The sequence below is a fragment of the Cannabis sativa genome, chromosome 7 (assembly GCF_029168945.1).
Source record: "Cannabis sativa cultivar Pink pepper isolate KNU-18-1 chromosome 7, ASM2916894v1, whole genome shotgun sequence".
Classification (NCBI taxonomy): domain Eukaryota; kingdom Viridiplantae; phylum Streptophyta; class Magnoliopsida; order Rosales; family Cannabaceae; genus Cannabis; species Cannabis sativa.
Window position 1 is genome coordinate 55109599 of NC_083607.1, and position 71272 is coordinate 55180870.

Genomic DNA, 71272 nt, shown 5'->3' on the forward strand with positions numbered 1-71272 from the left:
ACATGATGCTCTCACTCATTCACTTGATGCCTTCAACCATATCAAACCTAGTTTTCTCTGTCAGACAACTAGTAGATGAGAGAGTTCCTTCCATAGTGATCTCACCTCCTTCATTGTTCTTCACCATATTCGAATCCTTAGTGAAAGAGTGTCATGCCCACACATAGCAAGTCAAGTACTCAATCATAGTGAGTAAGACAGTGGTAACCGAACCCGAAAGAGAGAAAGAGATCCAAGCTCAGATCTTGATAATACTCTGCGACAGAAAGGAACAAAGGGAAAGGAGTCATAATATTCCGCTACAACCAATGTAAGGTTTTCTAAACTCTTATTTGTTTAATTTCATTATTTTAGAGATATTCATATTTAGGATGTTATCAACATACTTGTTAGTAAATCTAAATCCTGATAAAATATTCTCAACAATTGGCCTCAGAGCCATGGTAATGATTTACTTTCATGAAATATGGATTTAAAACGATGAATATTATTTTTTGTTGATTTGAATGTGTTCATGTTAGTTTATGTGTTATTTGATGAATGTATGTGATTTACAAAATTTTTCTACAAAAATAATTTTATTTTTGTTCTGAAAATATTTTATTTAGATTCCTTATGAAAAATTAAGCAATGTTGGTTTTTACGGAACTCAATTTCGATAAAAATTAAAAAAGTTATGGTGGTTTGAAGTTTCGGGCCCATCGAGTGTCATCGTGTGACCGTGCGCGCGCAGGTGCTCGGACAAGAAGGCTTGTACGCGTGCGTAGCTCAGACAATTCATGTCTAAAGGCTCGTCGTGCACTTGGTTCAGACATGCATGCGCATAGGCTGCTTGCAGCCTTCTTGGGCTGCATGTGCAACCCTCCTGGGCAGCAACACCCAAAACTCAATTTTTGTGGATTTTTTTCACAAATTTCGATTTTTTCCAATTTCAAACCCTATAAATCAAAATAAAATATTATTTTTAATATATTTACAAATTAATTATATTTAATTTTTAATAGATTATTATTAATTTATGATATTATGAGATTTAAATTTAAAAATTAATTATTTTATTTTTGTTAAATTATGGTCAGATTTTAAAAATTTATTAATTTCTTTAATATTTATATATTATTTAATTATAAGGTTAGATATTTTAATATTAGCTATATTTTAAATTAAAAGATAGTATTATCTTTTTAATTTGAAATATTATATTAAAATTATCTTATATGATAAATTAAATAATTAATAAATTTGAAATTAACTTAGATATTTTTTATAGATATTCTAACTATAATATTTTCAAATTCAAAAATAGGTTATTCTGTGAAATATTTAATTGTTTATAAATCAAAAGTTAGAAAAATAATGCTTTTAAAAAAAAGTTAAAAAAATAATATTTTATATCATTTTACTTATCAGAAGTTTATAAATAGTATTTTAAATATTTAAGTAATCTAGATATTTTTGTAAAAATTTAAAAAAAGGCTTAATTTGAGATATTTTGACATATAATTAGGATAATTATTATTTGTTTATTATTTTATTCCTAAAATAATAATTGCCTAATCATATCTATTTTAAAATTGTTTTATTTTGTTATTTTAATTTTATTAAATTATAAGATTAGAAATAATATTGAAAATATCTATTTAGCTATTTTCAAATCATTTATCTTATTAGATATTTAATTTAATTTGATAACATAATTAAAATAAAACCTACATATTTTAAAATTAGTTTCATTTTTGAATTTTAAATTTTGAAAAAGATATTTAAAAACAACCCTAAATTTTAAAATTTAGTTAGTTAGTTAAAATAATAATTTAATTATATTAATATTTTACATAAATATTGTATTTGTTTTATTTTTGTTTATTTTATTTTTTTTTTTGAATGGAAATATGGCCATTTTATTAGCTTGAATCCGCCATTACAATATTCAATAGCTCTAAAGGTGAGCTATTATGAGAAAAAATGCGAACTGGATTGTAACAAGCACTACGCGCTAGATAATGCCTTGTTAGCAGAACGCTTAACAAACTTTAACGAAATATTATTCAACTCATAAATGAGTTTTTTACAATCCCAAATATTAACACCAAAAGCTGAAGGTAATTGAAAATTGTTGTCAATGCCTTGTAAGACAACTAAGCAATCAGTTTCAACCAAAACTTTATTCCAACCTTTATCCTTTATCCAACTAAGGGCCTCCTTGATTCCATAAGCTTCTGCAATTTCAGGGGATACATTGCCACCATTGTTTTTAGACACGGCTTCAATAATCCTCCCTTCAAAGTCTCTAGCAATGAAACCAAAACCAAAAGAGTTACTTGCTACAAATATAGCTCCATCAACATTAATCTTAACCGTATCCATATCAGGTTTCGTCCAATGCTCACTACCCCATCCTTGATCAGCATGAACAAGAATAGGTTCCATTCTATTTTTCTGAGCACACAACCATTGGTTAATATAAGATCTTGCTTCAAGAACTACATTAGCTGCACTTTTAACTCTTCCTTTCCAGAGAACATCATTTCTTGCATTCCAAATTTGCCAAGCCACCATAAGTACTTCTGTAGAACATGTGGCCTTTAAACTCCCTGTAACATCAACAAACCAGTCCTTGAAGTCTTCATTCGACACTGGTTTAATGGAGATAACATATATGTGCCAGCATGAGAGAGCAAACGAGCAAGATACAAGAATGTGGAAAATCGACTCTTCTGCATTGTTACAAACAGGACACAAGTTGTTGACATTAACATGTTTAGTTTGAAATTGGGTTCTAGTGGGTAAGCTACCAGAAATGGCTCTCCAACCGAAATGCAGGACTTTCGGGGGCACTTTCAGCTGCCAGAAGTTTTTCCAAAACTCGCCAGACTGCTGCATTTCTTCTTCATTTTGCTGCAGAAATCTGTAGGCGCTTTTGGTAGAGTAAAAACCAGAAGTTTCAAAGAACCAACTACATTTATCTGTGGTAGCAGAATCCAAGAGTGGAGTTCCCAAAATTAGAGCACGGTCTCTATCATTGAATAAATCAGCCATTATATCGACATCCCATCTTTGCTGGTTAATGTGCATCAAACTAACAACATAATTACCAGCTAAGGCAGGGTGAGAAGAGGTTATTAATGGCTGATGCTTGTCAGGGAGCCACGGATCAGTAGTGATGTTAGTCCTTAAACCATTACCAATCCTAATTCTTGCACCAGCTTTAATAAGGCTTTTTGCTTCAAAGATACTCTTCCAAATGAAGGAAGGATTGTTTCCAAGAGAGGCTGAGAGGAAAGACCCTTCATGGAAATATCTAGCTTTATAAACTCTGCAAACTAAGGAATCATCCTCAGTTAACAACCTCCAAGCTTGTTTCCCAAGCAAAGCTAAATTGTAGTCTCTAATGTCCCTAAAGCCCAAACCACCAACCGTTTTATGCTTACACATCTTGCTCCAACTGTGCCAACTAACTCCATTCTTTTCCTTTGAAGATTTCCACCAAAAGGAGCTCATTATTCTCTCCAAGCTTCAACAGGTTTCTAATGGTAAGAGGAAAACTGACATGGCATAACTTGGAACAGCTTGAGCAACTGTCTTCAAGAGAACTTCTTTTCCTGCTTTGGATAAAAATCGGTTTTCCCAGTTGTGCACTCTTTTCTGCATTTTATCTTGTATGAATCCCAAAATTGCTTTCTTGTTCCTTCCAACAATGGACGGTAGTCCCAGATACAAGCTTGTGCCATCAGCTTCTTGTATATTCATTATCTGAGTCATTCGAGCTCTTACATCAATGGAGGAGTTACTACTAAAAAATATTGAAGACTTATTGAAATTCACAATCTGGCCAGAAGCATCTTCACAAGTTTTCAACAACCGAATCACATTAGAAGCTTCTCTGTCATTAGCTCTGCAATATAGATAACTATCATCTGCGAAAAGCATGTGTGAGATAGTAGGAGCTCCATTTGCAACTTTACACCCTCTAATTTGACCAGTACTTTCAAAGTGTTTGATCAATGATGAAAATCCTTCAGCACATATCAAAAACAAATACGATGAAAGGGGATCACTTTGGCGAATTCCTCTCGAAGGAGTTATAGGAATTGTTTATTCAAAAACTTTTTTTTAACAAACCTATTATTTATTTGATCTAAATTGTTATGATTAACTTGTTGACAGATAATGATTTAATTTTAATTATAGTCTAATTGTCAATATATCTTATAAATAATTTGTAACATGTAAATATTGTATTTCTCTACTCTGGTGGCGAGAGGCTTTAAGGTAGGCTATGTTCCGTTTGAGTGGAGATCCTATCCTTTGTTTCGAGATTGTGTTAATTGTTTCAAGGAGTTTGGGTCTGTGAGTGTTGTGGCTATCCCAAGATCTGTGAATCTTGTGGCTGATGCCCTCGGCCGTTGGGCTAGATTGGAGAAACTTTGTTCCTCTGGTTGTTTAAGGGAAGTGGCCCCCTTTGTGGTCACTAAGTTTGCTTAGTTTGTTTTCAATAAAGTTTCACTTGACCAAAAAAAAACCATATATTGTATTGCTACGAGGGGTTCTTAAAAAAAAAAACTTGGATAAAGATTGAGATTCAGAAAATTTCTACTAACTAAGTGCATGTTTGGCATCATAACTAGAAAACTGTTTTTTGTTTTTAAAAATAGAAAATTGTTTTTTGAAAACAATTTGGCTTGTTTGGCCTTGTTTTCTGAAAACAGTTTTCAGAAAACAAAGTTACAAAAAACAAGAATTTTGAAAACAACAAAATGTTATTTTCTGTTTTAAAAACCAATTCACTTTTAGTCAATATTGTTTTAAAAAAACACTAACCAAACATGACTTGTTTTTAAAAACTTCAAAAACTATTTTTTGTTCTCATTTCTAAAAATAATTTTTTGAAAACAAAAAACAAAAAACAATACCAAACATGCTCTAAGCTTTTCTACTATCTGATAAATCCGTAGAAAGAAACCCTTATTTTTCATAATTATTCAAGTTAAGGAGAGATTAACATATGATATCACAAACAAAAGTGTTTGAAGTAAAAGTGATACGAGCATATGTACCAATCTACCAGCTAAGAAATGGATATTCATAAAACCAGAACAAACTAAAAGAAAATGAACTCCAGCAGTTCCACAAATGCATGGTCAAGTTTTGGCTATTCTCAGCCCAAAACTTGTACATGACACTAAACCATTCCAACAAAAACTTCAAAAAGAGTGAAAAACAAAAGACCATTTTTAGTACAAAGACTGTAGACTTCCCTCTAGAAACAATTATCTTTAAATGGGTAATCTCAAAAATAAAATTCAAGCAAAGCCAGTGCTTTACTTTGAAAGTTACCAAGTCTACGTTGCTGTCACTTCTCTTATAATGAAGATAAGGACATTTAAACCCAACCCATTGAGAACCAAAGCAACTTGCATTGTTTCTCTTGGGGGAAAGTGAAATAGTACAAATACAGTCCATGCCATTAAAACTATTGCTGAGCATTTTTGTTTAGTTTCACTAGCTAGTTGAGGAGTAAAGCAATCAGCTCAAAGAAAAGAAGAAAAAAATCTTGTACTTTAAGTATGGACATGTTAAAAATGTAACAATATTTTTGTTTACTTTCAAGCCAAGAGCCATATAGTATTGTCTTTAATTCACTTCATTTCCAAAAGTAATTAATATGCATCATATGCATATAAATTATAGCACATTGTTGTTTCATTATTGGAATTTTATACAAATCAATAATCAAAACTAATCTACCAACAAAGCATCATGGATAATTTATTTAATCTTTCTTTTCTTTCTTTGTTAATGATAACAGTTGCTGCTGGGAACATGCTGCTGCATAATGACAATATTGCCATGTTTGATGATGAGCTAGAAAGCCGGGACATAATTGAGGAAGAAAACGATTTCGATTTCTTTGATATCCCTTCGTGGACAAGCGTTCGTGGTAGCAAGATTCTTGTGAATGTAGATAGCTTTGGCGCAGTTGGAGACGGCGTTGCTGATGATACACAGGTGATGCTGAACAACAACACATTGTATAACTAACTGTACTTTTCATATTTTGTTTTATATAACCAAATGCACTTAACTGCTAAGTAGTCTAAGAAGACTGGTGAGAAGATACTGGATGATGTCCAAAGTGTCATTATTCATTATAAAGAATCATTTATATTTATTCTTCTATATTGGGTGATTGAATTAGGCTTTCCAAAAGGCTTGGGATACCGCCTGCTCAACATCAAGTGCGGTTCTTTTAGTACCTCAAGATCGCCGTTATCTTGTCAATGCAACGAAATTTCAAGGGCCATGTGCAGAAAAGTTAGTTATCCAGGTAAAATCACCTGTAATGATCTCAACACAGACTATGATATGAAGTCTTTGCAACCATTCTCCTGTTTCTTATTCTCACAGTTGTGGTGGTGACAATGACTTGTTATACTACTCTGCAGATTGATGGAACAATTGTGGCACCAGATGAGCCAAAGAACTGGAATCCAAAGTTTGCGCGGCAATGGCTTGATTTCACCAAACTTGAGGGAGTCATATTCCAAGGGCAGGGAGTTATTGATGGCTCGGGTAGCAAATGGTGGGCAGCATCCTGCAAAAGGAACAAGACAAACGTCTGAATCTTTCCTTATTTACTTCTGTAAACAAGTTTATGAACATGAAACTAACATGAGCTCTCTTTCTTTCTATTACAGCCATGCAAAGGGGCACCAACGGTAAGGATCTTTCTCTTAGTTATAATTGTAGATTCAATGATGAACAGTAAAAATAAAGAGTTTGATTTTGCAGGCATTAACTATAGATTCAAGCAATGATATAAAGGTAAAAGGTCTCACCATACAGAACAGCCAACAGATGAATTTTGTCATTGCTCGGTCCAATGTTGTCCGAATTACTGGTGTAAAAGTTACAGCTCCAGGAGACAGTCCCAACACTGATGGAATACATATCACTCAATCAACTAATGTGGTTCTACAAGACAGCAGAATCGGAACAGGTTTAATTAAATTTCATTACACATATCCTAAGTGTGTTTTCTACGGGGTTTTTATTGGAATTTGATTTCAGGGGATGATTGTGTCTCAATTGTCAATGCTAGCTCCAACATCAAGATGAAGAGAATTTATTGTGGACCAGGACATGGGATAAGGTATCATCAACCCTTGAGTTACACTTTTTTCAATCCTTCTTAGACATTTGATTTCTAAAAATCAAGAACAATGATCAGTCATGATCATGGACAGTGTAAATAAGTAATTCTAAAACTTCTTTTTTCTTTTGGTGCAAATTAAAACTCTACTACAAAGCATTGGAAGTCTTGGAAAGGACAATTCCATAGGCATAGTTACTCGAGTGGTCTTGGATACGGCAGTCCTCAAGGAAACTACTAATGGTCTCAGGATCAAGACTTGGCAGGTACATTCTCTTACAGTAACACCTATGAGTTCTCAAAGAAATTGAGAGAAACAAAATCTCTTATATGTGTTTGTTCCTTTCTTTGTGGGGTTTTATGTGCAGGGAGGTTCTGGTTATGTTCAAGCTGTACGTTTCCAAAATGTGAAGATGATAGATGTAGCCAACCCCATTATTATTGATCAGTTCTACTGTGATTCTCCAAAAAGTTGCGAAAACCAGGTAGGTACCCCGGACCCCTCCCTCCTCCAAGTTTCTTGTTTTTACCATACTATGCATTTCAAATTCTTATAACAACACTCGAGCTGTCTTTTATTTACTTGATTTGCCAGACTTCTGCAGTGAGCATAAGCAAGATCATCTACAAGAATATAAGCGGAACCACAACGAGCAAAAAGGCCATGAAATTTGCTTGCAGCGATACAGTCCCATGCAGCAACATAGTTCTGAGGAATGTTAACTTAGAGAAGAAAGACGGGACAGTCGAGACCTATTGCAACTCTGCTCAAGGCTTTGGATACGGGAATATTCACCCTTCAGCTGACTGCCTTAGCAGTCATGATGACAAGAACCTTCCACCGATCAATCAGAATGATATCGTCCACACTGAACTCTGATAACATTGGTTTGCCTAAAGGCATATACAAATGCAATGTATATACTTAAATTATACAGAAGCTGCAGAGTGATCTCTAGTAAGGTTTCTTGGTGGGGGTTTGAGGTGATCAAGCTAAATTTTATGGGATTTTCAGAGGTAGATTATACCTAATGAAATTTAAATGTGTTTAAACTATACAAAAGTGAAAGCAAAGGTATCAGGCCATTGATTTGATAATTGATACAATATTTTTGGCCCAATATCATATAATATATACTGCCTACCTCACAAATTCACAATGAGAATGCATAAAAGTTCCAAACTCAATAATTGATATCATCACCTAATAATCTCCAACTTTATAAATGGCTTTCTTTCAAGTTTAAAGACTCTGCAATTGCAACAATTACACAACCATCCCATTTGACTTTTGTATATAATATAATACACAACTGACTAGCATACCGAATCTAATGACAGAGAAAGAGATACAATTCAAGCTCTGTTACTAAATCCAAATAAGAGAGAAATAGAAACATATATTACAAGAATGAAATACATATATTGGATTGGGTTACAGGGTCAAAATTAAATTTGAATCATGGAAAGTGAAGCCCATGGTTTAAAGTGAAATCAAACCTGATTGTCAGTATCAACAATGTCAGAGCCTGCTGATGCTTAGTCCAACACATCCAAAGAAACATATTTTCGGATCATATGGAACATTCTGCAATTCATGGGAGCAATTGACTTCTGTCGCTCTTGACCAAACCCCATCATTGAATATGTGAAATAAAACGCTAATGAAATTCGCAATTAATATAACGAAATAATTATTATACGATTAGGAAGATGAAGATTTAAGGGCTTCAGACTCAATATTACTGTAAATCTTTGAAAAGCGACCAGTTGTTTTGGGTTTTGGTTTGAAGGTTTTCTTTCGTAGACCGAAAATTTCTTGTACCAATGGAACGTGAACCAGAACTAGCTTCCATGCCAAGAACCACCCTGCAAATTCACATGTATATAAATTTGATTTTGATCGGGAGAGAGTTGAATTGAGTTGGAAAAGTCAGAATAATTGCTTACCGAGAATAATCAAGGAAAGAACAAATGCAATAGCGAGAAGTGGGCGTAGAAGGAAAATGTTGAGAGAGGAAAGAGAAAACTCAGAAGAGGACGACACAACCTCCATTGATGATTTCTTCACGTTTCTACGGAAAGAAAACGTCTTTAGACTCTTTTACCAAAACAGGACTTTTTTGACACACCAATCGGCACGACCAAGATTCGACACACACAAAAAATGAGTATTGGGGATCACCATTTTGCTTCTGAATTAGAATTAGTTAGCGATATTTTTTTAAATTTTAATTGCACTAATGAGTGTGGTTGGCACGAGTAGTGCCTTTTAGCAATTCTAAAAAAAAAATATATATATTTATGCACGATATAACACGACATAAAAAAATATAAACTTAAGCACGTAACGAAAAAATATATACTTAAACACGATACAACAAGCCCAAAAATTTATCACTTAAGCACGGATAAATTAATTCTAAAGCATGACACATTAAAAAGTTCAATATATTATTTTTCTTATTTAAATCATAATTTTATATCTATTGAATAAATACTTATAAATTTTCCACTATAATATTAATATTGTTGATAGAATTTTAATTTTATGGCTATATAACTCAAAGGAAACTACATATATATATATATATATATATATATTTTTAAAAATAGAAACGTTCATTGAATCATAAATGAGACCTCATGATCATTACAAAATAAGTCCGCTAGGATGGACAATACAACAAACTACCAAATTGTTTGTAAATAAAAGCCCACTTAACTATATTATAGGTAACAAAGTTACAAATTTTAGAAATACAAAAAAATACACAATCAACAAAATAAGTAGAAAGCCTATAACAAAAAAAAAAAGAATAGTTCTCAATCTCTCAACAAAAAACCTTGGGATTGAGAGAACTAATCACTATTTTTGAGTCGCTCTCTATAATGATAACCTTGTAACCTTTTTTACCATATTAAGCGTCAAGCAACACGAGAGGAAATGAGTGAGTAGGAAAAGGACATTTGTTATGAGCTAAATTTCAAAAAAAAAAAAAAATTATCCTACACCAAACATTTTATATCACCGTCAAAGTTTGTTTTGCGATACTATTGGGGTTCCTGCTATAAGCTAAGCATCATTAAATATAAAGATAACTTGAGTAATGTTCTCACAAGAATCTGCACGACTTACGACTCTACAACGTGACTTATGATTATGAAGGATAGATTGCTTAGTTACCTTTGCACTTGAGTGATACCTAACTCATAACAGTAATATCTTCGATATGACCCATAATGCACACTATCACTACTTCAGGAATCTCTTAAAGAAAATTTTGAAGAACATTTTGAGAGAAGAACACTAGAAATTTTATTTAGTAGAATACTTTTTTGATGCCCCTTACAATGAAAATGACGACTCTATATATAGTCATTTACATGAGGTAGGATACAAAATAGAAAACTTCCTCGAAATTTCCTACAAGTAAACAAGCATACAAAAGGAAAAATTGACATCAAAATGACAAACAGAGAAAAGGACAGTCTGACAACAAATGGACAAACTGACAAACATAGAAAATGACAAATTGACAAACACACAATTAGAAAAAAATTCTTAGAAACATCATGACTATCAAGAATTTTTCCACTTATTGTTATATTATATTGTTATAATATAAGATAGATTAAAATATTAAAATGTAACATATTATATATTGATATGAGATTAATGTATATAATGTGTTTGAGAGTTACATACATCTAATATTCACATAAATTGTAACATAAGAGGTGGAGTTACTTACATTTTGTAACCTCCACAATTATCACCAATATTAAGTGTGTAAAAAGGTGTCACACATTTTAATTTGAAATTCTTAATGCTATGGGAGTTATGGTGTGTGCATGAGTTACATATCATCCATGAGGGTTATGAGTTTGAATTTCAAAGTGTGTGATCTTAAACACTATAAATAGAGGTATTTGGTTCATTTGTGAAGACACAATTTTTGTGAGTTTCTATCAAAGAGAGCACCTTGCTAGAAACTATAAGCTTGATAATTCTAGAAAGCTATTTCCATTTCTTTCTTCCCTAAGTGCTTGTGGTAGGAGGAAATAAGCTTTTGGACAAATGTGCAAAATCTTGTTCAAGTTTTGTGATTCCCCTACTTGACACTTGGTGTTAGTGGTGTTGAGATTGTTCTCACATTTATATATATATATATATATATATATGTAGGCAGCCGATTTTGTGCCCAAATGTGCAAAACACGGAATGGAATCCGTGTACGGCAGGTAGGTCCCACGTTAGAATAGTTATAATTTTTAATTATTTATTTAAGTTGGCAACCGGTTATTCTAGGTTAGGTAACCGGTTGTAAATTTGTATTTTTAATTAAAAAATAAAAAGGTACAATTTAATTACTGTTCACGTCAGTTAAAGTAAAAAAAAGTACAACAGTTTTACTGTTCGTGGCAGTTAATTGTACAAATATACTGTAGGCAGTGGGTCCATGTTGTCGGAGTGGGGTTATTTTGGTATTTTACATCATGTATGTAATTTTGGAATTGTAGTTGAGTACATAATATCACGTACCGAGTACATTAATTGTTTATGCATGCTGTTTAGTAAAATTAGTGTACAAAATATCACGTACCGAGTACAAAATATCACGTACAGAGTACATTCATATTTGTTTCGTAGTACATTGTTAAGAATAATTTGTTATAAATTATGAAATTATGTGTTGGTATATATTGAGTTTTACGTTGGTGTATTATTTTTATTTTTATTATTGTGTATAAAAAAAATTAATTACTATGGAAATTTTTGACCTTATAAGATTGAATTTTCTTGGGTAAAATAATTTATTTGTTCATTAATTATAAATTTGAGATTTGTTGAGATAAATACCTTAAACACGGCAAACATAACATGAAGTATATAAATGTAGAGTTTTTGAAGCAATAACTAGAGTCATAAACCTTAAAACATCAACGGTTAAAAATAGCTAGTTATATATATGAATGACCATAGTATGATTCTTGTGTGGTGGAAGGCGGTTCAGGGAAATACGCGTTGGAGTGTTCATTGAATGAGTCAGTTGTTGGTTGATTGTGTGACCGTTGCCCCTGAGATCCACTATTCTGTTGACGGTTTGGGCACCGCCGATAATCATGGCCTGATGAGCGACAAATGCGACAATGTCTTGAGTTTCTTGGGATCTGCTCCCCGTTCGGTCCTTCCCTTGGATTTCCCGTACCCTTTGTTCTCACAACTTCAGGGTCTTTAATAATGTTGGGGTTGTTACGATATCTTCCAGGTTGTGGCGTCTGTCCTTCTGGATTGGAACTCATCTCAAATTCTTCCTTGAACATTAGAGTTAGCCGTTCAATCTCTTCCTTTGCACGCGTGTACGAATCCTCTCGTTTTTGCCGCATAGAAAGTGAAGTTATAAGTTAATGAGCTGAGAGATCCAAACCTAGCCATCTCATAAATGTGTTGTTGTTCTTGGGCCGGGGGGTTAAAATGTAGGTGGAGATTTGTCTTCGCGGATTTGCTCCATCGCTTCATGAGAAGAGTATTAGGTATTCTTCTGATGTTTAATCTTTTCATTGTAGCCCATAAATGTCTACAAGGGTACCCCTGACTTTCATATAGCATGCAGCTACAGTGTAGTGCTCGTTGGCCTTCACAGTAATGAACTCGGTATCGGACCTCCGGATGCTGAAACTTTCCAATGGTGTATATCTGCCACTCTCCTTCTTGCTCCTCACTTATGACAAAATAATTATTCTCTAAATCAAGCTGCTCAGCAACCTTGTGGTACATAGTTCTTGTGTAGAATTCAGCACATTGGTTGTAGTACGTGGTCAAGCATGTAGGATTAGGTGGGTGAGGTCGAGTGCATCTGCTTTTGAAGTCATTTGCAGTCTCGTTGTGTCTGAGCTTTGAGACTGTCATATCTATGGTTGTGACGAACTCACGCAAGCAATAATTCTTCTCTAAAAATTTTTTTAGGGCCGAGTTGATCGATTCGCAACGTTGTGTGGTTCTCATTCCTGCAACGAATGAACCCCTTAAATAAGTTTCTGCCCACTGTTTTCTTGTGTCGAATGTTGTTTGGCACCATTCATTATCTGTTAGTTGTTGGGTTTCGACGACGTCTAACCATCTTGCTTCGAAATCCTCCTCCTCGTAGTAGTTGTACATTAGATCTTTAAATATTTTCAAGAAGATCGGATCTTTAACCTTTTTGGAAGCATTTGTATTGAGATGCCAAGCACATAGACGGTGTGTCACATCAGGCATGTGTTCCATGATGGCTGTTTCATGGCCACATCTTGGTCGATAACTACAACATTTGGCTTCTTATCTCCATGGCATTCGAGAAATTTTTGAAGTAGCCAACGATAGGATGGACGCTTCTCGTGGAGGAGTAGAGCGAACCCGAAGATGCATGTGTTGAAATGGTGGTTTACGACAATGAGAACAAGTGAGAGGCTTATTGTACTCATTTGTCATGTAGGTGGTATCAAACCCTAGTACATCCCCAAAAGCCACATAGTCGACACGTGAGTTTCCATCTGCCCAAAATAAGTTAGCCAATCGATTCTCCTCGTCCACCTGATATACAACGAAGAAATTTGGATCCCTCTCTGCGAGACAATCAAGAAATCCCAACGCTCCTTCCGAGTCCGTCTCTATCTTTTCTTCTCGCTTGGCACCAGCAACCCTGTTGTAGACATCTCGAAGTTGACATGGCATTCTCTCGTAACCTCCACTTTGCAAAGCAACATGGGACATTATGTTGGCAGTTTTAATTCCAACTGAGTTCATCGACCTAACTTGGGCAAGCAAGCCATCGGACACTACTCGGTATGATCTCAAAAATTGTACCTCACTTGATGAAGCGAGGTCGTGATTGTGTATTGTGCTGAACTCTTTGCATTTCCAAGTGTTAGACGGTTGTGTGAGTAAAATACGTAATGCTGCCTGACATCCGGTTCTAGTGACATCATGAGGTCTCTTTTTTCTTTGTGTTTCCGTTATTGTGATTCTTTTGTAACCCTCGGAACAACAAACCCACCTGCGCATTACGATGACTCCGTGAGAACGTCGTACATCATCTTTTCTTGTGCCGAAACCCATCCGTTTCGCATACATTTCGTAGAATGCTTCCCATTTTCCCAGTTTGTCGAGACTCTTGCCTAGGACGTCACATATTTGAATCTCATTCACTGGTTTTGTGATGTTTAGCTACGTTGTTATGCTTTCCCATTCGTAGGTTTGTTCCTCATTCATGTTCTCTCGCTCGAGACTCGGCCTCCATATTGTATCTGTTTAAATTAACAAATTAAATGATAAAGTTAATAGGTAAGGAATGGTTTTCGAGAAAGATAAAAAAAAGGACTTACTGATAAGTAACCAATTGTTCCTTCGACGTTAATGTACTGGAGTGGAGTTACAGTGTTCGATTGTTATTGATATCCAAGAATTAGAGATGAAGAGTAAGGGAAAGATAGTGGTGAGTCGATTTAAATTAGATTTTATGAGGTTGAATGCCTCAGATTGTAGAGTAATATGGGTTGGTGATCACATTTAAGTGTGTTGGGCTGATATTAATGGGCCTTTCAATATTCCACTCTCGTCGTACTTTTGAACAGTAAAATAGTACAATTACATTTACTTTTGAATAAATTAATTGGAAAATAATGTTATTGTATGATTTTTGGGTTTAGATATTTTGTTGAGTTGTATGGGTTGGTGGTAACATTTAAAATTGTTGGGCTTATATGAATGGGCCTTTACCAACCTTTTTTAATGAATTAAACCACTTCGTACGTCAGGATAAAAGTAATAGTACATTTTTGTATTTCTGGAGAATAAAGATTGAAAAGTAAGGATGTTTTTTTTTTTGTATGAATTGATGACATTTTTTAGTAGAATGGGTAGTTTCTCCCATTTATATATGTTGGGCATTTATATATGTTGGGCTGATATTAATGGGCCCTTCACCTACATCTTCTTATGAATTAAACCGTCGTTGTACGTTAGAACGATGCAAGTAGTACATTAGGTTTTCTGGGAAAACGGGATTGATGAATAATGTTGACATTTGACCATACTACGTACGCCTACACGTGTATTTAACTGTGTAATTCAGAAATTTAACCACCCCTCTTTTGACACATCAGATGTGCCCAATGGAGTACATCCCAGTAGAGTACAGCTAACTAAAAAACGTACTGTAGGGTTATTCTCCACGACTTATATAACACACTTGAGACGTTTTCCAATCCAGCCTCAAGTTTATAGAGAAATGAACTTGTAATTTAGTTATTAGCATTACATATATCAAATATGAGTTCAGGTCCACACTGGGTTATTTTCAATGGACCAAATGAAGGTATCTATAGTAGGTACGAAGACGCTGTAAGCAAAAACACTAATTCTGATGCGTCCATAAAAATAATTCGTTATGAATCTTTCATAGAAGCTTTCTCTGCTTTATGTCTACATGGGGAGACGGGACAATGCTTCAATGGGCAGCAAGTTAGAGAACTTTGCTGTGTTAATGAGTTTCCCTGCATGTGGGATTCTGATGATGATAATGATGAAGAGGCTATCCTTAATTCTGTTTCCTCACTGTTTGATGAGGGTGAATGCTCTGGTGCAAATAAATCACCCGAACAGGACAACATGAAAGATTCGACTGACAAAGGTGAGGACTGAAATGGAGATGATGTAGAAGTTGGGGACAAAGAAGGAGTGGATACTTCTCCAAAAAACAGTAAATGATGCTTTCTGTTAGTGTCCAAGTTATGTTATTTTATATTTTGATGCTATAATGTACTATCAGTATTTGTTATGAAATCTGTACTTCGGTTTATTTTGCAGTATTAATGTCACTTTCCTCATTAATTAATTGTGGAATTAAAAGTGAAGTGAATCATTGTGAAATCACAATCGCAAACAGAAAGAAAATAGACTTAAAATAATATAGTAGAGTTACACACAACTATATATATAATGGAGGTAAGTTCTTCAATCTCATTAAATGGCCTAACAAAAAGTTGATAGAACGGCCATATGAGATGAGTTGTAACAAAAGTACACTATATATATATAAAATACCACGATTGAAACCGAACGGATGTTCAATCAAGTTCTATAACTTGAGGGAACTTCCGTTGAGACGGAGGGCTATTGTCTCTGAACGGGGACTTTGGTCGTGAAGGAGTTTCTCTTGGAGTAGTGATTGGTGATTCTTGTTTTACATGAAGTGGGTAGTGGGGTATGGACACCTCGGTGTAGTCGAGAATGTCATCCATGATACCCTCTAATTTTTGTCTTGAAGTGTTGGCTTCTTGCATGAAGTGGGCTGTATGGTACAGGTGTTCCGCCAGTTTGTACGACTCCTGCTTGGCCTCCGTGGCTCGTGAATGAGCCTTCCTTGTCAGCTTTTCGTGTTCGTGGAGAACAGACTCCAGCCTTGCACAGTTTGGACATCCTGACATGGAGGCTGAACGGAGTCTTGGACTCCGTGACGGTGTACCTACGGATCTTGTGGAAGAGAAAGGATGCGGTGGGGATTTTGGAGGACTTGTTTCAAAAGGGTTGAAGTTTTGGTAAGGGTCCATTTGATTTAGGAAATAGTAAAACGGGGTTTCAAAATAAATGCTTAGTTTGTAAAACCTAACCTTTACTTATATAGTGGTTTGGTGGGTTGATGTACACGTAATTCGGTTCATGTAATTTAATAATGGATTTTTTTTTCCCAATTAAACCATTTAATAGTTAATAAATTTTGACAATGGTAATATCCACTTACGACAATCTAAAAAATCCCAATTTACCCATTTAGTTAACCAATGTTAATAGAGTGAATCAAATCCAAACAAAATCTAAGTAATATAAAAAAAGTACTATGTGATGTGACATTTTTCTATTAAAAAGAATAGTACGTACGGTTTTTTGATTTAAATAATAATTTCCAGATTTGAAGTAAAAAAAAATGTCACATCACCATCTTGAAATAATAAGTACATGGTTTAAATGGTGAAATAAAAAATGTGATATGACATCCACTCATTTCAGTAGTCAATAATTTATTAACATTTCACTTGTCCAAATTTTAATAACAAAAATGTGATATTAGTATATTACAGCCCAACAAATATTAAATCTCCTTAAGTAATATACCTAGGTTTCGTGTTTGCATATAGTATCTTAATTAACTCAAATCAGGGAATCCCATGAGATCTGCATGTACTGAATTTGATTTGACGTTACACTGTGACATCTCTGACGTACGTTATTTAAAGCATATGAAATATTCCATTTAACGTCAGTGAGTACACTGTAGGACGTAGACAGAAAATTAAATATTGATAAGACAACAATTGGTTTTTTTAGTGAGTATGCAGAAATTAAAATTAGAGGAAATTAATAGTCCATACTTGGGTAAGAAGATTACAATATTTGGACAATTTTGAAATAATTCCCAACAATATAAGAATGTGGACTATTAAGAATGGGTAGTAGTCCAAATTTAGTACAACTCGTAAATAGGAAATGGTTGAAACTGTATTAAAATAAGTATTTTACGAATAAATATGTACGAAATTATAGTTTACATTTGACAACAACTTCTAATTATCTCATTAAATTCAAATATTGAGTAAACATAATTGCACCATACTGTATTTACGGTGTGACGTACTGTGCACAGATATTGATGTACGTTATTTTCAAACTTGAACTTATTGAGATATGGGAGATCCATCTTCTGCCGTACATTGAAATACGTCACAAATATATTTGCTAATTAATTTTTGGGAACCACATTGCAATTTTTCACATATTTATTTAAACATTACAAATTTCCAATATTAAAAGTGAACACCCAACTACCATTACCATTAAGATGTTATGAATCCGTGTTGGTAAAATTAATATTAAATATTTTCATTTAAAACCTGATTTGACTAGACTGTACACCCTATCAATCAAGATGACTTCGTCAATGCATTGGAAAAAGACATTTGGAAAATCCAACCCAAATTGTGAAGTGAGTTCAAATTTCAAATTAAATAATATTTAAAAATAATAATTAATAATTTCAAAGGTATTACTAATTACTTGATAGTAATTATATGTCATTATTTCACTAATTTTGTACCATTAATCCGTATAAGGTCACAACATTAGGGTGTACCATCTACTTTGAAAACCCTAGCTCATCCACTTATTTTATTTTGGAATTATTTTTTAAAATCTGACATTGCAAGTGTTGTTCGTAACTTATTGGAAATAGTGAAACTCAATGGCACATATTGAGTGAACATATTTCCATTCCAAATAAAATTTAAGTTTACAGTTACAAAGACATACACAATAGAACAGAATTTGTACATAACTTAGTTGTATCCCAAAATAAATTAATTAGGATGTTTTTTACACTGAAAAATGTAGGTTGTATTGAGATATACTATAATATCAGTACTATTATCACATGATGCTTTATCTGACTCAAGACTTTAGTTTTCCACCCCGCGTGTCGATTTTGGTCCAGTGTTTGGCGCACCGACGGCTGTGTCAAATATGATAACACTCATCCCCCGATGGCCTTGTGGACTACGGGAGGTTGGGTAGGTTCGGTTGGGTGGGAGATTTGGCGGCGTCTCAAGTAGTTCCCTCCAGCCTAATCCACCAGTCCGAACCCTTCGTCAACATTACCTGAATATACATGTAGCGCGTACATAAAATTTCTAAGAATCAATTTGTAATAATATAATATTTAAAAAAATATACAAAAATAGTTGAGTTATTACCCAGATTTATTATGAGATGATTGATTGAATTGCTGAAATTTCCTTAATGCATCTACAACACACGGTTGTATTGCATACCAATCCTTCTGTTTACACATCTTCACTTCGGTGCAACAACAATACATAATTTATTTTTTTCATATATTATCCCTACACATATGTGTACAGGAAGGGAGTGAGTTCTCTAGGAAAGAGAACAATACTAAATTGAGGTGTGAAGGAGTAAGGACAGGTAGAGGGGTATATATAGTACTTGTGGATGTGATTGTGTTGTGTAGTCTTTTCAAAAATTAAAAAATAATAATTAATAGAAACTAGTACGGCTAAAGATGGGGTGATATGACACCAATACAAACCTGATTTTGTCAATGCATTGAAAACCGTTACTTCAACATACCCAACCAACTAATAAATTTTCCTTAGAAGACGTAATTTGAACCAACCTATTGACCGGTTTTGTTATGGTTTGGTTCAGTTTGTACGTGTAAGAAATTAGTACAATTTGTGAGAGAAAAAGTTGTTATTAGTTTGTATTTGAATTCTAATGTCCAATAATCAGTTGACATGTGTAGGATGTATTACCTTTTTTAATAAAATAAAAAATACTTATTTAAATATACAAACCTTTGAAGTCAATATGAATGAAAATAATGTGTGTCATTTAAATATACATTTTGAATTTTCACTGGGTTAATATCAAAGAAACTTAATGTTAATAGAATCTCAAACAGTACATATGATGTGACATATAACTATGTAAAACTCAGCTAAGTACGTTTTTACAATAAAATAATAATTTCAACACTTAAAGTAAACAACAAATCCTTCAAAACCCTAAAAAACAATTTTAAATAAATGAGGAAGACCTTTTTTGTATTTTAAAATAATAAACATTTTAATAATATTTTCCCATCAATCCATATACGGTCAAATCAGTAGGTTGTACATGAGGAAGCAATTTGACCTAAGACTGTAAAAAACGCTGACATTCGCCTCCCGCATATCTTTTCTTCAAGAGTCTGGCGCACCGTTGTGTCAAATATAATAACACTCATTCCTCGGTCGCCTTGTGCACTCGGGAGGTTAAGGTTCGGTAGGATGACATATTTGGGTGGCCGTTTTGGAAGTAGTTCCCGCCACCCTAGTCCACCCATCCCAAACCTTCGTCAACATTTACTGAATACACATGTACCACATACATAAAATTTTTAAGAAACAATTTGTAATAATATAATATTGAAATAAATAGACATAAAGAGTTGAGTTATTACCAAAATTTGTTATGAGATGATTTATTGAATTGCTGAAATTCCCTTGATGCACCTACAACACACGGTTGCAGTGCATACCAATCCTTCTGTTTGCACATCTTCACTTTGGTGCAACAACAATACATAATTTATTTTTTTAATATATTATACACACGTCTACATATAGGGAGTGAGTTCTGTAGGGTAGAAAACACTACGAAATTGTGAAGGAGTAAGGAGAGGTAGAGGGGTATATATAGTACTTGTGGATGTGATTGTTGAGTGTAGTCTTGACAAAAATTTTAAAATAATAATTAATAATATAACCCTAGGTACGGCTACAAATAACCTAAAGCTATTTATTTGACTTTTTCAATCCCTTGAAAAACGTAGTATCAACAAACCCAACCCCCTACTAACTTTTCCTTGGAAGACGTAATTGGAACCAATATGCATGCTCGGTGACAACATTGAATTGGTTCACTGTGCTAAACAAAAATTATGTATTTAAATAAGGTAAATGTTGCTCCCATTGTTATCACATGTAGCAACAAATATCCTAATATTATGTCCAATTAAACATGTGTGGCCAAATGAATAAGAAATTAAATTAGGATGTTTACTAATAATGAAAACTCAATATTTATTTAAATACGATTTTAATATTTCATTAAAATATTATTCGTCGGAGTAAATGTTGCAATATTTTTTGTAAGATTACATTAACGTATCAATCGTTGGAATCAAGATTACAATCAGTGGCGGAACCAGCCCTTAGTCTTAGTAGGGGCCTAAGTATGTTGATTTTTTTTAGCATAAGGATAAAGATTTTTTGTTCTTTTGTAGGACAAATATGAAGAATTTAGTACATTGAGAGCATAGGGTAAATTTATAGTATACCCCTTAAGGGGTTGTATTTGTTTTAGCATTCAGGACAACTTTTAGTCAACTATTTTTCCATAATTGCGTACATTACAATTATTGAAAATTTTTAGAAAATTTCGAATAGTAAATAGTGTAAAAAATAAGGTTTAAATATTTAGTTGAATATACGACTGTTTTTTCTTATACGTGTGGTAAATAACTATTTGAGCTTTATTTTCGGTACTGTAAACTATTACAAATTTTTTGAAAATTTTATATATGGTCCTAAATAAGTACATCGTATGCGATTATGAAAAAAAAAAAAGACCAAAAATTTTTGGGTGATTCTACAATGCACCCCCTTAAAAGGGGTGCAGTAATGCACCCTTACCTATTTCGACATTGAGAAAAAATTTAAAGTGTAATTTTTTTTCATATTCATATTCGTTTACGTTATAGTTAATTAAGATATTCTATAAAATTGTGACAAATTCGGAATAATTTACAATATAGAAAGTAGTGTTCAAACAATCTATTTCACACGCTTATAAAATAAAATAGTCACGTGTGCAACAAAATTGATACAATTCTAAACAAAATTGTTTTAGTATAAAAGCATAAATAATCATTGGCCCATTTATGAGCTTTTGAGTTTTGAAATAGTCAATTTTCTATCAAGAAATATATATTTAAAAAAAAGCAATTAATATAGATATACATTTAAAAATCAAAATGTGAGGAGGGGCCATGGCCCCAGCAACATAGTACCGCCATTGATTACAATAATTTTTTGAATACTATATAAATATAGATATTTAATAACAAAACTGTATAATGTTATGAATACAATAGTACTTTAAGACAAGAAGTGACTCTAGTAATAAAATCAGGAGAATAGTGAATCCGGTACGCTTCATGATGAACTGAGTACACACTCAGCCCAAACAACCTAAATTCATAGTGCGACTTCTGCCATACTGCATCGGTGTCACTATGTACAACCCTAGGTCGAACTTCATTTGGTGAGTTCGTTAGAAGAGGAGTGACTCCGGTACCCAACAGCAAACTTCACTACATACTGTGTCACCGCGCATGTAAACACCGCGAGTGACAACGTCAGTACTACGAATGGTTGACTGTCGCGTCGTACAACCCTAGCTCGAACTAGATTCAGTGAGTTTTTTAGGAGGATAGTGACTCCGGTACACCAAAGCTAACTTGACTACATACTGTGAGTCGCATTAACCAAAAAACACCGCCTGTAGCAGTGTGAGTGCTACGAAAGGTTGACTGCCGCTCATTAGAACCCTAGCCCGAGAGGACGTTCAGTGAGTTGATCCTAAGGATAGTGACTCTGCTACACCAATGCTAACCTGAGTACTTACTGTGACTCGCATTAACCAGAAAACACCCCAGTAACAGTGTGAGTGCTACGAAAGGTTGACTGCCGCTCATTAGAACCCTAGCCCGAGAGGACGTTCAGTGAGTTGATCCTGAGGATAGTGACTCTGCTACACCCCAGTAACAGTGTGAGTGCTACGAAAGGTTGACTGCCGCTCATTAGAACCCTAGCCCGAGAGGACGTTCAGTGAGTTGATCCTGAGGATAGTGACTCTGCTACACCAATGCTAACCTGAGTACTTACTGTGACTCGCATTAACCAGAAAACACCCCAGTAACAGTGTGAGTGCTACGAAAGGTTGATCGCCGCTCATTAGAACCCTAGCCCGAGAGGACGTTCAGTGAGTTGATCCTGAGGATAGTGACTCTGCTACACCCCAGTAACAGTGTGAGTGCTACGAAAGGTTGACTGCCGCTCATTAGAACCCTAGCCCGAGAGGACGTTCAGTGAGTTGATCCTGAGGATAGTGACTCTGCTACACCAAAGCTAACCCGAGTACTTACCGTGACTCGCATTAACCGAGAAAACACCCCAAATAACGAGTGTGAGTGCTACGAAAGGTTGGATCGCCGCTCATTAGAACCCTAGCCCGAGAGGACGTTCAGTGAGTTCCTCCCGAGGATAGTGACTCTGCTACACCAATGCTAACCTGAGTACTTACTGTGACTCGCATTAACCAGAAAACACCCCAGTAACAGTGTGAGTGCTACGAAAGGTTGACTGCCGCTCATTAGAACCCTAGCCCGAGAGGACGTTCAGTGAGTTGATCCTGAGGATAGTGACTCTGCTACACCAATGCTAACCTGAGTACTTACTGTGACTCGCATTAACCAGAAAACACCCCAGTAACAGTGTGAGTGCTACGAAAGGTTGACTGCCGCTCATTAGAACCCTAGCCCGAGAGGACGTTCAGTGAGTTGATCCGGAGGATAGTGACTCCGCTACACCAATGCTAACATGACTACTTACTGTGACTCGCATTAACCAGAAAACACCCCAGTAACAGTGTGAGTGCTACGAAAGGTTGGATCGCCGCTCATTAGAACCCTAGCCCGAGAGGACGTTCAGTGAGTTGATCCTGAGGATAGTGACTCTGCTACACCAAAGCTAACCTCAGTACTTACTGTGACTCGCATTAACCAGAAAACACCCCAGTAACAGTGTGAGTGCTACGAAAGGTTGACTGCCGCTCATTAGAACCCTAGCCCGAGAGGACGTTCAGTGAGTTGATTAGGAGGATAGTGACTCTGCTACACCAAAGCTAACTTGACTACATACTGTGAGTCGCATTAACTAAAAAACACCGCCTGTAGCAGTGTGCGTGCTGTGAAAGGTTGACTGCCGCTCATTAGAACCCTAGCCCGAGAGGACGTTCAGTGAGTTGATCCTGAGGATAGTGACTCTGCTACACCAATGCTAACCTGAGTACTTACTGTGACTCGCATTAACCTGTGTGTCAGAGATGCGATAGTAACAGGATGTTCATTGTTACCATAACGAACCCCCCGTGAAGAATTGTAAATTTGTAAAAAATATTCCAACATGTAATTTTCGGCTTCATGACAGAGATACTGATAGTAACAGGATGTTCACTGTAGACAACACTATTTTTTTTATATGTAATAATTATATAATATTAAAAAAAACTAAATAATTATAAAGAAATATTAATCAAGACTTTTATAAATGTATTTGTTTGTATTTTTATATCCTTAAGTGTGATAATAATATATTCGGGTGTTTGCAGTGTCGGTAGTGTAGTTTTTAACCCTTATTTTTTAACCAATCCATACATGCGGTTTTTCCAATTTCTCAAACCGCAGTCGCACCGCGAAACTAAAAATCGCAGAACTCGCACTGCGGAAAATGGTGCGATGCGGTACTGTTTTTTCGATTTGGACTATTACCAATAATTAAACTATCACAAATACAACAAAACTTGAGTAACAATTGTGAAAAATTAAATTTCAATCAACGTAAATTAAAATATTTAATGTTTACTAATATTGGCATCCCTACTAATATTATTTAATGGATTTAACAAATATTTAGTAATGTAATATGGGACGTACACTGTTCACTTGATGGACCTTGTCAATTCACACAACACTAAAATATTATTTTAAAAGAAAGGACCGGTTGAGACATGACATGATACGCTTCCCAACGAAACAATCAGCCATGCCCTATTATGTTGTACGAATTAGGTTTTGAAATTGGGGTTTATTTTGGCACCAAGATTGATAATGTTAGAAAACTTTTTAAAAAAATTCATTTTCCCACCACTAACTCATTTGGAACGTACCTATATATAAACAGGTGCCCCCTTTACTTGTGAGTGACACACATTATCTCCACCATAGTTAGAAAAAAAAAAAAAAATTTGTACACCTCACTCAGAAATTATAGTACATCGCACATGGTGGCTGGTGGTGGAGAAGACTCATGCGGGTTCGATGGGGGTGGTCCGCCTTGGAGAAATTCACTTCAGGGACACCCCCATTGCTACTGTGGTGATCTAGCTTATGTTTGGACTTCTAGTAGTAGAGCAAATCCTGGTCGTCGATTCTTCGGATGTCCACACTATGTAAGAGTTTTGTCTTTTTAGATTCAAAAGTACTTCTCATTTATGTTTTACGTACTTAGGCGGCCATGATAAACTAATAGGGTTATTTTCAACTCAGGAGAACGATGAAAGTCGAGGATGTGATTACTTTTGTTGGATCGATAAATCACATGGTAAGAGAAGTACAGATGCTACACCTGGATTGCGAAACCAAATCAAGATTTTCGAAGAAGATAAGAAACGCAATGAGAATGTTATTAGAAAATTAATTTTTATCATTTTTATTTGCCTTCTCATCATTGTCCAACTTATATTGCGTTGAAGATATGGGTTGTCCCAAAATGCAAATGTTTTGTATGTCTTATGTTCTCAAAACTTGTTTAACTTAATTGTGTAGAACTTAATAGAACCGTGTGGATGATGACGAAAATTTCATTTGGTATGAAGTACCCACAACGTTCTCAAAATTTTATGTTTTCTACATTTCTAATTTCTGTAGCAAATTTCGTCAATGGGTTCAATGTGAAGTTGCAAAATTATATATTATTCACATCTTCGTATTTGTTATGTGAAGTAGCGCAATGAGAATGTTCTATATTCCATATTTTTCCTCATTACTATGTTATGAAAAACCATATTTAAGGGGGCTATTGTTTATTTACATTTGGTTAGAGTAATGGTACATTTGGTTAGAGTAATGGGAGTTGATATGGTATGGTTTCAATCTTTTTTTTTTTAAATGTTCTCAAAACTCAGTTTAAAGTTGAATGACTACAAAGATTTGGTAACTAACATCAAACAATTAACAAGTGACCTTTGTCGTTATTTGTAATGTCATAGTACATGTGTTTTGAAAATACCGTTTAAGGAAAAATCGGTTTAAAGTTTAATGACTACAAAGATTTGGTAAGATTAGGCAAGTAACATGATTTCCTTCAAATAATTAAGAAGAAGTCACCTCTTCACCAAAAAAACAAATAAAGAAAATTAAGAAGTCACCTTTGTTTTCTGGTTAAATAATTTCTGTGAAGTACAGTCAACTACTTTGAAGTATGGGTACATTGTAAGAGTTGTTATGGTATGAGTACAAAGATTTGCTAAGTATGGTTTAATATATTGTCAAAACTAAAATAAACACAAGTCATCAACATAATAACCAGTTCCAAACGTGAACTAATAAAAACAGATGTCTAAATCCAAATGCTCCGAAATCCAAACTAAACAACACACAAATAACACAACCTATGCTCCCAAATCCAAACTACACAACACACTAATAACACGACCTATTAATAACACAACCTATTAATAACACAAGTGTTTTTCACACACTATTCACCATATGAAATCTTAGTCTTGGTAGGCGAAGCCTAGGGGAGGCTCTTGACGGGGGAAACATGTTTGCATTGCGAGACTTCGCCGTGCCGAACCGAGGATCGCGTGGAGACTTTGACGGACTACGCAAAGGGGCCGAGGACGATGCAAATGAGCTGCCTTGTGCAGCCCTACGATCTTCAACCACTTTGGTACGAATTTCATTTTGTTCATCAGTTATGATCCTCGCAGCGATTTCCAAACGTGCCTCAACCGGTGACGTGCCACAATACAGAAACAAAAACAAAAACTTAGAAAATGTAATTAACTCTAATCAACTTCACAGTAAAACACCGAATAAAATTGAAATTACACAACGTTAATCTCAATCAAACTTGCGTAGTACATTCTGAAATATTTAAAAAGTGGTATACCTCATCAACTACTTCTTCCTCATTGGCCACAGCGTCCATGTACTTCATGACGTATACTCCGCAATCTCGGTCATTGTCTTGTTGAGGAAGCCCGCGATCTTTCCTGTCAATTCTGAAATCCACGAAAGTCACATTCTTCGACCTATTCTCCTCAAACAAAAGGTCCAACGTCGACAACTGCAAAGGTATACAATTAGTTAGAGTCAATGAAGAATGAGTTATTCACATCAAACAATGAAACTTTGCAAGTTTACCATTTCTTTCGTAGCCTCCACACGATACTTCTCATTCATTGCGGTGTGTAGGGAGTCCATAAATGAGACAACCTTCGACTTCATATTTACTTCGGCACCAAACCAATGTGGTGCACCTTCTAGAGTCAACACCGCACAAACATCTACAATTTAATAGAGGAACAATAAAGTCAAAAATAAATTGAAATTACAGACCATATAGATATTCGACACTACAATGACCAATATGCATCGCTAACATATCTCACTTTTCAAAATTACAATTAAGAACGACCATGTGTATATGATGAAGTACCTTGACGCATTTTTCGAAGTTGTCTTCGTAAAACAGTTTTGACCACTCCTGGTCTTTCGCAATCCTCTTCACATTAAACGAACCGAGAGTTTTTTGCTTTGCAAAAGCATTGTTCATCTTCTCAAGTAACGTAAATTACAACCAAACCGAATTACAAAATTTAAAATAAGCCGTACAAAGCAAAGCAATGACCGAGATGCGAGTTGGCATGTACCAAACACGAGGTTGGTCAGGTAATCGACTATCACGTTCGTACTTGTTCATTAGTATAGAAAAACGATCAATGATACGCAACAAAATGAAATATGATTTACACATGTACAATAAATGATACATATTTAGTTAATACTTTGACACTTACGGATCCCTCAACTTCTCGCAACGGTCGCAACGATGCCATGCACCTCCTATCCACTTCAAACTTTCGAAATTTCGCAAGCACATATACGATTCAATTGTAATCAATGTAATCTGTTATTAAAAATTTCTACAAGTATATCATAATGAGAAATACGAAAATAACATTTACTTACCCGGATCTAACGTGTTGCTAAAAATAAACTTGTAAAACCCATATTGGTTACGGGGGATCGCTTCCTTCGTCTTGAATGGCCCGACAACAGTTCTGCCCGACTCAATGAATTGCTCGTACGCCTTATCGTTGAAGTCATCCTCAATTAAAGGCACATTCTCCGACTGTGACTTCTTTGATTTGACGGGGGCTTTGCCTTTATTCCAGAAAGATGCCACTTCGAGTATATCAAAGTCCTCATCGTCGAAGGTCTTATGTGCGGCACCTTCATCTTCAACGGATTTTGTAACGAGATAGTGAAGGCGTACTTACGGAATCCACCACATTTTCGTCGGATAGACCAACAACATTAGTCTTCGAACGGACGGGGGACTTCAACGGGGACTCCTCCACGGCTCGGCTGCACTCCGCCTTCTTCCCCGTTTCCGCAAACGGCATCGTCCTCCAACTCTCGGTCAATACCACCTACACCTTCTCCTTTGTCCATAAATTTCAAAGAAAATGATCTCAATCGAGACTTTAACTCATTCGAGATGTACTCCTTCAACTCGTTGATAGAGCTGACAAAGTGGTCACTGCTCTTTCTTCCTTCCGAGTCCGAGTAGTAGTTGGGCAGTATTACGGGATTCGAAGTGAGCGTTATCTGTTAAACATAAAAAATTTAATTTTTCAAACCCAAAATAATTAATATCAACTGAAATCACTTTACCACATTGTAACCAAAATTCGATGTACCTTGTCGCTGTTGGGACCCCCATTGTCTTTCACAAATTTGTAAGCGGACTTACATTGTTTACTACCCCAAAAATCAACGGGGAGCACTGTTCGGTCGACATATCCAAAGTTCCACTCCACGTGAGTCAAGTACACCAACTGTCACAAACAAACAATGTATTGGTAATACATTCGACTAATAAATGACAATATTATATTATAAACTGAATAAACACATTTACATAATTGAAAGATAACAAAATCAATGTACCTGGAGGAATAAGGTGCGACGAGATACATTCTTCGTCGCCTTATTTCGGAATCTGAAAATTGAGTTCATCAGATACCTGAACCCCGCAGTCGCCCAGTTCTTGTGGCGAATGTCCCTGGTAACCCTAAGGGAGTGCAAGTACCCCGAAGTGATATCGACCCCCGTTTTCGGCGCAAGGACTGTCCCTATGACCACCAAAGAAAATTTAATGAGAAATAGGCTGTCTGCCTCAACGCACTCCAACAAAGATTTCTCCAACATTGTCAAGGACACGGTGTACTCGACAACGTTCAATATCTCCTCCAGATATCGAGTGTCACTATCACCCTCGGTGACTACAGGATCCCCTCCGTCGTCCACCCCCATAACATCTCCGAACATCGCGGCAGATAAGTGAATTTTCCTCCCATACAAATCCAGTATGCTAGTGGTTGGGTCAACATGTTTGATTAACCAACTCACTAGTCGGGTGTCAACGTATGGTGCATCCTCTCTGATGAATGATCCAAATCCAGCATTTTGGATCACATCTTTCTGCTCCAGGTTCAGGTTCTTGCAAATCCTCATTAAACGGTTGAAGGAGCATCGACCGTACACAGATGCTTCTTCACTATCAGGAGCACCCTCTTCCTCATCCACCTCCACTTTCTTCCCCTTGGCATCAGCTGCCTTTGGTTTCCTCCCCCTTGTTTGCACGGCCTTCTTAGCGGGATTAGGGTTAGGGTCATAGCTTCTCCACTCAGACTTCTCCTCGTCGGTGAAACCTTTATATTGCACTTTTAATTTGTCGGTAGCCTGTAATATGAGGCAAACTTACATCAACTACAGAGTACATGGAAAGAATCGTAAAGTACGTCAAACAACCCTACGTCAATTACAGACAATTGATATAAAAAAATTAAGTAACAGTCGACATCAAACCTCTTTCTCAGTTAATCCCTTCTCAGCTGCTCGAAGGGCTTTGTAGTTCGCATTGCTACATATGGACATAATTTCAATCAAATATATAATAAAATAAATGTTAACCATCAATCACACGAGTAAACAACTATCCATCATTCAAAACTTACAAGAAATTTCTCCAACCAACCGCATTATCGTTCGGCTCGGGGGTGACATCCTTCTTTACGGGTTCATTTCCCCCTTTCCTTTTGCGTTTCCCAGCCATGTATGATGAACCTAACCAAATTAAAGATAAACAAATTTAAACTATAAGGACTACATATTTCAACAAATACACTACATAAAAAAAAAAAATTGACCAAAAGACAATGAAAATCGTGCATTGTAATCACCCAAAATCACATCAAATCAACTTAACCATTCGGCATTGGAAAAATTCAGATTTCAAACACACATTTCATGCTTCTTCCATGTTACACATTAAAGTACATTAAAATGATGTGAAACTCTTTTCAACTAAATGATTTCCACAACCAAAACAATGAACAAAACAAACCTTAACTACTAACTCCCATAACTAAAAAGTGGTACAAACGAGTTGGTACAATCCGTGAGAACCAAGAACATAAAGCACACACATGAATAGACAAAATTCCCCCAAACTTAACCAATCTGGGTACCTTGTACCTCTTAATTCATAATGAACAGAGTACAAAACCAGTTGGAAAACATTTAATATCAGAATTAACAAAACAATGCTTCACTACTAACTGTCGTAACCAATTTCAATAACTTCTCCAATAATTCATATACACAAAAAATCCAAACTGCCATAGTTTTTATCAATACTGTATCTCATTAACTCATGAATCTTGTGTCTAAACCATCCAATTTTTCAAAACAAATTCATAACAATAGTCAAATCTAAACTACAACTTCTAATTAAAGTACAACAATCACTCACAACAGATAACAAAAAACATCACATTTGGTAAGTAACAATCTGAACTAAAAAATTTAATACCATAGTTTCTTTACCTAACTAACCATTCCATTGTTTTCCTTACTTTCAAAAATTTTTTTTCGGTCAATATAGGGCAGCCCACGGTAAAACATTTGGGTAAAAAAAATACACACCAAAATGACCATACACGTGAATCCAAAACACTTTCACAATAAAATTACCAAATTACCAATCAAAATTGATTTTCAAAAATAATTATTTTCCACCAACACTATACATACCAATGTTTACATTGCTTTTCTTTCTTCCATTACATTATTTTCTTAAAATTGTTTCACTGTATTAGGATTGTTAATCCTTCTGTTCATGATTCAAGAATCATGGCAGTGACAATGGTGAAAACAGAGAACGAAATCCAATCTTCAATAACTGAATATATTCACTATTATTGCATATATCCAGAGTACAATAGAAGAGTAATTTATATATTCATTACACACCATAACCAAACAAAATTAAATCCAACAGACTATACTCGAAAGGAATTCCTCCTACCGATAGAGAGATTGAGCGGAGATTGGGCAAGGGAAATAGTGCCAACAAGTTTTGCTATGCTTTCGGATGAAACCCTAAATATGACTTTGGTTTTTAATTGGGCTTCTGGTAGTGGGCTATGATTATATAGGAGATTAATTGATAATAGAATATTCCCAATACATCTTCAAACAAGTTTCGTACAATAGAACACAAAAACAAAATAAAATGCACATACACGGTTGAAGAACAACACTTCTCTTTACAAAAGTTTAAATCTTTCTTTAACAATGTTAGACAATTTTTCACATCCCCAAACTAAAGAACGAACAAACATGCAAAAGAAGAATAAAGTTTGTACATTCGGAGAAACTTACTTGTACACCGAGGTCGGAGACGGAGAACCAGAAAACGAAGTACAGTAACTCCGAACGTACTGCAGTTTCCTCCCCCAAATTTGAAAATAATTTTAATCACTACAAGAAAATGTGAAGAACAAGAAGAAGGAACTGTGAAGAAGAAGAAGAAGGAAATGTGAAGAAGAAGAAGAAGAACAAGGAAATGTGAAGAAGAAGAAGAAGAAGAAGAAGAAGAAGAAAAAGAACGAAATCTGAAGAAGTGTGAAGAAGAACCAAATGTGCCCTAAATACCCCACGAACCCACTATTTAGTGACTTTTCAAAATTGCTAACTGTCACCCGTACATCAAACGTCACACCTCACACGTCAATCGCCAATCGGTGTCAGTTTTTCAAAAATTAATTAATTTAAAATACAAAAAACCAACCGGTTACCATTTTTCCCCCCCTAAATACCCCTACTTTAACCCCAGCCATTAGATCATGCCCCAATTTAATCCAACGGCTACAGTACAATCACGGATTGTATTCCCTGTTTTGGCATAACGGGACCAAATCCTGTCCCTATATATGTATACTATTATTTATATTGTGTTTTATAATCTTCTCTTCATCTTCTTTTTTATACTTATGTGCATATTTTGTCTAGAGTTGTAACATTATTTTATCAATATTATTGTTCTTGTATTTTTCATTTTGAGTTATATTTTGACATTGGTCTTTCTATTGAAGCACCTATAAATTTCCAACACTTATTGCTATCTTACACAAGTAAGAGATATGGAATCTTTTTTTTCTACTTATTAGCGGTCGATAATTGGCTCGTGATCAGCATTGTAGCTTGAGTAGGGCTGAACATCGGGCGGGTTGATCGGGTTTCGGGTTTATGGGTTTTGGGTTCGCAGTTTTCAGGTTCAAAAAATTGTACCCGGACCCGACCCGTGAAATAGTTCGGGTTCGCGGGTTTTGGGTTTGCGGGTTTGCGGGTTCGGGTTGACCCAACTCATTAATTTTTTTTTAAAAAAAAAATCAAATTTTATGTGGGTTTTTCTATATATTAAATTAAGCATATAAGTTATAAACTTATAACACTATAATCTATATTCGTTAGATTAAAATAAAATAAAAAATGCATTAATTTCAAATCTAAAATACAAAAGTCAAGTTCCAAACTACACATAATATATTATATTGTTATTTTTAATATATTATCTATGTAATAAAAATAAAATGATTAGATTTTAGGGTTTTTTTTATTTTTAATATATTATATATGTAATAAAAATAAAAAATAAATAAAAAGTGACCGGGTTGGCGGGCGGGTTCGGGTTCAACCCGAAACCTGGTGACCATAAAAAACCAACCCGCGAACACCCCGAAAGTGTACCGGGTTGAACCCGACCCGCCCGAACAAAACAGATTTTTTAAAATTTTCAAGTTAACTGGGTTAGGTCCGGGCGGGTTGGTCGGGTTTGGGTCAAACCCGGTCAATATGTTCAGCCCTAAGCGTGAGTCATAATTTGGGTCCTCCTGAAATGGGTGCCAACCTGATGGTTCATCATCTTCATCACTTCCAGCTGGTGGACACGCATCATAACCAAAATAAACAATCTCCCATTCCAGTCCATTGTACTGAAAGAGATATGGATCCTGTACCTTTTACGATTTCTTGGTCCATGTATGGATCTTATGAATCCTCATAAATGCTTGTCTTACGGAGTATGACCCCTACAGTGTGTTTCTTTGAATAGTGAAGATTTTTTCTTCTTTGCTTTATGGGCTTGGACCTGATTGTGACTATTTTCAAAAATTTTGAATTTTTCTAGAGATTTTGCTATGCATCGTGAATAATCTAAGGGAAACATTTCCCATGGGGCATCATCTTCTATTCTTGGACAAATTTCTGGTGGAATAGTCTGGTTTTTCTCAAAAATAACCTTTTGGAGATCTCTGTACTCTGAACTTTCTCTGAAAGGTGCTTCTTGGGAGCCGTGTATAGTTCAAAAGTGGGATTGCAAACTATTTTCCTATTCTCATCCAATTTTGCATTAACACTGATAAAGAAGACAGTGTAGCAATCCATCATGTTGGCTACATGTGGTGCTGATGGATAAACAAAGACGTGCCTATTGTTGCGAACTTTTTCCCATTCATCCTAAAGTATTTTTTCCACTCCTCTAGAGGAGCGTACCAAGACAAAATGTCCATTTGGATTTGTTAGGTTGGTTTATTTTTTTCTTGTTCGAGGAAAGACTGTATAACAGTGTGAAGAGCAATAGCTTGGACTTCGACAGCCATTGTACAGAGGCATGTTAGGTACCAAAAAAGATGAGCTATGGATTTTGGAGTGAAAAGTGCAGTTTGGAAGGGGAGCAAATTGGCAAAAGTATACTTTGGGTGAATTAGAAAATTATGTTGAAAATAAGTTCCAAGTTTGGAGAGAATTTGTTCGTGAGTATAAATAGCCCTGTGTAGGTCGGTACTTATTTAGAATCGACAGAGATGAGTAAAGTGTCTTGTGTTTGAGGGATGCTAAGATCAAGAGCAAGATCCTGAAGCCGATATGCCATCTGATAATGGAGTGTGGCGCCAAGATAAGTTGGGTCTTGATCCACTCCTACTGTCTATACTTCTACTTTAAAAGCATCAGTCAGTCGATTATCTCTTAAAGACATGTTGAAATCTGGAAACAGAGTGACGACCATTGTTCCTGCATTTAAGGTAGTTTCAATAGTAGCTATACTTGTATGGTGATATTTCCTCATTCGAATATCAAGAAGACCAATATGAACGCTAACTGGAAGGTCCTTCCTGCCATGATAATTTAGAGCAAGGCGAATAGCACCAAAGTGGATGTAGGTATAACCTTGTGCCATCCATTGTGGAGGGAGTTCAGGTGGAATTTCAAGAGTCACAAATTGGACTTCTGGTGTTGGTGCAAGTTGGCACTGCTGAATTTTGAGGCTTGAATGTATTCTTTTGGAGCTTTGAAGGATGGTTTAATAAGTGCTTTAATGGATCTAGTAAAAGAGGAAGGAGTCTTGGTGAAAGGTTGATATAGATTTAAGAGAGGAAGAGAATCGAAGGTAATTTTATGTTCATCTAGAACATAAGAAAGCTCGTAAAGGAAGTCTAACTTATTGAAAGTTGATTTTCGACAGGGGGCAAAGGTGTAAGTGCAAGAGGGGCAAAAAGAAGAGTATTGAGTGAGCTTGATGATTCGTCAAAGTTAGCCATAGTGAAAAGTAGAAACTCGTCCATAGGATAGTATGAGTTATGACTCTGATACTATTGGGATTTTTATTTTAAATCCCAACATTGATGTAAATTAATTATGTTGGGAACAATTTGAGTTTAAAAAGTTATTGCTGAAAACCAAATTAACATTTTTTAGGCATTTAATAATGAAAATTGAAAAGATAAGAAGATTCAACAATTTATGAAGTAAAACTTGAGTTTTTTTTTTTTTTTTTTTTGCTATTCAATTTGAGATTATCTTGTGCTTTGAGCTCCATCTATGAGAGCTTATTTTAACATAAAGCATAGTATTAAACACAACATGTAAATCTGTACAAACATGCCACAACATGCATATAGATCATGAAGCAAATCCAATACAAGTGAAGGCTTAAGAAATTCCATGAAATGTTGGGTGGCAAAATAAGAAGGTAATCAAATATCCCAATAGCGCCTTCCGCAACTAATGACAAGAATTTTCTTTACTATGTCTCATCTTTACCAGAGTAATAGTGCCGGAAAACGCACGAGAAATCTTTGGTTTCATGACCATCCTGGCATAGATCTGTATAGCTGCAGAAAATAGTCAGTTCATCAGGTACAAGAAACTAAACATATTCTTTTGAGTTGGTAATTATAATAATAAGAGGTTAGACCTTAAGAGAAGTAAAAGCCATTTTATGCCCTCTAATGGGATTTGATGATATTTCCTTGGTTTGTAACAGGCAGTGTGACATATTGTGACAAAGATAAGAAATTTGACAGATACTAAAATTATATCTAACTCCCTAAGCTTTCATGAATAATAGATAAGAAACAATGTTATCATTGTTAAATTAGCAATAACTTATGACACAAGTAAGTTGTTGAAGAATTTTAAAACCAACTTGTAATGCGTAAATTTTGTTCACTACTTCATAAGAGATGGAAGTTTCTTCTATGAATCAACATGTTTAGTTTCGAATTATGTTCTCTATTATCGAGCTCAGCAAATCTAACACTATAAACGCTATCTGTACTTAATAGATATGAACAAACAAAGTTCAATGATTTTCACTGAATAATACTGAAATCTAAAAGTTATGTGCAATAGCCAAAGCTTTGAGAAGACTTACATTTGTTGTGCTTGGTATGTAAATGGAGAGTTATGGCCGACCTCTTTGGCAGAAGTGGCAGCAAGATTTAGATCCTTAGCCTGAAATGTTCATAAAATCTTTAATTATTCTAGAGTGAAGTTGGTACCACTAATCAAATTATTATAAGAAAAACAAAAATTCTTATTTCTGAGTTAATCTGAACTGCAAATGAATATATTAGTTAAAACCAGGTAAATTGTTGAGAGCAATATGGCCTTATGAATTGAGTTTTACACAGTATAAGAACCGCGATTCTTTTCTTACAACAACAATTAATCTTAACCACTAACCATAAGTTTAGTTGCAAAGCCACCATCATAATTCCTTGAAGAGGGCACCCCTTCCATCACTCCAGGAACAGGATTATAAGTGTCACTGTCATGCAAGATATTATGTACTTGTAAGAAGATAAAAATGAAAATCCGAAAATTTTCATAACCAAAACTTATTCTTTTTCTAAGAATGAACATTTCATTGAAAATAATCCGAGTTTGATACATCCATACAAGTTCAACAAAACTTATTAATCCACCATTCTTTTACTTAATATCCATTTCTAAATTGGGTTTCTTCTTAATGTTTCTTGATAAAGAAAAGATTGGTTAAATTCGCAAGGATATTTTTTGCTGTAGGATGTAGATCATAGTGTTTTCCAACTCCATTGGAGAGGCTTAATGGTTGTTTTCCCTTAATAAACAACAGACACCATTTGATAGCATGACCATATCTAGATTTTAGTCTACTACAAACATTAGAAGTTCAAAGAAAATTGTGATTCAGTTAAATTTGCCTTGGAATGCTCGAATGAACTCTCACAAAATAGTAGAGAAGTTGTCATATACCTACTCCAACAGCGAGCGCTTGAAGAATTGAATACTTTTGTTAGAGTGCTCGCATCGATCCCTAAAGACTGACCAAGAGAGAGGGCTTCTGAGACACCAAGCATACTAATAGCCATTGCCAAATTATTGCAAATCTTTGCCGCCTGAATAGCAAGACACCCCAATAGGTATCAAATATGTTGCAACAATTTCTTATAGGGGTATATAAATCAGGCATATAAATATATATATTAGCAATAATCTGAACCTATTTATTTTATACAAAAAACTTGAAGTTTGTATCATATGATGAAAAAGAGAGAGCACTTCAAATCTATGTCACCATGTGCGGAGTCATATTAAGCATGAACTACAATGAAACACTAAATAAAGTTGTGAATAATGTGAAACATGATGTATTTTCATGTATGACAGCTTACCGAACCATTTCCTGCTCCACCGCAGTATACTGTGTTCTTGCCCATTGAATGGAACAGGGGTTTTGCAGCCAAGTAAGCCTCCTCAGGGCCACCAACCTGCATAAATATCAATAATATTTATTTATTTATTTTTAATTATTATTATATATCTTATATATTAGAAACAAGAACATAACTTTGGTTCCATCATGAATCTCAGGAAGCTTAGGAGGAAGATTTGCAAAGATTCAAAAGTGGCTCAACCGGTTTTGCTCTTGGTAAATAGTCTCTAATAATTCACCTAATTCTAGGAAATTGCCTCAATGTCACTAGTATCTTCATGTCCCTAGAAGTGATATTCAGGTAAAATGAAAAGGAAACTTCAGGAAATATGGAGATTTTTCCTCAAAATAAGCAAAGCCGTTGTATCTATTCCAACAAAAAGAGTCAAAAGGTGTTTTCATTGCATAGCAAAGCTCATATTTTCCTTCTTATATGACACAATGACAAAAAATGAATCATATTATACCATGAAAGTAAGTGTCCCAGCTTCTGCAGCGAGTACACCGCCAGATACAGGAGCATCCAACATTACTGGAGTCTCTTGATGACCTTCACAAATTTACTTAATCAGAGCAGTCAATCATAAAAATAAAAATAAAAAACCCAAAAGAATATATCATGCTTGCATGCATAGCAAAAAGATCAGCATAACCTTTTCTTTTTGGCATTTTCTCAGGTAATATCAGCTACTGGGTTTACCAAAGGCACCTTCAAAATTACTTTGAACCATTCTATCATTTACTACAAGGTATTTAGCTTGTCATAACACCATCCATGTTTCTTTAATTCTTTTTCTAGTCCAAGAACCAATGTCATAACATAGAAGTCCAATTTTAAGTAGGCTACACTAAATTCTGATGTATCAAAACTTTCAATGAACCGTACAAGAAAATTTCGACGCAACCATATTGCAATACTTTATCTGTTCTTGATAGTTATTTCAATCTGAAATTGAGAGAAAAACCATGCACAATATTATGTCCCCGTTCCAAGCATCTTCTATTCTTTCCCAACTCATCAATAGAACATGGTAAGCTTGTTTGTTAGTAAATTAAGACTCCTCATACCATCACCATGCAATTTTATTCCTAAAATCTGTCACTAAACCGAAACAAACATGTTATTCCTAATCATTTTCGAAGGAGAAATTATTAGGCCTTAATTGTTTCTGTCATGAAATAGAATTGAGTAATGCTCTTCGGCAACTTTCCCTACTTCTAGTTTCCAATGTCTTACACTCTTAGGTTGATCGTCTTGTAAAAACAATCTGTCACTGTCAGAATTGTGCCAAAGTTTTCATGCTGGACCGTCAATTTCATAAAACAAATGTACCCTAAAAATATCTTGATAAAAAATGTGTTTATGTCAGCAAAAATCTTCATCATTGTTGTAGTCTTCTACATCTAGTTTCCTATACAGCTTGGGAAATAAATAACTGAACATACAATTTGGGTAGCGTTGAATTATAACAAATTAGCAACATAATCAGCAGATACCCTTCCAATTGAGATGTGTAACAGGCAAATGAAAACAGTATGCTTGTATTTTTAGCACTTATGATACCTTTTTTCTCCTTTAACATGCATTCAGATATGGTAAAAGAAAGCTTCCTTGATGTTTGGGGATCGATTGTAGATGAATCTATCATTAGCCACGGTCGCAAGACATTCCCACTTTGAAGCAGCCCATTAGGTCCTGTGTAAACATCAGTGACCTGCATAAAACACACAATATGACTAGTATGAAACCATAAGGTCATCCCATATTAGGGACTCCACTACTCAACCTAAAGTATTTCAAGTAACCCTCTCTTTACTGTTTAAGCAATTAGGAGAAATGGCATATGAAATTCCATCAGTATATGGAGCTTGATGAAATTAGCTACCAAGTTATGCACAAATCAACAGTTTCTAACAAGGGTATGTAATTTCGCATACAAATTAAAAAGCGGGTATGAAACCATTTATACTCACATGAGATGAAGAAGGAAGCATTGTAATTACAACATCACTGACTTCACCAATTTCAAAAGGAGTTTCCTTTGTGACAATTCCCATGTCAGAGAAGGCCTTCAAGGCATTAGAATTTCTGAACAAGAACAAAAATCTCACCTCTAAATACACAAATATACTAACAATCATTGGCATATAAAAAAACAACAAAAGATAATCAATCAATGAATTCAAATACATTACATGTCATGTACGGCTATTTTGTATCCGGCCTTTATTAGATTATTAGCCATTCTGAATCCCATATTTCCAAGACCTATAAATCCAACATTCTGCAATGCACCCATTAAAAATATTTACTGTGCTTCATAGTGAATGCTTTGATATATGATACACACACACCTATATATATATATATAGATAGATACCCGTAATGTTTCATTAGAGATAAAAAATACATTAAACCATTATCTCAGTGGGGGGCAAAATGAAAATTTAGAACAAGAAGAAGAAGCTTTGTTTGAAAGAGTGTAAATACATCAACAAGACAGATAGTGTATTAGATTCAATTTATTTAATATACAATAAAATACAGAAACAGCAAAGAAATAACATAAAACGATAAAACCTTGAACACGGTTGATAAAATCAGATTACAAATAAAACCCATTAAAAGCCAAATAATAACAATAATAATAGCCATGAAAATTGATCAAAAACCCAGTTGAGAATTAGGAAGATTATAGTATAGAGTGATAAATAAGAAAAAAAAAACAAACCTGAAATGGAGGAGGAGGGGGATGGAGTAGTTGAGATGAAAATCTGGGGTGTGGATGAGAGAATTGAAAGGGAAGAGAAGTAAGAGTAGAATGAAGAGAAAGCAATGATCTTGCTCTACACCACCTGCCCATGATTACTGCTTACTTAACCTCTTCTTTTCATAATCATTCACTCTACATGTCCCAAAACCAACATCTATGACTGTGATGTGATCAAATACATACAAAAAACCTTAATGTTAAGAAATAAATAAACACTTACACAATCATTGTCTGTTACTCATCAATGTCATCATCATCATCCCCTCAAAAATTGAGAAATATATTATTGTAAACCACTACCTTTGGTACCACTCAGAGACTCAGACTACTGCTATTGTAGCAGGCTTAGCACTTATGTTTTGTCCTTTAGCCTTGGTTGGTATATAATATGCATTTTTTTTTTTTTTGAGAATATGGTATATAATATGCATTATTGCTTAATAAAACGGGGTTTTTCTTTTGTTCATTTATACATTTTAAAGCATTTCTTTTTCATTTATAGCGTGTATCTCTATATATTAAAAGTGTTTATTTAACGGCATTTCTTAATTTAACAGAATATACTTTAAAAATAAAAAAATATTCTGTTAAATTTAACGATAAGTTTGATCTCCCGTTAATTTTCAAAAATATATAAATAATTAAACCAAAAAAATTAAACAATCTTCTTTTAAACATTTAAACCAAATAATTAAATCCAAAAAATTAAACAATCTTTTTTTAAATTAAAAAAAAAAATCATCTTAGCCACATATCTCTATAACATAACAAACCGTATATCATATTTTTTTTTATTAGTTAAAAGTTAACAAATAAATAAAAAATTAACAAATATTAATATTGTTACACGTTTAAACCCAATAATTAAACCCAAAAAATTAAACAATTTTTTTTAAATTAAAAAAAAAAAACTACACCAATACCCACCCTAAATAACAATCATCAATATAAAATTTAAACTCTATATAAAAAAAATTGTTTATAACATAAAACATTTGAATAACAATATGTATATTATAGGTTTATATACACAATTATGACATTCTTAAGAATTAGTTTTATAAAACATATCGTTTATAACATAATTTACAATTAGTCACTAAATTCTTGAACAAAAACCCCCTAGAACTTAAAATAAAACTAATATTTACGTGGCTCGCTACGTAACTCTCTTCTAGTAAATTAAAAATATACGGTGCTTTACTTATAAATTTCTTAGTCGCAACAGACGAAATAATTTAAATTGCAACTCAATTAAAATTACAATCCAGATCGTAACGCAACTCAACTCAATATACAATTCACATTGTAACCTACGAAGCAACTTAAGTTAAAAAAATAATAATAAAATTAAAAAAAATGTAACTTACCAGTAATTCCTCATATTTTTTGTACTCTCTTTCTTTTTATTTTCCTCTGAAAATGGAAGTAGCAATGCAACTCTTATATAATAATTTATAATTAATTGAGCAACTACTTGTGGAGCATTGTTTAAAGGGGAATTTTTAAAAATATTCTCCAATATTATTTATAATTTTACAACATAAAAAAATTAGATATCAACTTCACGACAACTATAATATATTTATAAAATAATCAAAAAAAAAATAATTTATTATTTTTTCGAAAATGTATTTTTATAAATAAAAAAATAAAATAAAAAAATTGTGTTAATTTATTTTTGTAATTGTTTTTTTTTTTAATTTTTAGTCTATTATATAATTGTTTTTTTATTTATATGTAATAGTACAAGGTATGAACATTAAAAAGAAAAAGTATATTATTCTTCTTAACGCAGTTTTACATTATTTAAGTATATACTCTAAAAATGTCTGACACTCTTTTTATCATTTTTCTTGGAGTAATAGTGTACTATTTCACCAAATTAATATGAAATTTGTATATCGTGAAAACTTCAGTGGCATACTAAATTAACGTGTACCAAATTTTACAACTATTAATATGTATATTGGCAAATTACATTCAAATATTACACACTATAATGTGACAGTTTTAGAACACAAAGATTCCAATTTAAATACTTGTGATTAATTTTTAAAAATATTATTACATTACTACGTGTAAAATATTCGTGTAATATAATTTGTGAATTCACATATTCATTATTCAATTTTTTTTTTTATTTATATGTGACCTTGAGCTAAGAAGGACGAGGCTTGAGCTTAAAGTTCACCCAACTCAAAACTCAAAAAAGAAAATTCTTTTCAAATATATACAAATATTTTTTTAAAATACCATATATTTTAAAAGACAACAATTAATTTTTATAATATAATAATGAATATAGTTTGTTTTTATAGAATATAATAAAATCCTTGGTTTATCCAAAATTTTAGGCATAGTATTAAGACTTATCCATTGTTAACTCCACGTAATTTCGTCTTATCCTTCACAACTTTTGGAGAGTTAAGATAGGTATTCACACATTATATAGTCATTGTATTTTTATTCTTAATTAATCTCTTTCGAAATTTATGTACGTAGTAGAACTACTATGGTTTTTTTTTAAAAAAAAAAAAAAAACTCTATCTGTTTCAGAGTTTTTTTAAAAAAAATAATCTAATAGCTGTAAATTTTTTAAAAATTCTGAATAATTTATAGTGCTAAAAATAAGATTTAAACCGTTACTTACCACACATATATGAAAAAACAGTCGAACGTGCAACGAATATATAAATTTTATTTTCAGCATAGTAAACTATTCTAAATTTATTAAAAATTTACCGATAGTATTAAATTACTATAACATACACAATCATGAAAAAATATATTAAAAAACTCTCATTGATGTCAAAACAAATAAAAAATCTACTAAAACATCCATTTAAAAAAGAGTAATTTACAGCATAAATATTTAAGTTTAACTTCTAATTACAAATAAATACTTAAGTTTATTTTTTGACGGTAATAATACCTAAGTGATAATTTCATAACTTTTGTAGGTACTCAGCTATTAAATGTCAAGTAAATTGTTACGTGACAATCCTTGATTAGTCAAAGTCATTAAATTTTTATTTTTTTAAAAAAATTAGTTTAAATATACCAATAAAAAATAACATGTGGATAATAAATTAATATTTAATGGTCAAGTACTTACAGAATTCTAGAAATATAACTTAAGTATTATTACGGCAAAAAATTAAATGTATGTATTTATTTACAACTGTGAGTTAAATTTATATATTTATATCTCAAATTACACTTTAAAAAAAAATATTATAGACTTACTCAACATATTTTATCTCCTTTTAAAAAAAAAAATCACTTTTATCCACAATTGTTATTATAAAGATTTTATATATATTTCTTAAATGCTCGTCTTTATTACATAATTATACGTATTATTAATATCATATTTGTGTAATCTAATATTCTACCAAACATAAAGTAGTATTAAATTTATCTCAATCCATGATCCAAATCCAATAAAATAATCTTATATCCTACCCTACTTTACACCACTCACATCAATTTCTTTATTCTATTATAATACCATTTTAAGACCATCTTCAATCCTAACTTTACTTTTAATTATTATTTTTTTAACATTTTTCACTCTAAACTACTATTTCATCTCCCATTTTTTGTCCTTTTGAATGGAAAAAATCTAAAATAGTAATGGGAGATGAAATAGTAATTTAGAGTGAAAAAAAGTTAAAAAAAAATATAAATATTAATGGAAAATTCTACAATACACTCCCTTAAAATAAGTGTATCGATGCACTCTTATCTGTTTTGCTATCTAAAACAATATTTAGTCTAATTTTTTTATGGTCGTATACATTATAGTTATTTAAGACATCTAGCAAAATTTTAAGAAATTCGAAAAAATTTAACACGTCGAAAACAATATTTAAAGAGTCTGTTGTACGCGTAATTTTTTTATTTTATACGCGTGTAGAATAGACGGTTTAAACATTGAAGTCTATATTGTAACTTATTCCGAATTTTTTAAAATTTTACAAGATGCCTTAAATAACTATAACATATATGACTATGAAAAAATTTAGACTAAAACATTCTTATAGATACCGAAATAGTTGGGGTTGCATCAGTACACTCATTTTAAAGGGGTATATTGTAGAAGCACACAATATTATTAATTTTACTTCAAATTTTAATCAAACCAAAGATATTCTTTTTTTTTTCTCTTTATTCATCAATATTATTGATAAATATTTATATTAATAAATATATTTGGGAAATTCTACCATACACCCCCTTAAAATGGATACATTGATGCACCCTTATCTGTTTTAGCACCCGAGATAATTTGTTAGTCAAATTTTTTCTCATGGTCATGTACGTGATAGTTATTTAAGACATCTTGCAAAATTTTAAGAAATTTGAAAAAATTTAACACGCCGAAAAATACATTCAAACAGTGTGTTGCACGCGTGACTATTTTATTTTATACGCGTGTAAAATAGATTGTTTGAACATTATTTTTTGTATTGTAAATTATTCTGAATTTCTCAAAATTTTATAGGTTATCTTATATAGCAATAACGTACATGAATATGAAAAAAAATTAGACTAAAAAATTCTTCTAGATACCGAAACAAGTCAAGGGTGCATCAGTACATCCCTTTTAAAGGAGTGCATTGTAGAATCACCCAATATATTTAATTAGTTATCATTAATTTAAAACATGCAGTATAATTTATAACTGTTGTAGTTGTTTTTTTTTAAAAAAAATAAATAAATAAATATGTTTCTAGTTTATATTTGTAATTGCTGTTGTTATTTTTTTAGGAAAATTCTACAATGCACCCCTTTAAAATGAATATATTGATGCACCCCTATCTATTTTAGCATCCAAAATAATTTTTTAGTCAAATTTTTTCTCATGGTCATGTACGTTATAGTTATTTAAGACATCCTGTAAAATTTTAAGAAATTTGGAAAAGTTTAACACGCCGAAAATTATGTTCAAACAGTGTGTTGCACGCATGACTATTTTATTTTATACGCGTGTAAAATAGACTGTTTGAACATTGTTTTCTATATTGTAAATTATTCCGAATTTTTCAAAATTTTGTAGGATATTTTAAATAGCTATAACATACATGAATATGAAAAAAAAATTAGACTAAAAATTTTTTCTGAATGCCGAAACAAGTTAAGGGTGCATCAGTACATCCCTTTTAAGGGGTGCATTGTAGAATCACCCATTTTTTTATGTTGTCTTTTTAATTATTTTTAATTTTAAATTTGATAATTCTACTTGTATTTTACTTTTAACAGAAATTTTATGGGTGATTCTACAATGCACCCCCTTAAAAAGGATGTATTGATGCACCCTTAACTTATTTCGGCATTCAGAAAAAAAAAATTAATCTAATTTTTTTCATATTCATGTACGTTATAGCTATTTAAGATATCCTGCAAAATTTTGAGAAATTCGGAATAATTTACAATATAGAAAACAATGTTCAAACAGTCGATTTTACACGCGTATAAAATAAAATAGTCACGCGTGCAATACAATATTTGAACATAGTTTTCGGCGTGTTAAACTTTTCCAAATTTCTTAAAATTTTACAGGATGTCTTAAATAACTATAACGTACATGACCATGAGAAAAAATTTGACTAAAAAATTATTTCGGATGCTAAAACAGATAGGGGTGCATCAATATATCCATTTTAAGGGTGTGCATTATAGAATTTTTCTGAATGCCGAAACAAGTTAAGGGTGCATCAGTACATCCTTTTTAAGGGGTGCATTGTAGAATCACCCATTTTTTGATGTTGTCTTTTTAATTATTTTAAATTTTAAATTTGATAATTCTACTTGTATTTTACTTTTAACAGAAATTTTATTGTTGTTGTATTTTATATTTGTAATAGTAGTAACTGCTGTTCTTATTTTTCTTATGTTGTCTTTTTAATTATTTTTAATTTTAAATTTGATAATTCTATTTGTATTTTATTTTTCACAGTAATTTTTTGGCCTAAATTTTTATTTATTTAAATTATTGAAAATTAAAATGTGAAATTTAAATTATAATTATAAAAATTATAAATAATATATAATAATATTTTATTGTAAAATATAAGTATAATTGAGTAAAATAACTAGAAATATTTTTGGAATAAAATTTTTTCTTCATATGAACAGTGCTGCTTTCGATAATGAAGGTGCAGAGTTTATTATATTTTTTTTTATTGAAGTTAAAGATAAAGCGTGATTAGAGTTGAAATTTTTTGAATTTATAGCTTTTTTTTTTTTTTTTTGAAAAGGGGGGGTGCTTTAAACCTGAGAAAAGAAAAACAACATAAGAGTCCTCAGGAAAGCCAGGAAGGCAAACAGCCATTCCAACAATACTCACCATCTAATCCTAACCCTGCCCTAGCACAATTGTGAGCCAATTTATTGAACTCACGAGGCACAAAATGAAGAGTACAGGTAGGACTGAACGATAGCAAGTGTCTAATCCGAATTACAAAATCACTCAAAACAGAGTAGTTACTAAAAGACCCATTAACTTTATCCACTAAACCCTTGCAGTCAGATTCCACAATATCAACAGGAAGATGAACACTTTGAGCCCATTCTAAAGCTAGAAGAAGAGCTTTGGCTTCTGCAACATCAGGAGGCACAGTTCCTGTCAACGGAGCAATAACGCCAGCCACCACCTGATCTTGAGCATCTGTCACCACTACACCAAGACTATGCTTTTTCAGATTGGGATCGAGTGCAGCATCAGTATTAATCTTGTAGCTAGATGGAACCACTGAGGAAGAGGGCCTGAGTGAAGTCCGTTGCACATTACATAAACCTGCTGCTTTAAGATTGGCAGACTCAAAATCCTGCAAATAAGCAACTGCATGATCAAATATGAACATTGGGGACAAGCATCTATGATGATGCAAGTAATTATTTCTCTGTGACCACACCATCCAGAGGAAGCAAAAGAAAATACATAGCATTTGTTTATCAAAAGTCTCAACTGCTTTCAAAATAAAGGCATAAATATTCAAAGATTTGTTTTCAGCATAAAAAATATAAAAGGAGGAATTTTTCCAGGCAGTTTTGACTCTAGAACATTCAAGAAATGCATGTGTGACCGTTTCTGGAGTTGCACGACAGAGAGGGCAAAAGGGAGCAGGGATAATGCGTCTATGATAAAGATTAGAAGCAACAGGGATAGAATTCAAGAGAATGCGCCAGACACAATGCTTAACCTTCGCAGGAATGGAAGAAAACCAAATTTTAGACCAAAACCGTTTATTTCCCAAAGGAGATGAAGAAGAGGGAATATCTCTAGGACTAAGGGCAAGATGATATGCAGATTTAACATTAAAAATCCCAGAATTAGTCTTTCCCCAGATTAAAATATCAGGACACGTATGCCCTGCTATAGGTATATCCAAGATATGATCAATAATGAAAGCAGGGAAGTGACCTTGCAGTTTATTCAAATCCCAAGCACCAGAAGGAGAAATAAAGTAAGATAAAGAGGGAGAAGGAGGAGCGGCTATCAAATCAGAATCCCTGAGAGTACAATTGGGCAACCAGCGATCATTAATTGTGTTGATAGTCTGCCCATTACCTACCTTCCAACAAAGACCTCTCTTCAGAAGATCTCTACCCCATATGATACTTCTCCAAGAGAAAGAAGGGTTATGACCTGGAACAGCATCAAGAAAAGCAGTTTGTGGGAAATATCTTGCTTGGAGGGTGCGACTGAGTAAAGAATTAGGTGTTTGAAAAATTCTCCAAGCCTGCTTTGCTAACATAGCCTGATTAAAATGAACTAGGGACCTAAAACCCATACCTCCCACGAATTTGGATTGGCAGATCATAGACCACTTTTTCCAATGAATTGAAGGGCGATTAGGGGAAGAGCCCCACCAAAATTTAGACACCATCGATTCAAGCTATTTACAGATTTTGGTAGGAATACGAAAACAAGCCATAGCGTAAGAGGGAATAGCTTGAAGGACAGCCTTGACCAAAATTTCCTTTCCAGCCTTAGAAAACCATTTATGATTCCAAGATTGAAGAACAGACAAGACCTTATCCTTAAGAAAAGCAAAAGATTGATATTTAGCTCGAGAAAAGCATTGAGGAAGTCCGAGATACTTAGAGATAAAAGGCTTATCCACCAGTCTGAAAGTATGCATAAACATATCTCGAACATTAGCTTGAGTGTTGGGAGAGAACAAAATGGATGATTTATCAAAATTAATTAATTTATAGCTTTTAAATAAAAAAGGGATTTTGAAGTATTTTATTGGAGACGCTTTAAAATTTTTTATTTTTTATTTTATCTCACATATTTTTTATATTTTTTTTATTTCATTTAAATAATATATGTATAAATACTATTGATTCTTTAAAGTGAAAGTAAATAATTAAAAATAAAATAACATATAAATGTTGATGGGAAAGAGAAATAAGAAAAGGGACAAAAGAAAATATTAAAAAAATGTATACAAAAGCATATTTTTCTTGGAGTGAGGGTTAGCTAGTTTAGCTAAGGCTATTGAAGCATCTGATTGAGAATGGTTTTAGAATTTTTAGCTATTTAATTTTAGGTTATACATAATTCAATTTCTATTATATTTAGTAATATTTGTAGTTTAGGTAGCTAAAGTTAAAGTTTTAAATTTGTAATCAGTATTAGTTTTCACTCAATTTTTTTAGTGGATAAAATAATTAATATTTATAAAACGATAATTTCGTTCAATTTCATCAGACTAATCTTATATGTTTCCGTTGACACTCAAAAATTTAAAATCTAAACCTTACACATATCCCGTTTAAAATATGAAACTGACAAAATTTAATAGAATTATAAATTTACTAGTATTGAGTACTTTACTCGCTAAAAACTAAAAAATCATTAGGTGTTACAAATCCAAAACATTAGTCACTTATGTCATAGATATCCCTTATATTACATTTCTATCAAAATTTGAAATAATATAATTTATTAAATTTTGTTTTAATATTTATTAGTTAAATTCATAACATACTGTATTTTTTTTTATATAAATACTAAAAGGCACATGTGTTGTATTAGTGTCCAATATCATCTTATGTTATTATATTAATGTAATTATGTATTGAGTTATGTATATTTTAGTTTGATAATTATTAATACATATATAAAATAAAAAAATAATAATATCTACACTCATAAATTACACTTATATGTCAAGCCATTTTTAACAAGTATTCTTAAATAATTATTATTAGTTAAAATTATTAGGTGATTCAACAATGCACCCTTTTAAAATGAATGTACTGATGCACCCTCTATTTATTTTGGCATCCAGCAAAATTTGTTAGTCTAATTTTTTTTCGTATTCATGTACGTTATAGTTATTTAAGGTATCCTACAAAATTTTGAGAAATTCGGAATAATTTACAATATAGAAAATAATGTTCAAACAGTCTATTTTACACGCGTATAAAATAAAATAGTCGCGCGTGCAATACACTGCTTGAACGCAATTTTCGGTATGTTAAACTTTTCCGAATTTCTTAAAATTTTACAGAATGTCTTAAATAACTATAATTTACATAATCATGAGAAAAAAATTGACTAAAAAATTATTTTAGATGCTAAAACAAATAAAGATATAAATATCTCTTTTAAGAAAGTATATTATAAAATTTCCCAAAATTATTTATCCCGTGTTGAATTTTTGTGTAAAGTATGTATGTGCGTACTGCGTACCATTACTCTTATTAAAAAAAAATTACTAACCATTCCAATAGTAATTAGATGTACCATTTCTTTTTATTCCAATAGTACCACTGGTGCTTAATAGTCATCTTCTTACCAAATATTAAATTCTCCCATCCACGCATGTGTTCTTATTTATTAAAATTGAGTGGTCAACAAAAGTTCATTAACTCAACTCAAGAAACCCATCAATCATTACAAATCTTCAATGCAGATGCAATGGACACCAAACTCATATTTAACATCTTTTTTTCCCAAAGCCATTTTCAAATAGGTAACAAACAATATCAAATGACCAACTATCATTAATCATCATGGAAGTGAAAAAAAAAAATCATAATGACAGTAACAGTTGAAATAAACATTTGCATCCTTTTCAAATATGATCCATTTTTACAACAAAAGATTAACAAACTTAACTCATCATTACATTACACCAAAAAGGACACAAAAATAGGGAAGCCAATGAGATATTAAGTCCCCTTGAAAAATCAATAAGTTAGATTCAAACTAACAACCTTATATTGATGAAAGATCTTCATATATAGTTTTGATACCAGGCCTTTCTGAAACTGATCTTATACATCTCAATCCTATTCCAAGCACTTCCTTCATTCCCTTCTCTACTAATGGATTCCCCATTTCGGGTGTCAAAACAGCATCAAAACACTCAGAACCACGGCCTTCAGATACTCTCACGCGTACCCAATCTGTCAAATCAACACCTCCTCCTTCCTCACCCGAAACCACATCACCAGCAGACCTTCCAGTTAAGAGTTCCAACATTATAACACCAAAGGCATACACATCAGACTTGAAGGAAGGCAATGGCTTCTTCATAGTAGCTAACTCTGGTGCGCGATAGCCTAAGACACCTGCATCAAGAATTTGTTCCATAGTGCCAGCTTGAGTCATCAGACGGTGGAGGCAGTAGTCGGCTACACGAGCATTGAGATCAGGACCATCTAGGAGTATGTTTGTTGCCTTGAGGTTACCGTGTGGAACAGCTCGGTCAAAATGAAGATAGTTTAGACCGCGGGAAACATCAACTGCAATTTTGAGCCTTTGTGCCCATGTTAATGGGGGACCTTTCCTTCCCGGACGATCTAAAGAAATGTACTTAAAGTTCATTAGACAAGACAATTAAGATATTAAAGGCAAACAGATAAAGTTAAGCACTTTAACAATCAAAAACACAAAAGATATTATGTGAAAGGTAATCTATAACATGGTTTTCTATAGTTCCTAACACACCATACATAGCAATAAAATAGAGGCAAACTATATTAAAAATGGGATCTTTCTCTTTTGCAAGTACTCTTCACAGTTTCATTTTGGACAATAAAATAAAAGGTTTTATATGTAGAAACAATTGAAAGATAAATGAGTTACCATATAGATAGCTTGCAAGACTTCCAGGTGAGATGTAATCTGAAAGAATAAGCTTCTCATGCTGTGTTGGCCCCCAGTAGTACCCTTTTAGACCAACCACATTAGGATGCCTGATATTTGCAAATTTTTTAGCTTCCTTGGCAAACTCTTTTTTCTGTTTTGCCACACCTTCTCTCAACCATTTCACTGTCAAGAACAGCCCATTGTCCAAAGTTGCCCTGTATGACGTCCCGTGGCTGCTTCTCCCCAACACTTCAGCAGGGGCCCTAGACAATTCCTCAGGCGACAATGTGACAGTATCATCGAGAAAATAAAGCTCGCCCACCAGTCTATCTGGCGACCTCACATCCAATTTTGCAAGGCTTTCTGTGGCAAGCAAATCTCCAGACTCTGGTGACCAAGACAAATGACTGTCCTTCAAAGGAGAAGAAAAGCCAGCAAAAGCAACAGCCTTCTCATCAGAGCTGATAATTTCAGACGATGATCCTTTTTTCGATGCTACAAGATCCTCAGCTGAAACAGTCAAAGCACCAACAGTGTCTGTTCCACGAATTCTAGAGGGGTTCGGTTGAGCATGCCTATTGGCATCCTTTTTGATGGTGTGCTCGGGGGGTATTCTTCTTGCAACACGAATGTAATGAAAGAAGATTGCAAGCAGAAGAATAATGAGCAAAGCAACAATACAAGATGCTATTATTATTACTTTGACCACTGTCTTGAGTGACTTTTTCTTCGAGTTTTCAGCTGGTGAATTGCTTGAATCAGGAGAACCACTTGGAAGACTCAAACGATTGTTTCCAGGAAAGAAAGATGATCTTGGAAACCTTCTTAGGTTCTCTGGCACAACACCATTAAGATCATTGTAGGAGGCATTAAAGCCTTGAAGGGAATCAGGGAAGTTATTTGGCAGAGGGCCTGTAAAATGATTCTGTGATATGTCTAATGAGCTTAGTGAGCTCAAGTCAGTAATCGAAGTAGGTAGTGAACCAGAAAAGTTGTTTCCTGCAATATTGAGTACTTGAATTGGAGTTGAACCCAATTGATCAGGAAAATAGCCACTGAACTGGTTATGAGAAAGATCAAGAATTTGAAGATTAGAGTTACTGGGAGACACAGGTGACAATTTAACAGAACCCGAAAATAGATTATGATCAAGATGAGCTTCTTGCAAGGTTGACATTGTTAACAAGTCATTAACTGATCCATCAAATCGGTTGGAACTGAGATCAACAACTCTAAGCTTTGGATACCGAGTTATTACACGCGGAAGAGAGCTACTGAGTGAATTCCCGGAGAGGTTGAGATAATTTAAGCGCAAAAATTGTGGGGTTACCTCAGGAATGATTCCTGTCAAACGATTCCGACTCAAATCAAGGAATTCAATGTTTCCCCATTTCGCCATCCTGGTTAGATTTCCTTCAAACTGGTTGTGTGAAAGATCAAGAACAGAACAGCTTCCAGTCAGCATTGGTAAGTCACCAATAAGCACATTGGAGGAAAGGTTGAGGACACGTAAATTCGTGGACGAGATCATGCTAATTGGTCCTGAAAATTGAGTAAATGTAAGATGTTTAGTAGATCATACAAAAAAAAAAAGACAAATTATTGTAATGAAGGTCAGATAAACAGATCACATAACAAACTAACTGTTACAACAAGAGGACCTATAGTAGTTGGTAGTTGAATTACCTGAGAGATTGTTGCCACTCAAATCTAGTTCAGTTAAGACCAGAGAATCTCCTTTTAATAGGTTGTTGGGAATCTCTCCAGAAAACCTGTTGTTACTGAGCTTGAGGACTTGGAGATCATAGACAAAACTAAATCCAGGGAGTTCACCAGAAAGCTGATTGTAGCTCAAATCCAACACCTTCAAGTTTTCGAATATTTGGAGCTCACCACCACTTACCAGTGATCCAGTAAGTTGGTTATGGCTAAGATTCAGGAATTTGATAGTGTCAGAAATCTTTGATATAAACTTCTCCTGCTGTGAACTAGTTAGCATATTGCTGCTAAAATCTACATGAGTGGCAGTTGTGAAGAAAAAAAACTCAACATCAAGATGACCCTCCAGCATATTCCCGTGCAAGTCAATTACATCAAGACCTGAAATCAGCTCAAGCCCTTTTGGGATTTTCTTGTCAAAGCTGTTCAAAGACATATTTAGAAACACCAGCTTGTCTAACTTTGTCAGTGATGTTGGTAGTGACCCTGAAAAGGAGTTTCTAGCCATGTCCAAGGACTGGAGGGAGGAAAGCCCCGAAATTGATTCAGGAATAGAACCCGAAAAGTTGTTCCCAGATAATGAAAGGTTTTGTAAGCTCTGTAATCTACCAATCCCCACTGGTAAGGGAGAAGAGAATAGATTATTGGAGATATCAAGATATTGGAGGCTGCGAAAGTCAGCTATATTGTCTGGAATTTTGCCACTGATTGAGTTGTTGGCCATGGAAAGCTTGACAAGCTTTGTGAGATTTGCAAACACACTCAAATCTGCCTCAGCAGAAAGACTTAAGTTGTCAAGAACAACACCAGCAACATTCCCACCATTGCAGACAATTCCATTCCAAGAAGAAGGACATCCATTAAAGTCTATAGACTCATCATTCCAAGAATTTAGGACATAACCAGTGGGATCACGCTTGATACCCTTTCTGAATTCAAGTAAAGCCAAAATGTCCTGGGAAGGAAGTTGTCCCATGGCAGATACAAAAAGTAGGAATAATACAAAAAGCCCACCAAACTTCATTCTACTCCTACAAACAAATTCACCCAATTGAAGAAAAAAAGAAAGAAGAGAAAAAGATAGCTCAGCTAGGAGAAAAAGTGGGACTTTCAAGCTTCTAATTCTCAAGTCCAATACCACTTAACAAAAAACATAATCTAGCAAAGCGTGCTCCAAATCTAGGAGCTAATACAAAACACAACTCACTCCTACACTTATATACAGTGAAACAACAGACATAATGATGACATTTTGTGCAGAATAGAAAGGTGATAGAAACCTTAGAAAGCAACACAATGATTTCTGAAACACATATAAACAACTAATGAACTCCACTATGAGTTAACAAAAAGCCACCACTTTCCCTAAACGAAGAAAACTCAGTCTTTGAGTTGCAGAGCTTCAAGGAACTGTTCTTCTCTCCTCCCCAAAGAACTATTTTGCTGATGAAGTACAGCTTCAGACTGAAGAACTGACACAGAACAATAAATGTAAGAAATAAATTAAACAGCACAGAAACTTAACCAACTCCAGAGATCTAAAAGCATTAAAGATGCAAACTTTCTTTACCAAGATCCCATTTTTAAGAACAATGAGAAACCCAATACTAACTTACTATCTTAGTAAAAAGATACTTGATAGTATATAAAGACAAAAGCTTGCAACAATCTGAAATAGATAGAGAGATTACAATGAAGTTGTAGCACCATACCAGTTGCACATTGTCCCAAAGAACTCAGCTTTCATCTTCAAGAAAACCCATGAATAAACAGGAAGTGGGTTTGCAAATTAACAACCAGATGGCATTAAAGAGAAGGGACCCAGAAGATTTTTTCACCATAAGCCCTTTTAGAGAAAGAAAAAAAAAAGAAAAGAGAGAAAGAGGGGTAATAATAATAATAAGAAATCCTTTGGTTTTGTTTACTAAAAATACTGTCAAAAACTTAAAAAACCTATTTTCTTTTTCTTCATTAATTAATGCAAGTGAAAAACAAAACCTTTATAAAAGCTAAAAAAGAAAATGCCTTTGTCACTTTTCGACTGGGTTCTGAAAAGGGTAACATGTGACGACACTAAACAAAACAACCAATATTTTGTGATGGGAACAAAAGATTCAATAATAAAAAATTCAATGCAAAATTGAAAAAAAAAAGGTCCAATTTTTAGTTCATCCTTTTGAGAGGTTTTAGTGTCAGCAGAAATGGGAAAGTAAGCGGGAAAATGCTAGGGTTTTTTTTAGGGTCTTTTGGGTGTGATTTTTTCATTGTTTAGTGTCACTACTTCACCCGCCAAAATAGGGTTTAGTGTCTTAGTGGACCTCAAAGGGTTTATCAAATCAAGTTTATTTAAGGTTCTTATTGTTATAATAAAAAATGATTTTGATAAAATTAAAGAAAAAAAAAGTTATGGGAAGATGTGTGGGGCAGTGCCACGTGGGACATAGGGCCCCACAAATGCCCCTTTGACCAGGTTTGACTTCCTTGGCCCCACTCTTTATGTTCGAGTTCCAATGAGACACGAGAGGTGGAATTAGGTGGAAGAATAATGGTGAATTGAAACATTGGAGATGTGGGGCCCACAATCTACACCTTCCATTGCTCGTATGACACATGTCAAGGGTCCCACAACTTAAACTTGTGAATTTTATTTTGAAAGAAAAAATTGAGGGTAAAGATTAGCTTGTGAGTTCATAAATAAAAAGAAAAATTGTGTTTGATGATATCATTTTTTATATTTTGGAGGACCACTTTTAGATATCACAAACAAACCCAACAAATTTTTGTTAAGTTTTGGTAGTAAGGTGATATAATTGGATTGGAAGATTTGTTGTCTTTGTTGTTTTTGTGATTTGTTTATGAATATTTCAAAGTTTACCTAAGAAATGGTGTGAAATTTGATTATATACAATGAAAACATGACTAATTTACTTTGTTTTGAGTTGAAACTATGTTGATAGCTTACTCCTTATTGTGTGAAATTTTGTTAGCAATATTAGTGAAACTTTAAACTTATTTCAGATAAAAAATAAAACTCATAATATTTACAAAAACCACATGAATAATGTTGTATTAATTTTCATTATCATATTTCAAATAAGGTTAATTATTTATCACAATCATAATAGAAACACAAAAATTACATTTCTTTTTAACAAATAAAAATTACACTTTCTTTTTGAATTCATTAGTCAACTGAACCAAGAATTATTACAACGAAATACAGATGCCTAGCAGCAGAGGAAAGACTCACATTCCATCTAGAAGAAACTTTAACGTCTAAAGCTATCTTAACTAAACAATGAGCGAGAAGGTTCACATCTCTACGCTCAAAACAAAACTTTACACAACCAAACTTACAACACAAAAAAGGAAATTTTAGACAATAAATTATCCATGTCATTCACCCTCCAGTCTTGTTAATAATTAAGTTAATAGCATTGGAACAATCAGAAGCCATCAACACATGGTCATTCTAGCGACACTAGCAAGCTTCGGACCACTCTGAATAACATTAAGCTTTACAGCCAAAGGACTAAAAGGCTTCGAGAAAAACTCAGAAGATGCAGCAAGAACCTGGTCACTGATGTTACGAACAACTGCTCCTGCATTGCAGCTCCTCAAAGTTTCACTAGCTCCATCATATGGACATTAACCTTCTAAACATTCTCTAGAGGTGGATTCTACTTGTGTTTAGAACTCAACTTCTCCTCTAGGTGCTTTGATATTTGGAAGTCTCTTAAAAGGGAAGCACCCCATTCCACAATGGCTCTAGGATCCAAATAGCAGTCGTCATAGGTCCAGGAATTCCTTTCTTTCCAGATTTTCTAATAAAGGATAGAGAAAAAGAAAAAGTCTTCAGTGAAAAGAGTATTCAAACAAACCTCCAAGAATTCACATAGATTTCTTGTTGTTATTCCTTTTATGCTCCTCCACAAATTACTTTTCTTTCGAACTGCAACAACCTATGGACACCTCTAAATGGCATGGATAATACCCTCTTTAAAGTTTCCATCACATCTAGAACACTTCAGGCTATTGGTGACTTTCCTACAAAACAAAATATTGTTAATGAGAAGCCACGAGTGGCTCGCTTTCCATAAAAAGTATTTAATCTTTTATAGTAACTTCTAGATACAATTCCAAAAGGATTCTACTCTCTTCACATTAGAGGCTTCAATGCGAAAGACTGAGTTAGCTATAGTTTTATACCCACTCTTCCCACTATACTGTTCATTTGTTGTATAATGTCAGAATATCTCATCTTTTACCTCCTTATCGTTAGTAGGCACTACATGAATCAAATTCACAAAAAATTTGCTCTAATAAACTCCTCATTCCACTCACACTCCCACTTTTTTTTAGATCAATCACATAAAGATCACCGGGGATAGATATATTGTCAAGAATTCTAAAGCTAATGGGTCTTGGTAATCACGTATCTGTTGGGTTTTGTGCCCTAAATAAAACTCATTTCAATATAATTAGATTTACTAAGTAGTAAAGATCAAAAATTGCATTTTATGTTGTATGGTTCACATGATTTGTTTTATGATTATGATTAATGTATAAATTATATTAAGTCCAGATCACATATATAAATATATATATTTGTTTATGATTATAGTGTTGTCAGCACAGTACAATATAATCATGATTATATGTTCAAAAATTTATTTCCCATGATTTGTTAGTTCAGTGGATTTAGACTGACATGATAATCGGTGATAAGGTATACTTACACCTTGGATAAGTGTTATGTCCTTTTTAGGCCATTGGCAAAGTTTACCAGTATCGGATGTATGGAGTATACATTGGAAGGGACCGATATTGATGTTAGATAAGATAACATAAACTTACTGTTATATCTTTCTAAGTCAATATCAATGGTTGATCTTAGGTATATGGATCTGAATCCTGATATGCTTAGGTTCAGCTTAGTTGTATTATTTATGTTCTTTGAGGTGTTTGTGGAAGCTAACTATTGGTTCTGGCGAATATTTACATCATGGGAACATGGTAGTTTAATTGAGTGGGAGCGTTGATCATAGATATGGAATCTATAACTTCTATAAGTATTTAGAAGTGAAACGATAATTTCCTTTGAGCTTGGTTGAGTAGAAATAAATGATTGAGGCCTCATTTCAGTAATTATATTAGTTTACTGAAATATCATTTATAGGTAGCTAAGTATTTTAAGGATAAAATACATTGAAGGGTAGAACGGTAAATTTGTCCCTTTTCAATGTAGATCATCTATAGAGGATCTTTGACTATTAAGATTGTAACAATGGATAATCATAATATATTTATATCGCGGTACATATAGAGCGTTTTATATAATTGAGAGTGCTATTCAATTCCAAATCTATAGTGGCGTAAGGCGGAATTAATAAGTTATGGTAAATTTTAAATCTACTTATTGAAAGCTCAGTTATATAGGCTCATGGTCCCCTCACTAGTTGAGATAATATTACTTGCAGACTTTGTCAATTGATTTTAATTAATCAATTATTATTCTAAAATTAGACTATTTCTTATTTATGAATTTTCACTAAGTAATGGCTTAATTGTGAAGAAAAGAGGTTTTGGGGTTAATGTATTAATTAAGAGACTTTGTATGGTCTACTTAATAAATTATATAAATGACAATTTTATTTGATAATTAATTATAATTATTAAATAAATAGTTTTGGCATTTATAAGATTGAATTGGAAAATATGATGTTATTGAAAGAAGAATAAGTGGTTGAAATAAAGTGGCAAAATTATAACTAGAAAGTGGTCCTTTGTATGGTCGGCCTTAGAAGTGATTTTTGCCCAATATTTTATTCTTTTTTAATCCATATAATTCAGCCCTAAGCCCTAGTTGAAACACTATAAAAGGAACATGATGCTCTCACTCATCCACTTGATTTTCAACCTGCCAAAAATCTAGTTTTCTCTGTTAGACAACTAGTAGATGAGAGAGTTCCTTCTATAGTGATTTCACCTCCTTCATTGTTCTTCACCATAGTCAAGTACTCAATCATAGTGAGTAAGATGATGGTAACCAAACCCGAAGGAAAGAAAAAGATCCAGGCTCAAATCTTGATAATACTCTGCCACGAAAATGAACAAGGGTTAGAGATTTGAGCGGAATGAGTCATTATATTTCGCTGCAACCAATGTAAGGTTTTCTAAACTCTTATGTTTTTAATTTCATTGTTTTAGAGATATTCATATTTAGGATGTTGATTCAATATAATTGTTAGTAAATGTAGATCCTGGTAAAATATTCCCAACAGTATCTTCAACAACTTGTATATTGTCTCCACTTCCCACCCGCCACCTATAGCCTTTAAGAATAAGCTCTTTTTCCCACACGAGGCTACGCCAAACCAACGAAGCCTTAAAACCTTTCTTTGCCTTAAGAATAGAAGAATTCAAGAAGTAAGAATCTTTGAGCACTTTTGAACAAAGGCCATTCTGATTTTTTATAATTCTCTAAACTTGTTTTGCAATGAGAGTTTGATTGAACATCTCAATATTACTGAAACCTAAACCACCTCTCTCTTTAGGCTTACAAACAAAACTCCATCTGCACCAATGAATTTTTTTTTTCACTTGAACCCCACTAGAACCGGGCAAACATATTGTGGAGACTATTAATGGGTTTTTTAAGTCTAAAACAAGTCATACAATAGTTGGGAATAGCTTGAGCCACCGCTTTAATAAGAATTTTCTCGCCAACTGCAGAGAAAAAAGATCCATTCCAACCTTTAAGTTTGTTCCAAACTGATAAACTCAAAAACCTCTTTCTTTTTCCTTCCAACAAATACAGTAAGCGCAAGTAATGACCATGGTTATCCACAATTTCAACCCCCAAAAAACTAGCTAGCGATTTCCTAGTAGCCATTAGACCATTCTTGCCAAATGACATGTCAGTTTTATGAAAATTAATAACATGTTTAGAAGCTTCAGCATATTTATGCAGAATAGTCTTAAAGCACTGACATTCCTCTTCCACTGCTTCAAAGAAAATCAAGCTATCATCTGCAAAGAAGAGATGAGACACACTAATTCCACTTCTACCAAACTTTAACCCCTTGAAGTTGCCAACTATTTCCTTATATTGAATAAGGCTCAAGAAAGCCTCGACACATAATAAAAACAAAAAAGGAGACAATGGGTCTCCCTACCTCAACCCCCTTTCAGGTGACACTTTTGTTGGAAATTATTTTACCATGATCTAGATTTACTAACAAGTATGTTGGATTAACAACCTAATATGAATTCTAAAACAATGAAAATAAACACATATAAAGTTAGAAAACCTTACAGTGGGTGCAGCGGAATAATATGACTCCTTCCGTTCAGATCTCTAGCCCTTGATTCCTTTCTGTAGCAGAGCATCACCAAGATCTGAACCTGGATCTTCTTTTCTCCTTCTTTGATGTAGAAATTCCATAGTCTTACATACTATGATTGAGATACCACTTGATGTGTGTGGGCACTACTCATTCACTCAAAGTTTCGAAATTTAGAGAGAAGAAAAGAGAGAGAGGCGTGTGAGGCTTTTTCTGAGAGAAACAAAGTGATCAAAGATGTGTGTGTATTTCCTCAAGCCAACACTTTCTATTTATAGAATTCCCTCTAGGTTTAGGTTAGAATTGCATGGCATTAAAGTAATGGAAACTACAAATGGAATTTCCTATGCATAGGGCCGGTCATACAAAGGGTATTGGGCCTCACTTTGCAACTTTCCCATTTTGTTATTTTCCATTCCCATTTTCTCAAAAATGCCAATTTTCCAATTTAACCTCTTAAATGCCAATTCTAATTATTTAATAACTTGGAAATAATTATTAAATAATATTGCCATTTAATATATTTATTAATTTAGACATATAAAGTCTCTTAATCAATAAATAAACCTAAAATCTCTTTTCTTTACAATTTCGCCCTTGCTTAGTGAAAATTCATAAAGTAGACATAGTCTAACTTTTAGAATTATAATTGATTAATTAAAATCAATTAACTGAGTCTTACAAGCAGTATGGTCTCAACTAGTATGGGGACCATGGGTCTATATAACCGACCTTCCAATAAGTCGAACCGAATTTACCAAGTAAATTCCCTAACTTATTAATTCCTCATTGAATCCACACTTAGAACTTGGAATTGCACTCTCAGTCATATAGAACGCTCTATATGTTCCACGATATAGACACGTCATTAGTTATCCATTGTTATAACCCTAATGTGATCAATGATCCTCTATATAGATGATTTACACTGTAAAAGGATTAAATTACCGTAACACCCTACAATGTATTTTATCCTTAAAACACTTAACCCTGTATAAATGATGTTTCACCTAAGTGAAATGAGATCTCCACCATTTATCTTCGTTTGGTTAAGCTCGAAGGAAATCATCCTTTACTTGTATTTGCCAAATAGAAGCTATAGATTCCATATTTATGTTAGCGCTCCCACTCAATTGCACTACCGTGTTCCCAAAATGTAAGTATCACCCTAACCCAAAAGTAGGCTTAACTTAAAAAATCAAAGAACACAAATAACACTCTTGAGATTGAACCTAACCATATCAGGATTGAGATCATTTGATCTAGGATCAACAGGTGATATTGAATTGAATAGATATTACGGTAAATTTTAACATATCTAATCAAAGTTCAATATCGGTCCCTTCCGATGTATACTCCATACATCCGATACTGGTAAACTTTGCCAATGTCCTGGAAAGGACATAACACTTTTCCAAGGTGTAAGAATACCTATCGCTGATTATACCATGTCAGTCTAAATCCAGTGTTCTGACAAATCAGGGAATAAACTTTTGAACATATAATTAAGATTATATTCCACCGTGCTGACAACACTATAATCTTTAACCAACTCATATGTTCTGGACTTAAAAAGAATTCATACATTATATACATATAATCATGAAATAAATCATGTGAACCATGCAACATAAAATGTTATTTCTGATCTTTATTAATAAGTAAATCTGATTATATGAAATGAGTTTTATTTAGGGCATAAAACCTAACAATTTTCCTTTAACCTCACCATTAATAAGAAAAGAATACGACACAAAGGATACACAATTAAGAATCTTCCTTACCCATCTCTCATCATACCCAAGTTTCAGCATTACTTTTTTGAGGCAACTTTTGAACCATTTTTAAATCTATTCTTCCTCACAGTATGAAGGTCCTCAAAGCCAATGATCACATGCTCACGTATCTACCTATTGTGCACAAAAGCACTATGGGCTTCGAAATTACCTCAGGAAGTGTGAGACGCAATTGATTAGCCATGCATTTCAAAATAATCTTGGAGGCTATGTTGCACATATTGGTGGGTCTAAATTCTTCAATCTTCTTTGGTTGACTTTTGCAATAAGAAAAATCAGCGTCTCATTTAGATTGTCCATGGGAAAATCTCTGTTTAACACTAGCAGACACCTTTTGATTACATCTTCTTCGACCACACTCTAGTATTTGTGATAAAATAGTCCTAGAAGACCATCGAGCCCAGAGCCTTCGACAGTTTTAAATCTTTCACAGAAACTTTCACATTATCTTCTATAAATTTCTCCAGTAACATCTCATTCATTTCATTCGTCGCTTTTGTTTGTATCACATCAGTAACACGGTCAATGAGCCCAGCTCTTGGCTTCATCGAAGTAAAGAGCTTTTTGTAGTAGGCTTCCACAATTTCCTCCACTATTCCTCATCATCATGCCAAACTTCCATCTCATCCGAGAGCCCCAAAATTTCATTTTTCTTTCTTCTCGTTGAAGCTTTATGATGAAAGTATTTGGTATTTCTGCCCCCTCCCCCCCTCCCCCACTTGAGCCAATCTACACGACTCCTTTTCTTCCAATACTTTTCCCCTTTTTCTAGTAATCAATTCAACTTCTTTTCTTACTTTTTTCACATTCATCCAAACATTATGATCATTCATCTCATAGAGCTTCTTTAAGTTACATTTTACTTCATTTAGCTCCTTCTTGTGCTCTTTTTTCTTCTTCTTATTTCAACTATAAACACACCTGCTTAGTTTTAGCTTTAAATTTGAGGTCGTGCCATCTGCAATCTCTTTACTCCATGCCTTAATCACAATATCTATGCTCTCAGCGCCATCACACCAAGCTTCTTCAAAATGAAACATTGTGTTCCTGTTTTTCCTTCTGCATTTATTCTCCTCAATCTCAAGATTACAATTTACTACAAGAACACGATGATCTGAGTTGCACCAATCCATAACACTAACACTAGCATTTGGGAAATTTTACAACCAATTTAAATTGCAAAGATCCTTATCCAGCCTTTCAAAGGTCATACCATTCTCATGGTCATTGTGTTGGGTTTTATGCCCTAAATAAAACTCATTTCAATATAATCAGATTTACTTATTAATATAGATCAGAAATAACATTTAATGTTGCATGGTTCACATGATTTATTTTATGATTATATGTACATAATGTATAAATTCATCTGAAACCCTTTTCACATACTTGATCCTGTTTATTGTGTTGTCAACACATTGGAAAGTAAACATGACTATGTGAATAAAGTTTCCTAGATTTATCAGACACAGGGTTTTACTGATATGATAATCTACAACAGAGTTTACTTGCATTTGGAGAAATGCTATGTTCTTTCCAGAGCATTGGTTAAAGTAAAGCTCAGGTTGGATGCATGGAGTATGCATCGGAAGGGACCGATATTGAACTTTGACTTAGATTTATTAAACTTACCGTAATATCTATTCAAGTCAATATCGCCTAGGTTATCCTAGATCAAATGATCTTAATCCTGTTATGATTAGGCTCAATCTCAAGAGGTTATTCATGTTCTTTGATTTGTTAGTTAAGCCTACTTTTGGGTCAGGGTGATACGTACATTTTGGGAACACGGTAATGCAATTGAGTGGGAGCGCTAACATAAACATGGAATCTATAGCTTCTCTGGCGAATAGTAAGTAAAGGATGATCTCCTTCGAGCTTGACCAAACGAAAATAAATGGTGGAGTACTCATTTCACATAAGCTGAAATATCATTTATACGGGGTTAAGTGTTTTAAGGATTAAATACATTGTAGGGTGTAACGGTAATCTAATCCCTTTACAGTGTAGATCATTCATATAGAGGATCATTGATCAAATTAGGATTATAACAATGGATAACTAATGATGTGTCTATATGGTGGAACATATAGAGCATTCTATATACTGAGAGTGCAATTCTAAGTTCTATGCGTGGATTCAACGAAGAATTAATAAGTCAGTGAATTTAGGTTATAAATTCTTGATCTACTTATTGGAAGCTCGGTTATATAGGCCCATGGTCCCCCCACTAGTTGAGATAATATTGCTTGTAAGACTCATATAATTAGTTTTGATTAATCAATTATAATTCTCAAATTAGACTATGTCTATTTGTGAATTTTTCACTAAGTAAGGGCGAAATTGTAAAGAAAGATGTTAATTCCATTTTTGGCATATTTAATTGACAAAAATATTTTATTATTTAATGTATATTTCGGCTGGCATATATTGATATGGTTTCCATATTTGTGTAAATCAAACTTGAAAGGAAAGTTGTCTAGCTTTCCTATTTTTGGAAAAAAGGTAAAAATGGTAAGTTTGGTTACCCATTTCGTTTTTTATCTAACCAAATTTGTTATTCTGATCTTGTGTTGAGTTTCCCATTTTCTAAGATCAGGTTTCTTGAAGAGAAAACCGGAGCTAGACTTTCCTTTTCTATAAAAGGAAAGTTGTAGTTACTGCCCACGATTCTGTATGTACAGAAACGGAATTTCCTGGACTGATTGAAGAATTATTTTAGGGAAGTTTCTAGTGGGTTGATGTAACACCCTAACTAACTTAGGCGTATTACGTGATTTTTAAACGTACTGTGCAGCTCGTTGCTAATCAACGAGGTTTATGGGAAAACGTGATTAATTAAAATTTTTGCTTTTTCATTAAACTTATAAACCATTTTGCAAAAAGTCTCGGGATCCCGATTTATAAAAATATTTACAAACGTTTTCACTGTTCAACTTTTACATCAAAATAAAGTCGTCTAACGACAATTACAAAATCTCAGCCGTCTTTGTCCCGAGGATCGTACGCTCCGAGCCTAACCGCCCCGAGCATGTACAATCCCATAAGCTCGCTCACGGTCCATCGGCAATCGCCTTGCCTTTACCTACACATGCAACGTAAGCCGTGAGTCGACGGACTCGCAAGAAAAGCATAATAATATCATACATAAAACCGATCGCCGTGTCCAACACGATGCGAGTCCCGCTACGCCATGTCCAACATGGTGCGAGCACTTCTTGCCATGTCCAACATGGTGCCGAGTTTTGAACGTTCGGGGGACGGTACTATTGACACGTAACAACACGATCGGTCGAGCCGGTCATACTCCGCCGCTGGTCATACTCCGGCTGTACCGACGTGTTACTATATCCTCCGATCGGTCGAGCCGGTCATACTCCGCCGCTGGTCATACTCCAGCTGTACCGACGGGATACGTCAATAGCACGGAACCACCAACCAAGTGTCGACTGATCGGTCAAGCCGGTCATACTCATTCTTGGTCATACTCCACTGTACCGACGTGACGGGGTTGGATGGTTCGAAGCCTAAATACATATCTAATGTAATCTAACAGGCTTCCTACATGCACGCTAAACATGTAATCTACATATGCATACTGTTATACTAATCTTACGGATTCGATTTCGGGTGTCTTGGTCAACCCGACCGGAACCGAAGCCGAACGGCGGATCGGCTCCTAAACCATAAAAACCACAACGCTATAAGTGACACGCTAAATCACTTCCCGGGGACTAAAACTCGAAACTAAAAGTTTCCCTATCGATAAAAAGCATGGCAATACCCCTAAAAACCCAAAAACGAGGAAAACTAGGGTTCTGAAAAATCCCCCATCCGGAAGTCCGGTTGCCCAACCGAATTCGGTTCTGAAAAATACGAACCCCCATCCGAGATTCCGGATGCTCAGGGAATCGGTTCCTCGCGACGGCAACCAAAAATTCCCATATCTTGACCAATTCGAACCCAATTGATCCCAAACTTTCCCGGACCTCCTCTATAGGTCCCAAATAACAATTCTAGGGCATCAAACCTACCCAGAAATCCCACATGCAAAATTCACCATTAAAGACCAAGCTTTGAGTTCAAGAACTCAAACTTGGTTAAATCCACTATCATGCACCCTAGCCTAGTTAATTCTACTTAACTAAGCATTAAAACACCTCTGCAAACCAACAATAACATCCAGCAAATATACAGAAGCAAAACATGGCATTTTCTCACAAAAATCATCAATTTTCACATATAAATTAAAAACTTGAACAACCTAGCTACTCATGCTTCAAATAACTCATTTATCATCAAAAATTATGCTTTGAATCCATAAACTAACAACAAGATTACAGCAGCAAGAACATTTCACAAACACATGCATTTTCAACATTTTTCACTTGAAATCTCAAGAAAACTAAATAGAAAAAGCAAGACAAGATTTACCTTGAAGAAAATACACTTTGATCTTGCTAAAACACTAGAAATCACCCACAAAAATCCCAGCCTTGAACCCTCCAATCTCAGCCGAAAGAGAGGAAAAGAGAGAGAGAGCTTTTCTAATTTTTTTTTTAACTTTTTTAAAAATTGGCTAAGTGTAAAAATGAGAGAAAAGGATTTTCAAGCTTAAAGTATCATTTTATTTAAATCTATTTCAGCCAAAAAGATTAATTAGAAACAAACATTTAATTCATTTATTAACTCATATAAGACAAAGTACTAATGGGGCAAAAAGACCATTTTGCCCCTCCACCATAAAATCACTAAAAACATACTAAAGGGGTATTTTTGGGACATTCTAAATTCCCGGCCATTCCCGACATTCCCAATGTCAAAACCCGTCCCCAAAATACTAACATACTAAATTGTGATTTCTACTGAGCCAAACGCCGCGTTCCAAAATACCGGACACCGGAAATGCGAAATATAAAAACTGCTGATAACATACTCATGCATATCTGAATTCCATAATAAATTATTTAAATAGCTATAAATAATTTCCTGATTAACATAAATAACAGCTAATTTCCAAATTAACTAAGCGGGCTTTACAACTATCCCCCCCTTAAAAGGATTTCGTCCCCGAAATCTAACCTGAATAACTCTGGATATTGAGCTCGCATATCTGATTCTAGCTCCCAAGTGGCTTCTTCCACCTTACTGTTTCTCCAGAGAACCTTGACCAACGCTATGGTCTTATTCCGAAGGACTTTATCCTTTCTATCCAGGATCTGCACTGGCTGTTCCTCATAGGACATATCTGACTGAAGCTGAAGGCTCTCATAACTGATTATATGAGAGGGGTCTGAAACATATTTTCTCAACATTGAGACATGAAATACGTTGTGCACTGCTGACAAAGCTGGAGGCAATGCTAACCGATATGCCACTTGACCTATCTTCTCGAGAATCTCGAAAGGTCCTGTAAATCTAGGGCATAACTTGCCTCTTTTCCCGAAACGTTTAATCCCCTTCATCGGAGATACTCGCAAAAACACATGGTCCCCTACTCGGAACTCAACATCTCGACGTTTCGGATCTGCGTAACTCTTCTGTCTGCTCTGGGAGGCAAGCATTCTAGCTTTAATCTTCTCTATTGCCTCATTGGTCCGTTGAACTGACTCCGGACCTAGATATTTCCTCTCCCCTGTCTCATCCCAGTGAATAGGGGATCTACATTTCCTACCGTACAACAGTTCATAGGGTGCCATCCCTATCGTACTCTGATAACTGTTGTTATACGAGAACTCTACTAACGGTAGGTATTTATTCCATGAACCCTCAAAGTCCATAACACAGGCTCTCAGCATGTCCTCCAATATACGAATTGTCCTTTCGGATGACCATCTGTCCGAGGATGGAATGCCGTCTTGAATTTTAGCTTTGTACCCATTGCCGTTGCAAACTTTGCCAAAATTTGGAGGTGAATTTCGGATCCACTGTCCGAAACTATAGACTTCGGTACCCGTGAAGTCTCACTATCTCCCCGACATATAACTCGCCAACCGATCCCACTTTGTAAACGTCGTTACGGCGCGAGAAAATGAGCAGATTTCGTAAATCGGTCCACCACTACCCGGATGGAATCATACATACCGTGGTCCTAGGTAACCCGACCACAAAATCCATAGTAATATCCTCCCATTTCCATTACGGTAGGGTTAGAGGCTGCAACAACCCTGCTGGTCTCTGATGTTCAGCCTTGATCTGCTGACAAGTGAGGCATCTCGATACGAATTCTACCAAATTCTTCTTTATACCGCTCCACCAGAAGTACGGTTTCAAGTCTTGGTACATCTTGGTGGTGCCGGGATGCAGAGAATACGGGGTAGAATGAGCTTCCTCAAAGATCTCGTTCCTCAAGTCCACACTGTTCGGGACACAAACCCTGGCTTTATACAAAAGCATCCCATTGTCTGACACTGAAAAGTCTTTGGCTTGACCAGCCAATACCTCATCTCGGATCTTCTCTAACTCCGAATACGTCGTACGAGCAACTTTTATTCTTTCTAACGGATCGGATTGCGGCGTTAAGTTGTGTAGGTGACCTACCACAAACTCAATCTTGGACACGACCATATCCTCTGCTAGCTGAGGTGAGATCTGAACCATGCTAGCCACTTGCCCGGGACCCTTTCTGCTCAGGGCATCGGCCACTACATTGGCTTTCCCGGGATGGTAAAGAATCTCACAATCATAATCCTTCACTAGCTCCAACCAACGCCTTTGTCTCATGTTCAAATCTTTCTGAGTAAAGAAATACTTGAGACTTTTATGGTCGGTATAGATCTCGCACTTCTCACCATACAAGTAATGCCGCCAAATCTTCAGTGCAAAAACCACCGCGGCCAATTCTAAGTCATGAGTCGGGTATCGCTGTTCATAGTCCTTTAACTGACGGGAGGCATAAGCGATAACCCGATCGGCTTGCATCAATACGCACCCCAAACCCTGTTTGGATGCGTCACAATAGACCACGAACTTCTCCTTGTCCGAAGGCAAAGCTAGTACCGGAGCAGTAATCAACCTCTGTTTCAGCTCCTGAAAACTAGCTTCGCATTTATCTGACCAGATAAATCGCTGATTCTTCTTTGTAAGCTCGGTTAGGGGCATTGAAATTTTGGAGAACCCCTCCACGAACCTACGGTAGTACCCAGCTAATCCCAAGCTTCGATCTACATCCTTGTCTTCGGTCTCGGCCAATCCCTGACGGATTCGATCTTCCCGGGATCCACCTTGATCCCATCTTTACTCACTATGTGCCCTAGGAAGGACACCTGAGACAACCAGAACTCACATTTCTTGAACTTGGCGTAGAGTCTACGTTCTCGAAGTCGTTGCAGTACCATCTGAAGATGTAACTCATGCTCCTCTTCTGACTGAGAGTACACGAGGATGTCGTCGATAAACACAATCACACAGATATCGAGGAAATCCTTGAATACTCTATTCATCAGGTCCATGAATCTTTGCGGGAGCATTGGTTAGTCCGAATGACATAACCGGGAACTCGTAGTGTCCATACCTAGTGCGGAAAGCGCGTCTTTGGAATGTCCTCCTCTCGGATCCTCAGGCGATGATAACCCGAACGGAGGTCAATCTTAGAAAAGACCGTCTTCCCCGAAGCCGATCGAACGGGTCATCGATCCTAGGTAATGGATATTTATTCTTCACCGTCGGCTTGTTCAACTGCGTAGTCGATGCACATCCTCATCGATCCATCCTTCTTTTTCACGAACAAAACCGGGGCTCCCCAGGGTGACACACTGGGCCGAATGAACCCTATGTCAATCAACCCCTGGAGCTGAATCTTTAACTCCTTAAGTTCGGCGGAGCCATCCTATACGGGGCTTTAGAAACCGGATCCACCCACAGTGCCAAGTCAATCACGAAGTCGATCTCCCGATGAGGTGGTAACCACGGAAGTTCTTCGGGAAAAACGTCCAAAAATTCCCGAACCACACCGATGTCCTGCGGCCGAATGGTGTACGGCCGAGTGGTGTCCACCACCACGGCCGAAACCCTAAGCACCCACCGTGCATTAATTCTCTCGCCGACATAGCCGAGATCACGGGATCCGAGATCCCTGAACCGAACCCACAAATACGAACGGTTCTTCACTTTCTGGTTGGAAAACCACCATCTTCCTCTTGCAATCAATGCTCGCCGAATATTTAGATAGGAAATCCATTCCTAAAATAATATCAAATTCGACTAAGCTCATCTCTATCAAATCAGCGCTCAACTCTCTACCATCTATCCTGATCGGCATAGACCTAATCCACCTATTGGAGATAACCAATTCTCCGCTGGTAACGGGGTTCCAAACCACGACTCATATCTATCAAAGGGTCTACCCAACTTACTAAAGACTACGGCCGCCACATAAGAACGTGTAGCCCCGAATCAAACGACCTTTGAATAAAACGAGTCGTTAATAAGAATCGACTGTAACAACCGATGGGTGGCATCCGCATCGGCTGCGTGATCGCGAATACCCCGGGTGGAGTGGGCATCGGCTGGAGCTCTCGGTGCCTACGGCGGAGCCGGGGACATTCCCTCTTGAAGTGCCGGGCATGCCACAATGAAAGCATCCCCGCCCCTTGCACTCTCCCCGATGGTGCCTCTTGCGGCTAGGGCACTCGGGGGTAGGAGAAGCGAGTCTCATTACCACCGGGACGACTCCCTCCGTGCGGTTCCCCGGAACCTCTTGTTACGCTCGAGCCGCCGGAAGCCGGTGGGTGCCCTCTTCCTGCGATCAATGGCCGAACCACTACTCCCCGCCGAAGCCTCGATGCGGGAGGGGTAGGAGCTCCGCCACCACCCGGAGTACTAGCTGACTCTGACATGCACCCCACTGCGCCCTCGGCTCGCGGTGCCTTCTCCACCATCCGAGCGTAGGTGGTGGCCGTCGTCCGTGGTAATCATCGGGTCATGCACGATCTTGGGATGCAACCCGTCCGGATACTTCTCCTTCCCGCCGAAGTCGGTCGGCACAATACCCGAGGCTAACCTCGCCAGCCGGTCGAACCGAGTAGTATACTCGGTGACACTCATGTTCTCCCGCCGGGGTCGGGTGAACGAATTCCTTTCTCTTGGCGCTTCTAACCGCCTCGTTGTAGTACTTCGCGTTGAAGAGTTCTGGAACCTCTCCCAAGTCATGGTGGTGACATCGTGAATGCGAGACACCATGTCCCACCATACCGGGGCATCCTCACAGGAACCGGAATGTGGCGCACACCACTTTGTCGTTGCGGTGA

The 71272-nt window shown here is 34.9% G+C and overlaps 7 protein-coding genes and 1 long non-coding RNA gene across 15 annotated transcripts; 2 read left to right on the plus strand and 6 right to left on the minus strand.

Annotated features, from left to right (window-relative positions):
- Positions 1-5593: 5593 nt before the first annotated feature.
- On the minus strand, positions 5594-9316 carry LOC115697826 (uncharacterized). 3 transcript variants are annotated; one of them, XM_061118974.1, is made up of 4 exons: positions 9104-9316; positions 8654-9022; positions 6840-6937; positions 5594-6595 (listed from the first exon to the last, which is right to left on the minus strand). In XM_061118974.1, the coding sequence occupies exons 1-2, from the start codon at positions 9207-9209 to the stop codon at positions 8859-8861; spliced, it is 270 nt and encodes an 89-aa protein (XP_060974957.1). In that variant the 5' UTR covers positions 9210-9316; the 3' UTR covers positions 5594-6595; positions 6840-6937; positions 8654-8858. The 3 variants fall into 3 exon arrangements, with proteins under 3 accessions (XP_060974957.1, XP_060974956.1, XP_030480823.1); XM_061118973.1 differs by having other exon boundaries at positions 6840-8047; XM_030624963.2 differs by having other exon boundaries at positions 5648-6595; positions 6840-9022.
- Positions 5761-8216, plus strand: LOC115697825 (probable polygalacturonase At1g80170). Its single transcript, XM_030624962.2, has 9 exons — positions 5761-6009; positions 6200-6328; positions 6447-6617; positions 6699-6719; positions 6793-7000; positions 7072-7153; positions 7311-7419; positions 7522-7638; positions 7749-8216. Exons 1-9 carry the CDS (start codon positions 5761-5763, stop codon positions 8031-8033), a joined length of 1371 nt encoding a protein of 456 aa, XP_030480822.1. The 3' UTR covers positions 8034-8216.
- Positions 9317-12494: 3178 nt separating the features above from the next.
- Positions 12495-13424, minus strand: LOC133039754 (protein FAR1-RELATED SEQUENCE 5-like). Its single transcript, XM_061118698.1, has one exon. It carries the CDS (start codon positions 13422-13424, stop codon positions 12495-12497), a length of 930 nt encoding a protein of 309 aa, XP_060974681.1.
- Positions 13425-24766: 11342 nt separating this feature from the next.
- LOC133029235 (uncharacterized) lies at positions 24767-25397 on the plus strand. Its single transcript, XR_009683385.1, has 2 exons — positions 24767-25043; positions 25141-25397. It is a non-coding gene; the product is annotated as an uncharacterized LOC133029235 (long non-coding RNA).
- A 1312-nt stretch (positions 25398-26709) lies between these two features.
- LOC133029236 (uncharacterized) lies at positions 26710-27148 on the minus strand. Its single transcript, XM_061101715.1, has 2 exons — positions 27025-27148; positions 26710-26947 (listed from the first exon to the last, which is right to left on the minus strand). Exons 1-2 carry the CDS (start codon positions 27106-27108, stop codon positions 26726-26728), a joined length of 306 nt encoding a protein of 101 aa, XP_060957698.1. The 5' UTR covers positions 27109-27148; the 3' UTR covers positions 26710-26725.
- Positions 27149-28827: 1679 nt separating this feature from the next.
- Positions 28828-32154, minus strand: LOC133039755 (uncharacterized). Its single transcript, XM_061118699.1, has 4 exons — positions 31615-32154; positions 29907-30015; positions 29758-29812; positions 28828-29631 (listed from the first exon to the last, which is right to left on the minus strand). Exons 2-4 carry the CDS (start codon positions 30002-30004, stop codon positions 28828-28830), a joined length of 957 nt encoding a protein of 318 aa, XP_060974682.1. The 5' UTR covers positions 30005-30015; positions 31615-32154.
- A 2966-nt stretch (positions 32155-35120) lies between these two features.
- LOC133039896 (probable 3-hydroxyisobutyrate dehydrogenase, mitochondrial) lies at positions 35121-40423 on the minus strand. 3 transcript variants are annotated; one of them, XM_061118976.1, is made up of 11 exons: positions 40265-40423; positions 40003-40176; positions 39467-39555; positions 39245-39359; positions 38835-38985; positions 37738-37820; positions 37230-37325; positions 36811-36953; positions 36259-36343; positions 35948-36027; positions 35121-35405 (listed from the first exon to the last, which is right to left on the minus strand). In XM_061118976.1, the coding sequence occupies exons 2-11, from the start codon at positions 40132-40134 to the stop codon at positions 35318-35320; spliced, it is 1062 nt and encodes a 353-aa protein (XP_060974959.1). In that variant the 5' UTR covers positions 40135-40176; positions 40265-40423; the 3' UTR covers positions 35121-35317. The 3 variants fall into 3 exon arrangements, with proteins under 3 accessions (XP_060974959.1, XP_060974960.1, XP_060974958.1); XM_061118977.1 differs by having other exon boundaries at positions 40003-40126; positions 40265-40398; XM_061118975.1 differs by having other exon boundaries at positions 40003-40204; positions 40345-40395.
- Positions 40424-50120: 9697 nt separating this feature from the next.
- On the minus strand, positions 50121-55103 carry LOC133039897 (LRR receptor-like serine/threonine-protein kinase GHR1). Of its 4 annotated transcripts, none has more exons than XM_061118981.1 (5): positions 54595-54912; positions 54163-54354; positions 52850-53913; positions 51161-52705; positions 50121-50874 (listed from the first exon to the last, which is right to left on the minus strand). In XM_061118981.1, the coding sequence occupies exons 3-5, from the start codon at positions 53904-53906 to the stop codon at positions 50288-50290; spliced, it is 3189 nt and encodes a 1062-aa protein (XP_060974964.1). In that variant the 5' UTR covers positions 53907-53913; positions 54163-54354; positions 54595-54912; the 3' UTR covers positions 50121-50287. The 4 variants fall into 4 exon arrangements, with proteins under 4 accessions (XP_060974964.1, XP_060974965.1, XP_060974962.1 ...); XM_061118982.1 differs by having other exon boundaries at positions 54574-54912; XM_061118979.1 differs by having other exon boundaries at positions 52850-54354; positions 54595-55103.
- Between the last annotated feature and the right edge of the window lie 16169 nt (positions 55104-71272).

Coding starts and splice junctions, on each gene's coding strand:
- LOC115697825 (XM_030624962.2), top strand. CDS start 5,761: ATGGATAATTTATTTAATCTTTCTTTTCTTTCTTTGTTAATGATAACA. Junction 7,001..7,071: donor AGACAGCAGAATCGGAACAG/GTTTAATTAAAT, acceptor ATTTGATTTCAG/GGGATGATTGTGTCTCAATT. Junction 7,639..7,748: donor CAAAAAGTTGCGAAAACCAG/GTAGGTACCCCG, acceptor TTGATTTGCCAG/ACTTCTGCAGTGAGCATAAG.
- LOC115697826 (XM_061118974.1), bottom strand. CDS start 9,209: ATGGAGGTTGTGTCGTCCTCTTCTGAGTTTTCTCTTTCCTCTCTCAAC. Junction 9,023..9,103: donor TCTTTCCTTGATTATTCTCG/GTAAGCAATTAT, acceptor GTGAATTTGCAG/GGTGGTTCTTGGCATGGAAG.
- LOC133039754 (XM_061118698.1), bottom strand. CDS start 13,424: ATGGAACACATGCCTGATGTGACACACCGTCTATGTGCTTGGCATCTC.
- LOC133029236 (XM_061101715.1), bottom strand. CDS start 27,108: ATGAAGTCGAAGGTTGTCTCATTTATGGACTCCCTACACACCGCAATG. Junction 26,948..27,024: donor TGGAGGCTACGAAAGAAATG/GTAAACTTGCAA, acceptor ATACCTTTGCAG/TTGTCGACGTTGGACCTTTT.
- LOC133039755 (XM_061118699.1), bottom strand. CDS start 30,004: ATGGCTGGGAAACGCAAAAGGAAAGGGGGAAATGAACCCGTAAAGAAG. Junction 29,813..29,906: donor GTTGGTTGGAGAAATTTCTT/GTAAGTTTTGAA, acceptor GTCCATATGTAG/CAATGCGAACTACAAAGCCC. Junction 29,632..29,757: donor AGGGATTAACTGAGAAAGAG/GTTTGATGTCGA, acceptor CTCATATTACAG/GCTACCGACAAATTAAAAGT.
- LOC133039896 (XM_061118976.1), bottom strand. CDS start 40,134: ATGGGCAGGTGGTGTAGAGCAAGATCATTGCTTTCTCTTCATTCTACT. Junction 38,986..39,244: donor TGCTTCCTTCTTCATCTCAT/GTGAGTATAAAT, acceptor TGTTTTATGCAG/GTCACTGATGTTTACACAGG. Junction 35,406..35,947: donor ACATACCAAGCACAACAAAT/GTAAGTCTTCTC, acceptor TATTTTCTGCAG/CTATACAGATCTATGCCAGG.
- LOC133039897 (XM_061118979.1), bottom strand. CDS start 53,906: ATGAAGTTTGGTGGGCTTTTTGTATTATTCCTACTTTTTGTATCTGCC. Junction 52,706..52,849: donor GAGTGGCAACAATCTCTCAG/GTAATTCAACTA, acceptor CTCAATTTTCAG/GACCAATTAGCATGATCTCG. Junction 50,875..51,160: donor TCTTGCAAGCTATCTATATG/GTAACTCATTTA, acceptor ACATTTCTTTAG/ATCGTCCGGGAAGGAAAGGT.